Here is a 60948-nt window from a genome sequence, read left to right as displayed (position 1 = left end):
GTTGGAGTTGCTAGAGCGCTTGGAAAAGAATTTGCTGAAAGGTTAGAGGACGCAAAGGAATTTTCAAATTTCGAAACCTTTGATTCTAAGCCTTTAACGGTGTCAGAAAGGCTTTGAACAACCTGAATGAGCTGCGAATTAATATCCACAGGTCCGGAAACGGTCGGAGGAGATGTTATCCGTGCAGACTGCGAGGATCTTTTGGCTGAATGTGGAGAAGACGACTTGGCGGCCCTCTTCTTTCCGACTTGTTTGGTGTGGCCTGACGGCGCTGAAGTTGAAGCAGCGGTGTCGGCCGTGATAGGTGGACTGCCTAGGGTATTTTGGGCCATGAGAAGCAAGTCTTCTCTGGATAATCCTTGGCTGACCGGGATTCCGACAGCCTCGAGAGTGTTGATTATTTTGTCCGAGGGCCACTGAACCCATGAGGTGTCGCGGCACTGAATGCGCATACTACGACGCAGGGGAAGAGGAGATGGTGGAACGAAATCCTCCTCGGAATCTGAATAATCGCACACGGTATATCTGTTAGAAAACATAGCAAATTGGTTTGCGACTGACGCTCCGTTAACTGAAAGTTTCCGTCAGCATCTGCGAACTCAGACAAGCGTAAGTGCTGATCTTTTATACTCCAAGTGTTAGATAATGATTGGTTAGATCTGAATTGATAAGTGACGTAACATTTGAGTCTTCCCAGCAGAACTTGCGCTAGAGCTTCATAACCATCCACATGTAAAGCTACAGGTTCCACTCTGCGTAACCGGTGAGGCGTACCAATGAGCATCACTTCAGTCTTATCACTATTTAGACATAGGAAATTAACAGACATCCACTTTTTGATTTCAGTGATACAGTTAGAAAGAAATGAAAGAGCCGCATTTACATCAGGTTTTGAATGAACGTATATCTGGGTGTCAACGGCATAAAAATGAAAGTCAAGACCAAGAGACCTCAAGAGTTGGCCAAGAGGAAAAATATAAAGACTAAAAAGCAGAGGGCCTAAAACTGAACCCTGAGGTACACCATATTTTACCACACCAACCTCAGATCTACAGCCACCTAACACAACGAATTGTTTGCGATCTGAGAGATAAGATTTAAACCAGCTCAAAGCAGAGTCAGATACACCAAAGAGTAAGGTACAATGATCAATAGTGTCAAATGCTGCACTGAGATCAAGCAAAATCAGTATTGATAAGCATCCAGAATCAGAAGCCATCAATAAGTCATTTGTGACTTTAACTAATGCTGTCTCAGTGCTATGCATTTTTCGGAAGCCAGATTGAAGAGGCTCAAAGAGGTTATTTACAGACAGATGGGTGAGCAATTGTGAGGCAACTATACGTTCTAAAATTTTAGCAATGAAAGGGAGATTAGAGATTGGACGAAAATTGTTTAGATTCTCAAAGTCACAGCTATTTGTTTTTGGAACTGGGGTTACAGCAGCAATTTTAAGTGCAGATGGCACAACACCAGAAGACAGAGAGTCATTTATAATACTTAAAATAGCCGGACACAAGGAAGAAAAGCATGACTGAAACAACCTAGCTGGTATGGGATCAACAACTGAGGTGGTAGCTTTCATTTTTAAAACCACATTACACAAAGATTGAGAATCTAAAGTGGAGAAATTCTGAGAGATAAACACCAAAGAATTCTATGTTATTTACTATAGAAGTAACAGATGTATGAGTAGTAATCTGATCTCGAATCACCTCAATCTTATTGCTAAAATACACAAGAAACCTGTTACACAGTTGAACAGAAGAAGAAACATTGAAGATATTCTTTCTGTCTAAAAGGTTGTTAATTGAATGAAACTATTTTTAGGGTTATCCTGATTACTTGCAATAATCTGAGAGAAGTGAGCAGACCTTGTTGATACAATTTCAGCCCTATATTCACCCAAGCTGTCTTTCCAGGCCTGATGATACACAGTTAAACCAGTGAAGCACCATCTGCGCTCCATTTTGCGTCACTGAGTTTTCATGGCGCGCAGTTCATCGTTATACCAAGGGGCAGAACGTTTAAAAGAAACAGTGCGTGACTTCAAAGGAGCAATAGTGTTTAGCCTGTTTACTTTGTCATCCAATGCATCAGATGGTAAAGTACAACTTGTAGCAGAGTCAATAAAGTCAGAGAAGTCAGTGGGCACGATAGATCTCCATTTGCGGTAGTTAATAATACGGGAAGTGGAAGTAAGAATATCAGTTAGCTCCAAATTAAATAATATGGCAAAATGGTCGGATAACCCAAAATCAGAGACCGACAACTGAGACACAATTTTACCATTTTGAATCACAAGATCTAACATGTGACCTTTGTTGTGTGTGGGACAGTCCACAACTTGGTGTAATTCAAAACACTCTAATAAAGATGTAAAGTCTCTTGTTGTTGAAGTGTCTTTTTTGTCCATGTGAATATTAAAATCACCAAGAATAAGAATTCTCTCAAATTTTAAAACCAACACAGACAGTAATTCAGCCATAGGCGTAATTTGCGGGTGGGACGGGTGGGACATGTCCCCACCACTTTTTGAAAGGGTCGATATTGTCCCCACCACTTTTTGAAACATCTTAAGGATATCTAATACAAAATAAACACCTATAGTTGATTATCAATTTGTGTTAATAATATGAATCATATTATTATTATTATTGTAATAATACAATCCCCCCATACACATTCCTGTCCCACCCACTTTTTAAAGCAAAGTTACGCCACTGAATTCAGCAAAATCAGATGTAAATTCTTTGTTAACCTTGGGAGGCCTGTACACAGTCACAATGACAGTAGATAATGAGGCAGAAACTCTTAAGGCAAGGCATTCAAATGAGGTAAACGGAGGGATATCCACAGAACATAGTCCATAAAGCTGTTTAAACAGCACAATGATACCACCTCCTCTACCCGTTGAACGCGGGAGATCGCATAATCCATATCCCTCAGGGGTCAGTTCATTAAAAAGCAGACCATCCGATTATTTATGCCAAGTTTCGGTTAAACAAATAAGATCCAAGTTGTGGTCCGTAATTAAGTCAGATACAGTCAGGGCTTTGTTATTTACAGAGCGCACATTTATCAGTGCAGATTTCAGCAATCGCAGCGGAGCGGCCGAGCCCGGTGCAATCTCTCTAGGCAATACAGCCAAATTTTTAAAATCAGCCCGCGTTGGTCTCCAAGGCGACTTCTGCGGTTTGCGCAAGGCAACTGGATAGAAAACATTATTTTGATACGAACCAAGGTACCTACACCGTGATGATCTATGTAGATAACGTTTTGGACGAAGAATTCCATAGGTGTTGCAGAGTGCGCGTGGTTCAGTCCCCAAAGCATAATTCCCATTTAGGTTCAGCAGCTGGCGAGAAGTGTACCTTAGCCATGCGAGAGGAATCCACGCGAACAGTAGCATCACAATTGTGCAAGTCCTGGGTCGCACAGTTGTTGATGATTAGTGATCCGCAAACACCCAGAGATAGCAGCAGTAATCCAGTGACTGTAATGCAATTCCACATCACGATGAAAACATAATGTTTTAAATCCATTAAAACTTTAAAAAACAAATACTTAACGGGAGAAAGGAGCGGCAGCCAAAACGCGCCAGCGTGCCCTTTCAACCGGAAATGGCATTATAGTTCCCTCAATAATATAATAATAATAATAATAATAATATAGCTAACCCTCAAAATGGATCTTTACAAAGTGTTCGTCATGCAGCATGTCTAATCGCGTAAGTATTGTATTTATTAGGATGTCTACATTTGATTCTGAATGAGTTTGGTAGTGCTCCATGGCTAAAGCTAACATTACACACTGTTGGAGAGATTTATAAAAAATGAAGTTGTGTTTATGAATTATAAAGACTGCAAGTGTTTAAAAATGAAAATAGCGACAGCTCCGTGAATACAGTAAGAAACGATGGTAACTTTAACCACATTTAACAGTACATTAGCAACATGCTAATGAAACATTTAGAAAGACAATTTACAAATATCACTAAAAATATTATATCATGAATCATGTCAGTTATTATTGCTCCATCTGCCATTTTTTGCTATTGTTCTTGCTTGCTTACCTAGTCTGATGATTCAGCTGTTCACAGATCCAGACATTAATACTGGCTGCCCTTGTGTAATGCCTTGATCATGGGCTGGCATATGCAAATATTGGGGTCATACATATTAATGATTCCGACTGTTATGTAACAGTCTGTGTTATGTTGCGATTTTCCGGAGACCTTTTAAACAAATGAGATTTAAATAAGAAGGAGGAAACAATGGAGTTTGAGACTCACTGTATGTCATTTTCATGTACTGAACTCTTGTTATTCAACTATGCAGAGGTAAATTAAATTTTCAATTCGATGGCACCTTTAAGCATGACATGTCCCTTTTATTAGACTATACACAATTTTTTTTAAACCAGTTCTATACAATTGCATGTTTATCAAAAAAAAAAAAAAAAAAAAAAAAGATAAACTTATTCAGTGTCAAAATAATAATAAAAATAGTCCTGAATCAATTCATAATGATTAGATCAAAGAGACATGGAGGCTTTCAATGTAAGATCCAACATCAAACTAATTTTACAGAACAATTCTAAAACATTTAAACATTTCAGTCCATATGCAATAAATGAAGATGATTCCTTTCACCTATTGTTCATGTTCACCTAAAATCCATCATGGTTCTTAGACTCAAAACCTATTGTTTCTCCTCTTTTACTATTAGACATTTACAATAAAATTATTTTCAAACAGTTTTCCACCTGTATTTTTTTTTTTTTTTAATGGTGATTAAATTTTTAGGGAATGTCCTATTATTCTATTCTATTCTATTCTATTCTATTCTATTCTATTCTATTCTATTCCACTTTGTTTTATTACATTTCAGTTAATGTTTCATTTTTGTACACTGCTTTTCTTCATTCTATTGTCTTACTCTTTCTGTGCTTCCCATATTTTGCCAAATTCCTTGCAGTCGACTGTGAAGAAAAAAAAAAAGAAAAAGCGTAGTTCTGTTGTTCCAGTGTTCCTGACTTCATCATGTTCTCTTCAAGTCTTTCTTCCACACCCCTCCCACTCTCGCCCACCCCTGCCTTCCTCTTTATGTTCTCAACAGCTTGTAACATTGTCTTTGACTGCCTTGTCATTTGGCACTGATTAAATTCTGGGACAAAACAACAATCTCAATTCCAAGTACCCTTCCAGACATCGAATGGAGACTTGTGGTGATAATTTAAGGTCTGTCTCCTGTTTGCCCAGTTTGATTTTTATTTATTTATTTTTAATTTCTTATCTCTCTGTTTTGCTATAACCTGCTGTTTCTAATACCCAAATAGCATTTATGATTCAATCGTTGAAAATATTCTCACTGTACTGACTAAACTTAAAAGTAATACACAAATATAAACACAATAAATGAAATTCATTTTTCACTTCACCACTTTGTATAGTAGCTATTCACATTGCAATAAGACACTAGACTTAACAAAAGAATGTGTTATGGATTGCAAGGAAAAATGATTATTTCCGTTAACAACCAGTGTGCAGTTACTCACCGTTTCCAAGACTAGATATGCTCTATAAATGACCTAAATTAAAGGATTCAATCATCTGTTTTTGTAAAAATATAAACAATAAATTAAAGTAAATGAAGTAACAGTATTTAATATATATATTTTTATTTTATCATTATCTTAACCCACGGAACCCTACAGATAAAAAAAGCAGTTTAAAGAATGGATGGATGGAAGGAAGGAAGGAAGAATTACCTGCTAGTATTCAGAGATTCGTCTCATCAGCAGAATAATGGTGTGTTTGGGGGTTTCAAGGATCATGAGTGCTGGTTTAAAAGTAGCTTACTTTTTTGTTACCAAGCATAAACTGTAATGCAATGCACACTTATACTCTGTTTGTACACTTGCAGGTTGTTTATTAATCGCTAGATGGCACTGTGTCTTTTTCACGGAATTTCCACAGTGAAAGCAGTTCAAAGGAAAATGGATTTGCTTTTCAAACGCGCCTCCTCCTAAATAGGAGAAAAACGCATTACTTTAGAAAAGTCAGTCTGTTCTATGCTTAAATGCCATTACATCGAGATTTCGTATTCGTGTTATGTTTGAAAGGACAGCTGATGTTTCAAATAGTCACTGTTGTCACTTGACCCTCATTTATTTACAGCGTGTGTGGTTTTCTCATGCAAGATTCATTTAAGAGTTAAATGTGAAGGTCCTTTGGGTAGAATAACAAATGCTTGTAGTAAATGATTAGGCTATAGCCTACTTATCTCGGCAAAATTGCTTATTTTATTATTGTTGTTATGTTAGAAGGGACAGAAGATGTTTTTAATATGTAACACTCATTTATTTACATTGTGAGTTGTGGTAGAATAACAAATGCTTAGTAAATGGGTGCCTTAATTAATTTATTAGCCTATTATTATTATAAAGCTGCTGTGTTTTAATATGCGTCTAGGGACATGGGGAAAAATAATGCTATACCTTATATGTTCATTTAAAGTAAGAAACAACTCTGTTGATCAAAAGCTCAGACTGATTTAGGCCTATTAGTGTATTTCGTAATTAAAACAAGAAAAACAGACAATAATAGCAACTCTGAATAGTCACTGTCAGATTCTATGAGTGGTGTACGTTCAAATCTTTATTAATGGTGATGTATTCAGTTGATGGAACTCACAACAGCATGCGGACGGGTTTTCTCTTCTCGTCCGTAATAACATTATTAGGGTAACTGAAATGCATGCAGTTTTACGCACAAGCGTGACAGTAGCTAGTAGCTACATTTAAAGAGGATAATCAGTTTTCACACTTGATCCATTACTGTGGGCAGCAATGCTTTGTATAGGGTTCATGACGCTTTGATACATTCAAAGCGTACTTCATACTCGGATAGATAGATAGATAGATGATAGATAGATAGATAGATAGATAGATAGATAGATAGATAGATAGATAGATAGATAGATAGATAGATAGATAGATAGATAGATAGATAGATAGATAGATAGATAGATGAAAATGTGTCGCTGCCTTTGAACTAAATCGCATTCATTTCGAATGTAAACAGAATTATGTTAATTGGTCAATTAATCTGAATGGAAATGTTAATTCGCAGTTTGATGTGCGCTAACAATGCAAACTCCGGGTGGTAATTATGCCGCGCATTTGCGCTTTTGTTAGGCATTTGCATGGGGCTGGACTGAGGCTCCCTACAAATGGATTTTTTTCATGCTTTTTCAATCCACAAAATCTAGGTTTTCACTGTCGAAAAGTCTACGATAAGTGTCAAAGCATCACAAATCTCTCATGGAGCTGTTCAGTTATCAGCAGCCGTAAATCAAGATATTAAACGCACAAGAATCATAGCTGGGGTCGACAATGTTTTGATTATAAGATGGTATTTTTATTTATTTATGTATTTGCAACTGTATGTTTTACTGACCCTAGCCCATATATGATAACTATAAAATGTGCATAAATACTGTAAAGCCAAAATAACATCAGTGTAACTCATGACACTAAATCTAATGCTATTATTTTGCTATACACTAACAACATAAAAACCGATATAAAGCACTCAAATTTACATAGCCTAACTAAAACAAAATAATAATAATAAAAATTCAACAATGTGCATGGATGTTCTCGGGGGTATTTTGGAATGCTCATTTCTCCATAAAAAGGGGCAATTGATATTTAATTGTTATATTGCCTTGTTAAATATAGGCCTATTTTCACAAATGTCCAAAAATTCTATTAATCATACTTATATTATTATAAAAAAATATAACTTCAGGCCTATTGTTAAATATAAGTACGTTTTCTATGTATAATCATACTTTTTCTTCTAAAAACACAGTAAAATGAAACGCATGGTATATAGCACTTTTCATTATTTTCCATTGAGAGGAGTTTTTGCAGTGAATGGATTTGGATCCAATAAAGCAGATATTTTTCTCTGAAGCACCTGAAAACCTTTCTCGTAACGCAAATAGACAAACCCTGGACTACCTTAAGAGTTCGTCCCTCCCTCGGCATGTATGCCATTGGCTGATGTTAGCAGCGGAGGACCTTGCTGAAATGCAAAACTTGTTGCTGGTTCTTGCGGTCGTTGCGCGCAGTGCTGAGCGTCTCAGACATCAGTATGTGATCTATCGGTGAATCGTTTCCAGCTGGAGTGGAGCAAATCTCAAAACCGGTGCTATTAAAAGAGGACCCCCTGAATGTGCAAGTGTTGACTGTAATTGAAATTGCAGTCAAGCTGTTCGATTGCGCGGAAAATGAGCAGGACCGATGGGACTGTGTTGCCCAGCAGCTCAGTGGTGGCGGGCTTTGGATAGCGCATGTGCTGCCTATCGCTCGGAGCTCCAAAAGACGGGCGCACAAAGACGGGTGTTCGGGGTTTACCCCCTAATACACGGGACTTTCTCCTGTCCTTTACTTTGGTGTCATCGCTTGTTCAGCTCAGCCCAAGGGAACTATTTCTTTACAACTTATGCAATTTTAAAGAAGCTTACCCATTTCTAAAAGAAGTGGATACCAAATAATACGCTGTTCTGGATTCATATGGACATGGATATTTTTGTGGTACTCTGGATAGTGTTGTGATATGCGTTCAAAATGGATTTTTAAATAGAATGTTTACCTCACTCTGGACATTTGACAGCATATTGGAATAATAGTCTGTGGAGGATGATTTGACGGAACATGTTTTATATATTTTTCTATATGTGTTGTAGCTGTCGTGAGATCGTCAGGTGAGGGTGTATTTGTGGTAAGAGAGTTGTTTTTTTATAGCAGTCTTGTTTTGCTCTTATGTAGAGCAAATTTCGGCAAAAAAAAACTTTTTTTCTGTTCGGTGCAAATATTACACGTCGTAATTTGTTGTTTTATTTACATTTTATGTAATACTTTTGAAACAGTGAAGAAAAAACATGGAACACATTATGGACTAGACCGTGAATTTTAATATTTTTGTAGAACATTTCGTATTACAGTTTAAAATTAATTTACAATATCATAGAATTTCTCAGTAATTAATTATACATTACTGTGATTTACCACTACAAGCGTATTTTTTTTTATTATTATTAATGGCAATATCACATTTGAAATTTACCCCTATATTTCACAACTTGTTGATGTTACTTGAGTTTGCCAAAGAAAGAAAATAAAGTAGACCGTAGACAGTGCAGTGGAGCCAGGAAAGCTGGTTGTCATGCGGGACTGATTGTGGGAAGTATGTTTGGGCTGGAACAGTTTGGTCCACAGATTAATAACAGAAATTTTGGCCACACTGAGAAAAACTTTAACCAGCCAAGAGTGAGCATGAACTCTCATTACAAGAGCCCAGGTTTTCATGCTGGAGGCCCACAAGGGACAGTCGAGCCTGGTATGGGCCCACTTAACGAGCCTCCTGTGATTGAGATGAACATTAACATGAATGGAGGCGAACAGTATGGTGGATTTCAGCGAGGACATTCTGAATTGCATGTGGGGAATCTCCAACAGCAACAACAGGCCTCGATGCATGGATTTTTTAACCCTCAAAGACCTCATAATCATCCCCATGGACATCAAACACATTCACACCATCAACACTTTGGTGGAAATTTTGGACCTGAACCTGGGTCCTCTTGCTTACACAGCGGAAGGATAATGGGTTACAACAGCGGTATGGGGCTCCAGCAGGGATTCACAGAGGGTTTTGACCCACTCTCTGAGGGGCAGTCAGCAGATGGCTTCTCTCAGCAGCAGTCCCAGCAGCAGCAAAGGCCAGGCTCCATGCCTGATTTTCAGCACCATGGACCCCCCAGCGGAAACCACCCTGTCCCTGCCCCATGTCTTCCCTTGGACCAATCACCTAATCGTGCTGCCTCCTTCCATGGCCTGTCTTCCTCATCCTCTTCGTCAGAAAGTCACAATCTAGAGCCCAGACGAATGCCCCCACCAGGTGGTGTTGATGGACTGGACTACAGCTATTCCAATGAGCCCTCATCTGGACATTTTGAAGTGTCTGTGTACTCCCCCTCTGAATCTGATTCTCAGCTTTCTCATTTTGGGCCTGGGCGTCAGGTGCCAGGGCCCAATTTTCCTGGAAACCCAGGGTTGTCTCGTGCTCCTGGAATGCAGGGCATCTCTAAAGAACACCCCCATGCCCCCCCTCAACAGCAGCAGCCCTCAGCCCAGCACAATGTGTTCTTTGAACGTTTTGGGGGTGGACGCAAAATACCAGTGGGGATAGAGCCTGGATCCAGGCATCCTCTCTTGCAGCAGCAGCCAGGCTTGATTGGCAGACAGAACACTTGCCCACCATCTCTCCCACAGCCCCCACAATCAGAGACGGGTTCCGCAAATGCCGGCATGCAGGAGGGAGGCGTCATGATGCCTGGCCAGCATAATCAGTTTGAATACCCTATTCACAGACCAGAGAACAGACGGATGCATAGTTATGGCGACCCCATGTTCAACATGCAACAGCAGCCACCCCCTCCTCAGCAGCCTTCCAATCAGAGGCTGCAACACTTTGATTCTCCTTATTTAAATATGGCTAAGAGGCCCAGGTTTGATTTTCCAAATGCCACTCATGGCGGGGAGAGTTGCGGCAGTTGGAACAGTGGTATGCATAACCCGCCTGGAATGGAGAATAATCTCTCTCCAGCAGCCTACCCTGGCCTGCCTGGAGAGTTCACCCCCCCTGTGACGGATGGCTTTTCAACAGGCCCATCACTGCAGCTTACAGGGCCTGAGCAGCAGTCAATGCAGCAGCAACAAAATGCAGCATCGATGATCAAGCAAATGGCCTCACGGAGTCAGCAACAGCGGATGAGACAACCGAATCTGCAGCAGCTGGGTCACCACAGTGATGTTCCTCAAGGGCCCCTGGGGCATGGGGGCCCGGTGGGAGGCATGCCTCAGTCGAGTTTCGAGAGAGAAAACGGTGGGAGGATGGTGAACTTTGATGGACGGAACCCACACATAGCTTTGGAGAGTGGGTGGTTTCCTGGGCCACATCCACCTGGGGAAATGCTGGGCCATCGCATGGGTCCAGGTGGAGAGGTGGGGGCTCATGAAATGCAGCAAAATGGTCCTGGCATGATGTTCAGAGCTGGTGTGAATGGAATGGGCATGCAGGAGCCTATGAGGATACCGGGGGAGGGCCACGTGCAGCCCTTACTTTCACCCAACATCCACTCACAATTCAACAGTGGCATGGGAAACCTCTCACAGATGCAGTCGCCCAGTACAGGTGTTGGTTTGCCCAACACACCATCAGAAAGGCGCCCTAATGACTTTCCAGGACCACCCATGGGTGGTCCGTCCTCTTTTCCCTATGGGGGCTCTAATCGACAGGGAGCCTCTCTCTGTAACTCTCAAGGAGTGAGCACCTCACCAGGGAGTTTTACATCCCAGTCAGACTTTCCCACTAACCAGCGTTCCTCAGTCAGCAAACTTGGGGGACTCTCCTTAGGGAATTTTAGCAAAACGAGTGGCAAGGACAATGTTTTTGGACAGAGCTGCCTGGCAGCCCTCTCTACTGCCTGTCAGAACATGATTGCCAGCCTGGGGGCCCCTAACCTCAATGTGACATTCAACAAGAAGACTCAGGGAGAAGGGAAACGAAAGCTGAGTCAGACAGAACAGGACCTGAATAACAGTGCGGTTAATGGCACTGGGAATGCTGGGACTGAATATTTCCCAAGCATTGCTGCCCCCCAAAATGGGCAAGTTCCTCCTGCTGGAAATAGCAACACTAAACCACCGGGTCAAAATCATACGGTGCAGGGGGAAGCCAGCACCCTCTCCCCAAATTACAATATGGACACTACCCCTTGCAGTGAGGGGAAGGCAGCAACAGGGAGTGGGAGAGGGAGAGGGAGGAGAAAAAGAGACAGTGGCCATGTGAGCCCTGGGATATTTTTCCCCTCTGAAAACAGTAACCCTGTTGTAAGTCCCAGCCAGCAGGTGGCCTCAGCAGCTGGTGTCGGGGAGAGATGTACAGGCACACCTCAAGAGAAGCCCCACACCTCTCCCTCATGGGGGAAAGGGGGTGACCTGCTGCTGGGAGATCAGGCTGACCTTATGTCATCTCTTGACAGTGGCATCCAAAGTGTATCAAAGTCTGAAGTCTGTTCACCTCGCATGGATTTTACAGATGACGTGGGCACACATTATAGCAATGAGGATGAGGTATCATCAAGCTCAGATGCTCCGTCCACTGTGAAGGCTGGCCGCAGCCCTTTGTTAGGCTCGCCCAAGTTGCAGAGAGACAACGGACTAATAGGTGGGCAGAAAGGGCAAGGCATGGGCCTCTCCAACCACACTACCTCAACATCGGATGGCTTTGGTGGAGTGGGCCATCCGGGTACACCAGGTATGGAGCAAGCCCGTACACCCTCTAGCACCTCTGGCCAAGATGAAATTCACCCACTAGAAATATTGCAGGCTCAGATCCAGCTTCAACGGCAGCAGTTCAGCATTTCAGAAGACCAGCCTTTAGCTGTAAAAAATAACAAAAAAAGCAGTGACTGCAGTGGTCAAAATGGAGATGGAGAGCTTTCTAGCTGTAGCCCGGATGCCGGGAAGGGCTCTGTGGGCACCATTGATCTGGACACACTCATGGCTGAGCAGCATGCCACCTGGTATGTGCCCAGTGACAAGTCTCTGCTTGAGGATTCAGAGGAGGAGAAGTCTGTTTGGGAAAAAAATAAAGTCCAGGGAACCATCAAAGAAGGTAAATATTTATAATTTTACTACAGTACAGATTTTTTATTTTATTTTATTTATGCCAGTAAAATACTCTATAAAATGTGTGAGGTGGCAATATTTTTAAATGTATAGCCTTTTTTTTTTAATTTATTTTCACTTTCTCCCTCTGTCTTGCGCACACACACACAAACATACTCATGTAGGCATACATGCAAAATGCTCTCCTTTACATGATAGTATTTTTAAGCAAGAGCAATGATATCATTTTCTCTGCATTACGTTATCATTAAAAGGAAAATTACATACAGATCTTTGCGATGCAATTATTTATTTGTTTTTTAGATTGTTCCGATATGATTTAAGGTCATAACTATGTTAGTCAGGGCTTTAAAAAATGAAAAAAAAAAAAAATGTTATTAAATTTAAATGTACCAAACTAAATTTAACAGAACAAAGGTAGTTGAAAAAAATTATCATGTAAAATGGCTTTGTGAGGAAAAAAAATATTAACACTTCATAAAAAGTACAAATAATTAAAACAAAAATGCAATACAATATAAAATACAAATACAATACAAAAATGAGGTCATGATTTCTATGTATTAAATGCATTTAATTTAATAGAGTACCTAGCCTACCTTTGTTTTTGTTTTGTTTTTTAAAGAAACATCAAAATCAAGTGGCTTTCTAAACATTTGCAAAAGCTAAGCATTTATTTAAGGATTTTGGCAGTTATATTGTGCTACATTAACTAACAAAGGATAAATAAATAAATAAATAAATAAATATATATATATATATATATATATATATATATATATATATATATATATATATATATATATATATATATATATATATATATATATATGCGTGTGTGTGTGTGTGTGTGTGTGTGTTATTGTTATTATGATGATTATGATTATTATTATAATTATTATTATTATTTTTAAATTAATTAAATTAAACCTGCTCAAATGTCTGTAATTGAGTTCTTAGTATGGCTTTTTTAGGCCACTGTTTTGATACACACTTTGATGGATAGAATAGTTTAAGAATTTTTCAAGGCTTTAATGTTTTTATGCTTTATAAAACATACACAAAGTGCCAATATTTTAACAATAAGTTACATAATTGTTTTCAAAAATTTTCGTTGACGGTACATATGAAGTTCCATGTGTGTTAAACCTAAAGACCAATAGAACAACTAATGAAGGTTATAGCTGTGTAATAATACTAATACTAATAAAAATCATTATTATTACTGATGATGATTACTGTTAATAATAATAACAACAATAACAATAATTTAATAAGCCATCTTCTAATGCATTCTGTGTCAGCTGGTTAATGGCAAATTCAATTTTTTGATTATTTCTTTTAAAACATTTCTTTAAAGACCTATTATGTCTCTCTTCTTATAATACTTTCTTACACATTTACATAAAGCAGCATAATTATGTAAACCATGAGCTCATACATTTGATGTGTGCGTCCTTCTTCTGGCACTTGTCCTTTAGTTTAATCAGTATATGAAACGGTAATTGTCTTTACTGAAAAGGCAGCGGGACGGACACGCATAATTGAATCGCCACAGCCGGAGTGCGCTTTCACACGTGTTAATAGTTCGCCCCCGGTGTGCATTATGTGCCCCTTTGTTTGGGCTAACTGCAGGTGGGAGGGTGCAGGGGGGAGCTTTCAGAGAAGGCAACCTTAAGTCAAGGTCCATTGTTTAACATTCAGTGTTGTCAAGTGCACCATCCCCATCTCTTGGCACTTATTTTGTCTTATAGACTAGCAAACGCATCCACCACCACACAGCCAAATGGATTTGTTGCGCATCTGTCTATGCAATCAGTGTAAACCAAATGCAAAACATTGTCTTTTTCTCTCAGTATTTCCCTCCTTTCTTTTCCCCCACCAACTGTGCATTGCTCTCCTCATTTTGCAGTCTCCTTCTCTCCTTTTTTTCCCTCTCCTCCTCGCATTCAACCCCCCGAGCTGTAAACGCACGTTGTGCTGGTGCGATCGATAGCTAGTTAGCACAAATCACCAGCCTTGACAGATTTTCATTTGAGTGGCGTAGACAGCAGAGATGAGAGAAGGGTTACAAAGTGTTTGCGGCTTGTGAAATTGCATCGGATGCATTGCACGCCAGCACACAAGGGGACTGTTAAATTCTATAAGAGGTTCATTCACACCGTAATTTTTATAGGCCTTTATAACACTTAACTTTTAAAGCATATGAATGCTTCTAGTAATTTTAATTAGGTGACTAAGGTGCTTATAGGACATTGTTAATATGGATTTATAGGATGCAGTAATTTATTTTATGAGTCTCAAGATCATTAAGGCGCCTTGAAATTAATTGCACTCTGCTGTACAAAGTGAAAATGTGTAGTTGTGAACTTAAGCAGCTATTTCTAGCAGATATGACCAATACAAATTTTGCTTGGTGTAACCAAATGTAGTCAGGTATATTGAGTCATATTAAAAAATATTTCTGACTTATTAAACGCAGTTTATTTCAGTGTTAAATCTTGAAGCACTTGCTACCCAAGTTAACATTATTATGTATATAGATGAGTAAAACATTTCCTATGATTAAACGTATTAGCTCACAGTGTATTGTTCAGGAATATATCCTTGATAATATTTAGATTTTTTATTATATATATATTTCTTAGGTTTTCATAAAATAACCACAGATAACAGATCACATTATGCCTAGGAATATACACAGATTCAGCTGTCAGTTCTAGCAGCGCAATGCGGCAATGTTTTGTGCATCAATTTGTACTTCTACACATTTAAAAATAAGATTGTAAGTACCATTTGACTTGAAGACCTTGACAGGTTACATCAATTTTGATAATGTGCAAAAAATAATTTTAACATAAAATGTTTGATTTTTATTTTAAAATAAATCCTGCATGAGTCTATTTCATGTAATAATGTTTTATGTTAAAATTATCTAAGCAAAATATCCTACTGAATCTTTCTTAAATCCTCAGTCCTTACAGGTGTCAAACACACACACTGAAATTTCATAGCCTTTCATAGCCAAGTATGCATAACACATACCAGCAGACTTTTTGGATTTGATTTTGGATTGGATGTGTGAATTTGAAATGGAACATCTTTGACTGGGTTGCAGGGTTTTCATATTTGTTCTTTGTTCTGTGTACTGTCAAACACCAGTAGTGTTGACTCGTCTGATCACAAAAGCACAAAATTCAACTTAGTCACTATTATGTATACAAACTCCAGAAGTACTTACAAAACTTACAGAAATACTTACATAGTTATTTTTGGATGGTTTTGTTTCCCAGTGGGTGTTCCTGTGCTTCTGTGATTGTCGCCCTCTCTCTGGCTTCTCTCTCAAGTCTCCTTGTTAGTGCAGAGTTTTGAAAGGCGATCTTTGCTAGTTTGATGTAACTTTCACTTCCTGAGAACACAGGGTATGTTTTGTACTGCATAATTATAATTATATATATATATATATATATATATATATATATATATATATATATATATATATATATATATATATATATATATATATATATATATATATTTTTTTTTTTTTTTCAGAGAATAACATTTAAATTTTGGGTTCAAATTTCAGTAAAATAATTAGTTACATGTGAGTTAAATCTGACAAACCTCCATTTGGGGATATATAAACACACATTAAGATTGGATTAGTCTTTATTTATAGTAGTATAAGAAAACAACTAAGAGGTCTGTGGTATTTCTTGTATTAATAATTGCCTATACTGTGTATATATAGGTAATTATTATAGAAAAAAATGATTGTATACTGGGGAATATAACTCTTACTTAAGTTTTTTTGTGACAGGTTTTCTAATGTCTTGAGCAGCAGGTGTGAATACATTGTACGTCACTTTTGTGTGTGAGCTTTTGGTTGTCATCAGTCATTACTGCAGTAGCTGCACTGCTGAGGATTTCCTTTTGGCCCCCTGAAGTGTTTACTGCAAATGGTACTAATGACCCCCACTGGACTCTTTGTGGACATGATAAATGACAGAGCAACTTACGCAGGGTTTTATTATGCCTGTCTAAGATACAGACAATATTTCTGCATTCTCCTGCATGATAGGTAGACAGTTTAAATGGCTGAGTTCAAAGTTAATGTCAGCTGGGTTTGTGCACCTTACGTGTCCAATAATACCTTAATATAATGGTGGGGAGTACTGATGAGTGACCAAACACTCAAAGTACACTTATTTCTGTAAACAACCTTTCTAACTCAGGACAGCGTATAAGCGTAACACTTTACTGATGCTTCATTTGTGACAAGTTGCAAAACATGAATGATTTTCATTACTTTCCCTGCCTTGCTTTTTTTTGTTTCTTTCTTTCATTCCATTCCTAACACCCAAAACAAAGCTGTGATTCACATTTGGTGTAAAATGGAAAAACAGCTCAGGGCAACTCATGCTCTCATTCTGTCACTAGCTTGCTTCTTATTGACTTCCTCCAGAACGTATACCTTCACCAATTTACCAATCATTTTATCAGTGGTCGGAATTTGTAAACGCATTTGTGCTAATATTACAACCCATACGGCAAAAAATATATACATTTCAAGTATATTTTTAAACAAAACACAGCAAAATCCAAGAAATACATTTCCGTAAATATTTTTTTCCCACGGATACATTTTTGACCATTTCTTTGTATATTTTATAAATATATTTAAAATCATTTCAAATATGTTTGCCCATATTTCAAAGCAAGAAAATACATTTTCATATTTCACATTTAAACTCTAAAATACATGAACATAAGACATTTGAATAAAAATCAGCAATTAACATACTTTACGAAAAAAAAAAAAAAAAAGTTTAGGAATAGTTTGAGAAACATGACAAAAAGTTCCAGGTGTTGGAGAGCTCAAATAAGCCAAGCAATACTTTTATAGCCCTGCGGTGGGATTAAGCTTCAGATGATTTACTTGTTCTCGTCTCTGAAAATTAAGATGGGAAAGGAAAGGGTAACACACACACACACACACACACACACACACACACACACACACACACACACACACACACACACACACACACACACACACACACACACACACACACACACACACACGCACAAATAGATAAAAATACCTTTAAGGTTTTTTAAAAGCTTCCTTGATAATGTAGCCAAAAATTCACCCCTTTTTCTCCCAAAGGCAAAGATGTTTGAGGATGTGTTTGACAAATGTGATTTCTGATGTGCACATACATATCTACAGCAGAGCACATATTGACTTAACATGTGACAGTTAGACTTAAAGCCTGCCTTAACAAGTTATATGCTTCAGTTTGCTTCTAGAAGAATCTTCATTGTACAAGCTCACATTTTGTTTTCTTCTATTTTGAAATTGTGTTTTCCAAATACTTGTTTCTCCTACTTCAGCCCTCTTACTGTATGTGTGTGTGTGTAAAAATGTTACCAGGCAGGGTGATGGTTATGTCATTTGTGATGCAGGTTGTTGTCCGGGAATCATAATTAATTTGGGGGGAAAATAACAAATGGGTTGTGATTTTACAGCTGCTAATTGTTAGGAAGAAGAGAGAGAAAGAATAAATGGTCATTAGATGGTTCATATGGTGCTTCTCAATCAACTTCCTAGGTCGTGAATTAGTATAGTACACAAATTTGGGACAGTGATAAGGCACTGTTCTGAACCTGTCTATACATTTGTTATTTAAAACATGTATCTTGTGTCATGATGTGTATTGAGTTGGCTTGAGTGATTTATGTTTCACGCTTCAGAATTTCCGGTAAAGAAACATAGTGAACATCGATGCTCCCTGGTTTTTAGGGTGCATTGTGGGACTTTTTAGGGAGGGAACGTTTCAGTGTGATTTTTGCTATTGTGACAGCCCTTAAAATGGCCGAATCCATGATCAGTGCCCTGACTACTGAACTAGGGAGCTGATTGAGACGCACCCAAAATAAGAAATCTGTTTAATCAGGATGCATTGGCTAGTTATAAAAATGCAATGCTCTTTTCTGCTTATAGACATTTAAAGCCTATTGATAATTGATATATTTTGTGCTGTTAAATAATTGAAAATAAAAGGAAAGGAAAATAGAGAGCTGGTCAATTTGAACAACTATTAATTAAGTTTATAAAAATTAATAAGTAAATTTTGCTTTAAATAATTGTAAAATAAATTGTAATTTTAATAATAATTATTAATTTAATTACGCTTGTAATATTAATAAAAAAAATTAAATGTTATTTAAATATTTAGTGTCATTTTAATATATTTGTGTATTATTAATATAAATGTGGTCCCACGTTATTTTAAGTTTATATTACTTTATATTAAGTATCTAATTATTGTTTTTACATTGTACTTATTATTATTTTTTTTAAATATCTGCAATTACAGCTGTAATTATCTTCTGTAATTACATCTGTAATTACACAGATGTAATTACAGCTTAACCCACTCTTAAACTGAATCATACCACCAAACCCATCCCTAACCTACCTGTATCCCACCTCTATAGCAACAGCAAGTATTTTGCAATATATAATGAACATAAGTACATTGTACCTAACAAATGTTCTTTTTCTTTGATGAAGTATTGTTAAAGTAGTGCTTAAAGACACCTAATATAAAGTGTGACCACAAATGTTTTCAAATATAAACATAAGATCAGACAGTTCTGTCATTTCCTCTACTGAGGATTGAGATAGAAGCCGGACTTGAAGATTTGTGTCTTGCAGCAGTAAATCACATATTAGTTTCCCAAGTGTGTGTTTTGGAGGAGGGGGAGGGTGGTAGAGAGAGAAAGAGAGAGAGAGAGAGAGAGAGAGAGAGAGAGACCTGAACTCAAACCTCCCATCAGACTCCTGCAGGAAGGGGAATTTAAGCTTTCAAACCTTCAAATAAGTCTTTTGCAAATTCTCTTGTGGATAGCAATTAAAGAGCCAGCATGCAGATCAAAATTAGCATATTTTCTCTGGAATCCCAAGGTCCTTGAATCAGTGCATTACGCTGTGAACAGAAGTAGTATTTCCTGATCAGAAATGAATGGGGCCATGTGTGGGGAGTAATATTTAAAAGAAAATGAGTAAACCTACAATCTGGAGTAATTCTGAACAACAACAAAGGAATAGAAATAAGAAGAAAATATTTAGATGCACCTAAAGTTGGCAGACGCTGACTTTTCTTCCAATGCCATTGTCAGAAATTGAATGATATTTAAATATATATCTTTCACAACTGTGATATTTTAGATCAATATTAACAGACACAACATTAACTAGATTTGCATTTTGTGATGGAAATACCAGTAAAAATAGTTTTAGGCATTTTGTTTGAGACTAATGATATAAGGAAGATAAGACCAGTCACAATCTCTGTAAGTTTCTGAGACCAAAAAAAAAAAAAAAAAAAGGGATCAACAGAATTTTTGAGATTGGGGAATATTACTACAGCATTGGCTAATAGTTATTTTTTTCCATACAGGTTTTTCTTTTTTTAAATGTTGTGATATGTGTGGATTTAATGTTGAAAGTGCTGTATCAGGTTATGTGTGTGCTGTGTTTTGGGATAGACACTGGGCCTCTTAAATACATACATTTGTGTGTGACTGTGTTTTGGGGTTGCACAGTTCTCACATTGCTATGTGTGTGTGTGTGTGTGTGTGTTGGGGGTAGCAGCAGGCAGCTTGATGGCTGCTGAGCAGTGTGTGTGTGTTTGTGTTTGTGAATGCTTGGTTGCTTATCCAGGCCGTAGTGCAGCCTGCTGTGCCCAGCTACCACGGACTATTGGCAAACTCTGCAGGACGTAAGAGAAGAGAAAAGGACCGAATGCGTGCATAAGTGTGTGTGTGTGTGTGTTATTGCCTTAGGCGTGTGAAGTTAGGTGGGGTGGGGGGGAGGATATGTGTATATATTTCACACCATATAATAGATTACAACACCATATAAAGATGTGATGTTCATTTGTGTGTCATCATTTATGCAGTCCCACCTCTGTCTTTTCTCTGTTTTTATAACACTAATGTCTTTGCCTCCTCTCTGGATTCCTTTTCCCTTTATTTTTGTTCCTCTATCCTCAGGGTTTGGGGGATGGGGTCGGGTTATTGACCTTTCCCTACACCTTACCATTTTTTTTCTGCAGTACTGGTCCAGACAGGCTCGAGGGCGAGACCAGGCGCCCGTCTCTCAAAATGGCTGACACATAGCATGCGTGTGTGTGTGTGTGTGTCTGTAGGGATAATTGTAACACATTTTGGGTTTTGCAGATTTATTCAGAAAATGATTAGCCTAAAGATTTGAAATTTTACCTCAAATGTCTTTGGTGTGTCAGTATTAATTTTTAATGTCAGTTAAATGTATAACATAATCGGTAAACTGGAAGTACACGAAGGCCATGTCAATTCCTAACACTTACTCTGTAGCGTAAAGGAAGCATGTGATAATTTTTACAGTAAATGTAAAAGAGCTTGTCCATATTCGTAAAGATCACATCACAGAGGATCACATCCTTAAAAACTAAAATTTCTAAAGATGTTTTTACTTATATACATTTTTATGTACATCTGAATAAAGATGTTAATTGGGTACAAAACTGATACAATTATAGTGTTTTGAAATGTCATTTTCTCTATTTCTCTGTCTATCAATCATTTCTTCTCTCATATTGGCATTTCAAATACAACCCCTTATAAACCTTTGTATGGATTTTGTTTTGTGCAGTAAATGAGATGGGGGCAGGGGGTTGACATGTGTGTCAATGCTTTGGAAGGGTCATTATGCAGGTAAATTAGGTCAAACAGAGTCAAAGGTCAGCTTTCCCAGAGCTTTGTGACTCCTTGACTGAAGGGTCACTTTGTTTTTGTGCAGTGAAACGGGGGGAATAGGTCCTAAAGCCAATGCTAATGCATACTCACCCCCATGTCATCCAAGATGTTTATGTCTTTCTTTCTTCAGTCAAAGACATTTTTTGAGGAAAATATTCCAGGATTTTTCTCCATATAATGGATTTCAACATTTACCAACGGCTTCAAGATCCAAATTGCAGTTTCAGTGCAGCTTTAAATGGCTCTACATGATCCAAGACGAGGAATAAGGGTCATTTTCTGAAAAAAAAAAAAAAAAGATATACTTTTTAACCACAAATGCTCATCTTGCACCGCTCTGCGATGCGGCATGCATTATGTAATCACGTTGGAAAGGTTGCATGTGACGTAGGCAGTAGTTCCGCGGTAGTAGTACTCCATCTCATTTTCTCCTTCAACTTCAAAATCGTCCAACATCGTTGTTTTACCTTTTTATTTGTAAAGGCCGTTTGACTTAGTCTTTGCATGCTCGCTTTGTAAACATTTGTGACCTTTCCAACATGATTACGTAACGTGTGGCGCATCGCACAGGCAGTGCAAGATGAGCATTTGTTAAAAAGTATATCATTTTTATTTATTTTTTAAGAAAAAAAGGCTAATTTCACTAGATAAGACTCTTATTCCTTGGTTGGGAACATGTAGAGCCCTTTGAAGCTGCACTGAAACTGACATTTTGGACCTTCAAGCCGTTGGTAAGTCTACTATATGGAGAAAAATCCCAAAATGTTTTCCTCAAAAAATTTCTGTTCAACTGAAGAAAGAAAGACATAAACATCTTGGATGACATGAATGTGAGTAAATTATCAGGAAACTGAGGCTAATCCTTTAAATTTGAAAAATCACTTAATTGGTCTATCACAACACAAGACACTTTTTAAAGTGCTGTGTAATATAATTATTACATAGATTTCACTAACAAAATGTAATGGTTACATCAACATACTGAATTTCTTCCCCCTGTGTTTTTCTTTCAGAAGTAGATCTTTCTCAAAGTAAGACCACAGGAGGAGCAGGTTCCTCGGGGACCACTGGAGGAATGGGTTCTCATCTCCAGTGCCTGTCAGTCCACTGCACAGATGAACTTGGGGAGTCTAAGGGGCGCGGGGGACCCGTTCCTTCCTGGCGTTCCCTTCACTCGGACATCTCAAACCGGTTCGGAACCTTCGTAGCTGCGTTGACTTGAAGAAACAGAGCAGGAGAAAAGAAGACCTTTCAACTAGCAGGATGAGGATAAGGAAACAAGACTTCCTTTTTTTTTTATATATGGAGGCAGTATAAATCAGTGTTTCTTTGTCAGGAGAATTTGTGCCCTTTTTGTAGAAAAAAAGAAAAGAAAAAAAATGAGGACTGTCACACTGAACTTACTGTAGGATGGTATATAAAAAGACAAGATGATGGTGTACCAGTACTGATCCAGACCTCAATATTTCTTTATATGTCTATGCATTCTGATGGCTATTCTGTTCATCCATTTTTGTGTATTCTATGCTTCTCTCATGCCCACTTTTTTGCCCTCTCTGGGGGTTTCATTTTTTTCATCTTTGAAATAATTATTGTTCCTTCTTCTTATTAAAAATCCCTGATTCTGTATAAGATCTAGGGTCTTTTCCTGACCCTCTAGCCCACACGGCAGACCTCCCCTTCCCTCAGGGCAGGTAATTCTATTGTCATCAAGGGACACATGAGTGCTTTGAAATTTGGTCCTTGCAGGCATGCTGCTTGCTGCCTTCTTTGGAACCAAAAGGGGGAATCCTATTAGAACATGATTCATAGAAATTCAATGATGTGCCATGTCTTTTCAAGCTGTCTTAAAATGCTTTAATGTGGAGCGCTGGCCCTCCCCCCACCTTTCTCCACCGCTTTTGGTCACTCTAATCTGGATTCCCTCATTACTTGTATATTAGGTTTACAGCATTTTCCATGTATCCTTTTAAATCAAAATTCCCATAGCCCATCGGATTGTTTCTTGAACACCAAGGATGCTTCAACACTGGTATGCCACACAGCTAGAGGAAACCTTTTGATGTTAAATGGATATCAAATAGAAACCAGAATATTGGTATTGCACATGTAATTTTTTTAGGCAATCTTATACTCTTTAGAAAAATGTTACAGTTGACCTTAAATACCTGAAAAAGGTTAGATGGAAGGTCATAATGGCAATGTGGAGATTTACAGAGGTCCTTTTTCTTTGTTTCTTTTCATTTTTTAAAGTAATATGTAAAGTGCAGTTGTCTGTTTTCCTGCATATTGTATATATATGTATATGTTTTATTGAGTAACTAAATAACAATAAATATGATGTTAATGGTGACGGTTGCGCTTTGAAGAATTCTGTTTGTTTTACTATTGCTGTGAGTAGCAGCAAGTTTTCTTTTTTTTTAAGATTGCACTTACAATGAATGACCAGTGGTTCCCAAAACCATGGTAAACATTTAAACTATAGTAATATGTGCTTATTTTACATTTTTTAAACTTAAATTTATTAATAACTGTAAAATTAATTTGGGCATTTGGTTTTACTTGTTTAACACTTATTTACACGTTTTTATGATTATCATTTGCCATCATCTGTCAAACAGAAGAATTTTATAATAACATTAACAATAGTAGGAAACATTATTAAATTAAATAATTATTGACATAATTTGTCAAGGTAAATAGTTAGACTGTAAAAAAAGAATGGTTATACTTTAACTTAAAAATATATATAAGTTACCTGGTTGCCTTAAAATTTTTCAGTTCATTGTAATAAAAAATTTGAGTTAATACAATGAAGGTGATTGTTTTAATCAACAGAAACTCAAAATGTTTTCTGAAGCACATTAATTATTGAAGTTGATTTGACAAAATGTTGTGATAACAAATCATGAAAATATATTTTTTTTAAAGTATATGAATGTCATTAAACTTTACTATATTTTTATATATATTCAGAAATGAACTACTCTATCAATAACTAATTTGTTTATCTTCCATATAAGAAGTTTATGATAAAGTGTTTCCCATATGCTTTAGCTGTAAGCTGTTGTTATTTTTATCAACAGGCACATCTCCTATTAAGTCTAACTAAGTGTAAACCATTTAATTAAAAAAAACCCATTGAGCTTTGCAGCATGGCAAATACTGTCGAAAAAGCCAATTGGCCCCATGCTGCTTGAGCTGGATGCTGAATTCCTATAAATACATAGCATGTTTGTTCAGGGCAGATATGCATCTTTGAGAAAATACCACAATGTTGACCTTAGTCCCCCCCCCCAAAACCACCCTGCTTATGAACGCACCCCTCCACCCACACTTTACAAAGATCCAGAGGTGAATGTCTCAGAAAGGGGAGAAAAAGAGAATGTGCGTCAATAACGTAGGTGCTGAATTTGCTTTACTCATGCATGCTGCCTTTCTCTTGGTCGATTTTACTGAATTTTACATTTAAAATGGGTGGGCAGAAGAAAGAGAGAACCAAGAAGAGAAATCAGAGTTGAAATAAATGCTACAAAAAGGCCTTTAAGGCACTCAGAGCTTTCAAAACAACAAAGACAACCACAGAGTACTCCAATATACTTAAACCCTGAATGGAAGTTATGCCCACTTCACAAGAGAAACTGAAGAATAGTTGTAGTTGTAATCTCTTGATTGCACTTTATCTAACCTTTGAGAGACTAGGTTTATCAAAGCCTTGAGACACTGTGCCGCAGAAAAATGACTGAAATTATACGACAACATGACATTACTTGATTATCAGCAGGCCTAATAGTGGGGGTGAACACATCTGCATTCATTCAGAGAAAGCTGTACACATTCTGATGCCTATAACAATGTTTTCACAAAATATCAGAAAAAGGTTGGAGGAGCTAAAGGAATAGTTGACCCCAAAATTATTATATATATATCCTACTACTACAGATTTATGACATGGTAAACAGTACAATGGTAAACAGTAAACTCTACAGTTTCATAAACAATGTCTCAAACTGTGCTTAGATCAGAAATCAAAGCATGCAGTTAAGACTAATAAACTCAACCCACTAAAATTGAAAATTGCTGCTTGAAATTTTTTCAAAGTGTTGCATTGTGTTTTTTTGTAAACTAAGTTAAATGCACTTTTTCTGCCACATTGGATTTATTTTACTGAAGAAGTAATCAAATGAGCTGATTGCATTTTTACCTATTTGTTCATAATGTATGGCTGATGATTTATTTGTGTACTTTAAGTACTGTCTTGAGATAAATGTGTCTAATAGAATGCTGTATTTAGTGAATGGGATTTCACCAAGTACAATATGTTCCTGGAACAACATTCCGATCAACCAATCAGATTTGAGAAACAAGTTTACAGTTTATATCAAGTTTAGAATCAGGGTTAGGTGCTTCTACATCACTGTTATTCATCTATCATTCCCCTCTGATATTGGGGATAACTTATCTGTAGGGTTAGGTTTAGGGGTAGGGATATGGTTAGGACTAAATGTACAAGCAGGAATGTTGTCTTACTTGGCAAAATTGTGGTTTGTTGTTTTGTACTGTAGTGATTAGTAGAGATACAAAGATACTACAGAACTTTTATCCTCTGTTTGGACACTTGTCTGGCGTTTCTTTGTCCATGATCCAGTTTTTGAGACTTGTCTATTCTGTTCAAGAACAAATTTTAAAATAAATCAAATCCAGAGTTACCTGTTGAAATCATATTGGAAGATGGATTAAAGATTATTGAGTATTGCTAATGATCTACAGCTGGTGTGCAAGTGAGAAAGTGGAAAATGTACCGCCAACAGCACAGCAGTCCTTCATTTATTCTTCCCCAAAAGACACACACGCACATACACACATTCCTTTACATGCTCTTAACTCTCACCTCTGCTCCAAAGCATTCTTTTACCCATTTTTTTTTTTTTTTTTTACATGTGTGCCAAATACTCTCTTGAAGCCTCATTTGACAGGATGTCTCTCAGCGTGTATCTTTTCCTCTCAAACCGTAGTTACATTTACAACTAGTTTCACTGTCTAAATGGTTCAGTGTTAAAGACTGATATTTAAGTGATAATAATAAATTCTTTTTAAGTTTCTTTAATGTTTTATGTCTGAGACTTCTCCAGACTTCCACACATGCAGCTCCATCAAATCCTGTGTTCACACTCTTCTTTTCCTTATGACTCATTCACATACAAAGCACTTCTACACACATGGGAAGCAAGTCTAAGTGTATGTTAACAAGACAACGATATTGTAAAAATGTACAGACAACAACGTTGTCAAAACGATCCTCGTTCACAAGGATCCATACGTAAATGATTAAAAATTTCTGCTGCCAATCCAGTAACTGTCAATGTCACTTTGTAAAGAAAAGCGCCGATAGACTGAACATGTAACACGCATGATGTCACAGTTTTCACAAATCCATGCTTTTGTAGTTTACACGGAGACGATAACAGTATAACTTGCACAAAACCCATTTTCAAACGTTTGCATTTTCAGGCCCTCCCAAAATGCCATTATATATAAATAAATGGCCAAAATGCATAAAAATTTTCTGTTTTTAGTTGAAAACAGTGTCATGTAAACGGCCCAAAAAAGCCACTAAGCCATTTATCTCCTACTTTCCACAACAAGAACTCTTTTTTCCTTCTGCTGGCTTGGGGTTTTTAACCAGCAGTTAACCACAGGGGAATATATGTGTTTGGCAGCCTAGTAGAGGTCAGGCTCATGAACATTCAGTGGTCTTGCAGTTATTATTTTTTTTTTTTCTCAAACGTGCATTGGTCAAAACTTGTCACATTGCCAAAATTTTTAACATATTCAGAGAAACAGAAGTCTGTGTGGACCAGACGGTGAAATATTTCATTGCTTTCACAAAATGCATTCAACGACCATATCTTCCTAAATCCATGAACTCTTTTGTCATTCATACTCCACCACCTCTGTAACACTATGCATTCAAAAACATAGGCAGCTGACTTCTTGCCTCACTGCCTTATCAGGCAATGACTCTGTAGGCAAAACTGATTTCAGACTGACTAACAGTTTAGACTAAAGACAGCGTAACGGTTTATTGATCTACAGCAAAATAGAGCGAGTCTTGGTGATAATTAATGCTGGGTACAACACTAAAAGATTTGTGAAAACTTATAAGATGTTCAAAGTGTGAGAGACCACAAACAAGAGGACAAACCCCGCCCCCCTGGATTTAACCATTTTGCTCCTATAGTGTGTGGTGTGCCATGATGTACGGAAGAGGATTAGGGCCAAGCAATAATAAAAAAACAAAACCATCTCGAGATTAAAGTTATTAAATTTCGAGAAAAAAGTCGTTAAATTTCAAGAAGAAAGTTGAGATAAAATGTTGAGAATAAACTTGTTAAATTATGAGAACAAATTCGTTAAATGATGAGAAAAAAGTTGTTAAATTTCGAGAAAAAAAGTCGAGATAAAATTGAGAATAAAGTCATTAAATTACGAGAAAAAAGTCGTTAAATTATGAGAACAAATTCGTAATTTAATGAATTTGTTCTCGTAATTTATGGACTTTATTCTCAACATTTTATCTCAACTTTTTTTCTCAAAATTTAACAACTTTTTTCTCACAATTTAACGAATTTGTTCTCATCTAACGACTTTTTTCTCATAATTTATGGACTTTGTTCTCAACATTTTATCTCGACTTTTTTCTCAAAATTTAACGAGTTTTTTTTCTCATAATTTAACGAGTTTATTCTCAACATTTTATCTCGACTGTTTTCTCAGAATCAGAATCAGAAAGAGCTTTATTGCCAGGTATGTTGTTTACACATACTAGGAATTTGTTTTAGTGACATTTTGTTTTAGTGACATTTTCTTGAAATTTAACGAGTTTTTTCTCATAATTTAATGAGCTTATTCTCAACATTTTATGTGGACTTTTTTCTCGAAATTTAATGATTTTTTTTCTCGAAATTTAACAAATTTAATATCTAGATGGTTTTATTTTTTTATTATTGCTTGGCCCTAATCCGCTTCCGTAATGATGTGACAAACACACACCAACAGATTTTCAACCGGAGTCCCGACTGTGAACACGGGAAACCTCGCAAAATCTCTCGAGACTTCAGAATAAAATTGACATACGATAGGCAGGATGAAATTGCGTTGATAGTGTTTGAAATGATTTTGGTATGTTTTACCGGACACATTGTATAAACACTCATGCAGTTGCCATAAATCGATCCTCCATCTCTGCTGTGCAAATTCATTTAACTTTGTGCTGCGCCATGACTACGTTTGTTATGCTTCTGTCTTCTGTCAGCTCGCTTTCTGATTGGATTGCGCGCGTTTGTCCTCTAGGTTCCCCCCACACATCAGGATTTCTGATTGTAGATATTCAACATTTTGAATATTTACGATTCGTGATCGGGGCGCCTCTGACGTTCTTCTGAGCAGATTCAGTCACTCTTAACACTCCTCACACCACAGGAAAATCTGATAGGATAATCTGTAGAACCATCAAGATAATCGGGACATTACCTAGGATTTTCGGAAGGAGAGAAGTCGGCCCAAAATCAGCCTGATTATCTTCTGGTGTGTACAAGGCATAAGCAAATATTTAATTATACTACAATAGTAATCTCTCACTAGAAAATGACATCAAAAGTGGAAAACGTTGGTCAAAAATGTACATTTACACAAACTATCCACTAACCACAACTTTAAGACGCCATCTTTATTTTTTTCAGCTCAACTGCCACAGAATGGAAAGCACAGGATTGTGGGATATCAAAGGCAGTGAAGAATACATCTATGCTGCCTACAAAAATCGATGAGATAACGATATCTCAGGAGACAGGAAATGAAGCAAACATTGAATTTGGATGTGCCTTGATGCCTTCCTACCTTGGAATGCATCCTCCGAAGACAGCATTTTTAAGCTTTCAGATGTAGCCCGCATTTGTAGCACATTTGTAAATGCTAACACACTGCTTTCAAAAACAGAAACACATGCTAATAATTATTTTGAAAAAAAAAAATAGATACTCTTATATCATTTTTATAATAAAGTGAAATTATAATCATTCCAAATAGCTAAATCAAATTTCAACTGAAAGCCTACCTAAGGTGTCCTGTTTTTAGTCCCATTATTAGTAAAAGGGGATGGCTATTAAATGATTTTGGTTATAAACATTAATCAAGGAAGAGGGGTTGGGTCATTACTGTCCATAAATTGATTTTCTTTTTCATTTTATTTCTGTTTTATTTGAATATTTTTACCTTATTTGCCTCTCTTTGTATTATTTTTCTATGTTGCATTAGTGGAGCAAATGCCAAGACACCTTCTTTGAATGCTTGCATACTTGGCTATTAAAACAGTAGGTCTGATTCTGATATGACATAAAAACATAGGGCAGTGGGGTGGCTCAGTGGATAGAACTGTTGGGCTCCCATTTCAAGCCCTGATTAAGCCAGGTGTTGAATGTGTGAGGGAACACAGTAAGAGCTGCATGCATTTGTAGGAGGTTCTGATACTGCTTTCACTCCATACATTTTGCAGATTCCACAAGGTAAACTTATGGCCGCAACTGTATTTGTATAGGCTAGATATGTCAATATATGAAACACACACACGCACGCACGCACGCACACACACACACACACACACACACACACACGGTACAAACTGTTTATTCTGTCCACTTAACCCTACCCCTACCCCTACCCCTAAACCTACCCATTACAGAAAAGTTTCTGCATTTTTACATTTAAATAAGCTGTTTTCCTCATGGGGACCAAAAAATGTCCCCACAATGACAAGGATTTCGCATATTGCCATTTTTGTGGGGGACATTTTGTCCCCATAATGTAAGGTTTACCAGGACAACACACAAACACCCACACATTGTGCTGGTGACACAGGTCAGTGAGAGTGTGGTTGTGTGTGTAGCTGTTCTAGTCCTCTTCTCTAAATCTCTCTACCCTGTGGGGGGCTAATTCAGGAAGGAGCCCCAGGTTGTAAGACAGTGCTCTACGGTGGGATGGGGGTGGTTTGTGCTCTTTCTACCCCATGGCATGTTGCCATCCCTGTCTGACTGAGCAAAGATGACTGCCCGCCCCCTGGGTGTCTGTGTGTGTTTGTCTGGGATTTCTGAGACGGATTTATGCAAAGCTTTCTGAACCATTTTAATTCATTGGTCACCATCTGTACCATCCAACACACTTTCTGATAAATATAATTATTTTCATAATTTTGATCCAACAGAAGTATAATTCCTTTGACCAGCATACGTGCGACCATTCTAAATGAGTTTAGTGTAATTGGCAAAAAAGAGGGCAATAAATTAACAGGGCATCAGCATACTATGCGGTTGAAAACTTTATTTATTTATTTTAATAACAGGCATTCTGTGCTAGCTACTATATCCCTTCAAGCAGGACCCTATAGGTTTTAAGTCCACTGTTTTTATGCCCTTCCCTCGCTAACTTCCCTCCATCTCGTTCACTCAGATGTACGTCACTTACACTGCATGAGTGCCCAGATGAAACCCTTGCAATGGGTCTAAATGGAAAACGCTAAGCCCTTGATTACTTGTGGGTAATTAAGTGCGAGCACTGCAAGTTGTGTAAATGTTGTGATATCACAGTCATGTTGCATTTTGGTCTATGGATCTGCCTAAAGTGTACATATGAGTAGACTCACTCCCTCGGCCAAAATCGAGGGGTTGAAGAGTCTGTCCAAATAAACTTGGCCTCAAAAGTGGACGCTCCATGGAGATCGTCCTGCTGTCTGTTCTGCTGAAACTCTTCGACTGGCAAGAGCAAACTCCAGATAATCTGTTCTTATTGTACTGGACCAGTCTGCTGCCTTTGACACTGTAAACCACCAGATCCTCCTGTACACCAAATCTGACTTTTGCATCACAGGTACTCTGGTGGCTTCAGTCTTACCTCACAGGCAGATCTTTCAATGTTTCATGGTGAGGAGGGGTGTCTTAGTCACACCAGCTAATCACTGGGATGCCTCAAGGTTCAGTGCTTGCTCCTTTTATGTTCTCTCTTTACACAACTTCATCAGGAACAATCATAAAGGCACATGGCCTACCACTGCTATGCAGATGATTCACAGCTATATCTGTCATTCTGACTTGATCATCACACTGCCTTGGATCATATATCTGCCTACTTTCCAGACATCTCTGCTTGGATGAATGAGCTCAACTTTGTGAAGATGGAGCTCATTTTCATCTCTGCAAACCTGTCATTTGACCACAACATCACTGTGCAACTGGGGTCAACACTAACAACAACCAGGACTACAAGCAGCCTGGGGATAGTATTCAACAACAAAGAGGCTAAGTAGTGGGAATACATCCATGACGCGTTTCGATGCAAAAGGTTTTAATTACAATGTAGAAATGAACAGCAACATGTTGAATGAAGACGGTAAGATAAACAAAACAAAATGGTCAACAGAAAGTGAGCATCCCAGCTACTGACCCCCTTCCTCCATGCTATCCACATGCAAACTAACACGTAATATGCACCTATGCAAAGTGACGTAACAAACTGGAAGTGACAATTTCAAAATAAAAGACTTCAAACCATATCTGGCACCTACAATGGCTGTTTAACTCTCTTCTAATTATTCCCCTGCGTATTGACTGAACTATATCTTACACACCTCCTTCACACACAAGGGAAAAGCAGATTGTCCAGACCTGGTGACTTCAATAACACGTGGTATCAACATCCATTTTGGGATCCAATCACAAATGGACAGCGCTGAATACAGAAGTAAAAGGGGTCTGAATGTGTCCTCCAAATGCATTTGTGATCTTAATCAGATGTCCAGCTTTGAAGCTGCTAAGGGATGCATATGGCAACATTGCATTTGTAGTGTAAACGCTAATGCATCCTGATGTGCCTCGAGACAACAATAAAGGACCACATACTCAGAACACATAACCAATGCACCACGACAAAGGATTTATGCTTTGCCACATAGATACAGCTTAAAAAAATCATCTGATTATTTTCTGTATGTCTGAAACATACATAAACACACATATGTAGAGTAAAGAAATCCTATTGATCAGACTTTATTTTAAATAACTTAAAAGTACATTGTAAGCTCTAAATTGCTTTGGGGCATTATTCATTATTCAATAAGTGACAAGCACTTCAACAATTTTAAATATTTCTCTTTTGTACATTGTTACATAGCTACACAGTTTAATATTGCATGTTCCAGTCTCTGGTAAACCACATTTACAACAATTACCAAATTCATGTTTGCGAGTAATAAAAAGTGTACGATTAAGCGCAGTGTGTCCAATGTGGAGTTGAGATATTATTGTCCTTCCAGTTTCCAAGTTTGTCCTTCAAATTCAGACAGGTTTTTACTATAGGTGACGATCAGTGGCATGGAGACAAAGTCAATGTAATAGGTCAATCAAAGTGTGATGTAGGCATTCCCTCCTCTCATGTGACTTTTCTCAATTTATTACCCATTCATTCTCAATTGTCCTCCACGGCATGTATTAGAATGTCCATTCATTTCTGGGTTCAAGTGCTCCAAAAGCAAACAACAAAGGGTGTTAATATACACTCAAAGGGTACTGTAATACTATTGAAAAACATCAGAGTCCCTCATCCGAAAAATCAGGGTCTCTCGTCTTTTTGACTCTGCCTTGGTCTGCTGATCCTCTTGCTCCACCTTGGCTTTCTAAGTCTTTAACTGTGCCTTGGCTCTCCAATTCTCTGGTTCTCCAAGAGAATTGTCTGTAAACTTTAACAAAAACAAGGTTTTGATCATGTCTAAATAAATTTATATGCAAATGCAAACTCTAAGTAATTATGCCTGAAAAGATTGTTCTCATTAACTAAGGAATACACAGCTAGAGATACATACAACTGTTTTAGTGTGTTAATTTACTTAAAGGGACAACATTTAAGTGAGAGAAGATTTACATTGAATAATCTAAGTATTAAAGGGATAGTTCACCCAAAAATGAAAATTTGATGTTTATCTGCTTACCCCCAGCGCATCCAAGATGTAGGTGACTTTGTTTCTTCATTAGAACACAAATGATGATTTTTAACTCCAACCGTTGCCGTCTGTGTCATGATTGATCACAGGAAGCAAATGCAAGTTAACTGGTTTATTATGAAGAAGACAGAATAGCACACAGTCACTGAATAGGCGGGCCTCTGGTGACGCAGGGATTGAGATGGTCGACTGGTGATGCGTGGCTGTGATGAGAAGTGCTGGTGAAGTAATCCAAGGTCCAGACATAGAACGAGAACACGAAGAACACCGAACTGGAACAGGTGAAAACACGACTAGAACTCCGGGCAGGAACAGGACGGAACAACACAGCACAGTACACCAAACAACGATCTGACGGGGAAGAAGAGAATGAGGTGAGCTATTAAGGGGTGAGAGAATGAGCAGCAGCTGGTGAGGTGATGACTTGCAGCTGGTTCCACTGATGAGCCACGTGGCCTGGACACACACACACACACACACACACATACACGCCCACTGCTGTCACAACACAGAACACGCGACAGAAAGGAAACAATGCATCTGCGAACCGTGACAGTACCCCTCCTCCCCGACTCCCTTACCTGTCGATTGTAATCATCGATAAGGGTGTGATCCAGAATGTCTCTGGCAGGTACCCAACTCCTCTCCTCCGGACCGTAACCTTCCCAGTCCACCAAGTACTGAAATCCGCGTCCCCTCCGCCTAGAGTCCAGAATACGGTTGACCGAATAGGATGGTTCCCCGTCTACGAGTCGCGGCGGTGGGGGAACCGGGGCTGGCGGATTAATGTTGGAATGAAACACGGGCTTAATTTTAGAGACATGGAAGGCGGGATGAATCCTCCTGTACGCCAGAGGAAGTTTAAGGCGGACTGCCACCGGACTCATGATTTTGGTGACAGTAAATGGACCAATAAATTTGGGAGCAAGCTTGTTAGAGACGGATCGGAGAGGAATATTCTTGGTAGAAAGCCACACTTTTTGACCCACAACGTATACGGGAGGCTTTGACCGGTGGCGATCGGCCTTGGCCTTGGTGCGCTCCCTCACTTGGAGAAGAGTCTCACGGGCTCTCGTCCAAGTGCGGTGACACCTCTGGACAAAGGCGTGGGCAGAGGGGACCGCGACCTCGGATTCCAGACTAGGAAAAATAGATGGCTGGTAACCTACACTACACTCAAACGGTGACAGGCCCGTGGACGACACTGGTAACGTATTGTGGGCGTACTCCACCATTGAAAGTTGCTGGCTCCAGGAGGAAGGATTCTTGGAGACTAAACATCGCAACGTTCGCTCCAAATCTTGATTGGCTCTCTCAGTTTGACCATTGCTCTGGGGATGAAACCCTGAGGATAAACTGACAGTCGCCCCCAGCAATCTACAAAACTCTTGCCAAAATTTTGACACAAATTGGGGACCCCTGTCAGAAACCACGTCCATCGGGAGGCCATGAAGCTGAAAGACGTGGTCCACGACAATAACCGCTGTCTCCTTGGCTGATGGTAATTTGGGCAAGGGAATAAAATGAGCCGCCTTCGAGAACCGGTCCACTACGGTCAAAACAACCGTGTACCCCTGGGAGGGTGGGAGGGCGGTGATAAAATCTAGCGAGATGTGGGACCAGGGTCTCGAAGGGACTGGCAGCGGTTGGAGCAACCCATCCGGGGAACGATTGGAAGTCTTACCAACGGCACAAACTGAGCAAGCCAACACAAAATCGCGGACGTCCCGAGCCATACGAGGCCACCAGAATCGTTGCTGGACTAGAAATTTAGTGCGTTTAACCCCTGGATGACACGCTACATTGGAACAATGACCCCACTGGATGACCATGGACCGTAATCCCTCCGGCACAAATAAGCGGTTCGGTGGACACCCGGGCGGAGGCGTTACCCCTTCTAAGGCCGTCTTGACCCTCGATTCGACCTCCCATGTGAGTGTGGAGACCACTACTGTGTCCGGTAAAATGCACTCGGGAGTAGACGGGCGTTCGGAACGATCAAAAATGCGTGATAAAGAATCAGGTTTGATGTTTTTAGAACCCGGGCGATACGAGAGAGTAAAGTCAAAACGTCCGAAAAAAAGTGCCCACCGAGCCTGCCTGGAGTTCAATCTTTTGGCAGTCCTAATATATTCCAAATTCTTATGATCAGTCCATACAATAAAAGGCACCCCTGAACCCTCTAACCAGTGGCGCCATTCTTCCAAAGCCAACTTGACTGCCAGCAACTCCCGGTTACCAATGTCGTAGTTACGTTCGGCAGGAGATAAACAATGTGAAAAAAACGTGCACGGGTGCATCTTATCGTCTGCGGGAGAACGCTGGGATAACACTGCACCTACCCCCACCTCCGACGCGTCGACCTCCACCACAAACTGCCGTGATGGATCAGGGGCAACGAGAATGGGGGCTGAAACTAAGCAACCCTTCAGTTTGGCAAACACAGCCTCAGCTGTGTCTGACCACCTGAACGTAGTTCTGGGGGAGGTCAAGGCAATCAGAGGTGAGGCTAGTTGGCTGAAATTGCGAATAAAACGCCGGTAGAAATTGGCGAACCCCAGAAACCTCTGTAGGGCCTTACGGGAATCTGGACTTGGCCAATCCACCACAGCCTTAACCTTCTCAGGATCCATGCGTACTCCCTCAGTCGACACAATGTACCCTAGGAAAGGAACAGACTGTGCATGAAAAACGCATTTCTCCGCCTTGACAAAAAGCCCATTCACTAGCAACCTGTGAAGCACTCGTCGAACATGCTGCACGTGCTCCTGGAGAGATGAGGAAAAGATCAATATGTCGTCCAGGTAGACATATATGAATTGATCGACCATATCTCGCAGCACGTCGTTGACGAGTGCCTGGAAGACCGCGGGGGAGTTGGAAAGCCCGAACGGCATAACCAAATATTCAAAGTGCCCCCTAGGGGTGTTAAAAGCGGTCTTCCATTCATCCCCCTCCCTGATGCGGACCAAATGATAAGCATTCCTTAAATCCAATTTTGTGAAAATAGATGCTCCCTGCAACCTCTCGAAGGCTGAAGACATTAACGGCAAAGGATAGGTATTCTTTACCGTTATGTTGTTCAGCCCCCGGTAATCAATACAAGGTCGCAGCGATCCATCCTTCTTACCCACAAAAAAGAATCCCGCCCCCGCTGGAGAAGAGGAAGGGCGGATGAACCCCGTTGCCAGTGAATCAGAAATATATTTCTCCATAGCCTCCCTTTCTGGAACAGAAAGTGAATATAACTTGCCTTTAGGCGGAGATTTACCTGGCAATAAATCTATGGCACAGTCATAGGGACGATGCGGAGGGAGAGAAGCAGCCCTAGACTTACTGAACACCTCCTTCAGGTCATGGTACTCAGCGGGCACAGTAGACAGATCCACTGCTTCCTCCTGCAAAACAGAACCAGAGACAGACGAACATGCAGAGACAAGACAAGACAAGACTCATGACACTCCTTGCTCCAGGCCACAATGGAATTCTGGGTCCAGTCTACTCGGGGGTTGTGTTTGGTGAGCCAGGGTTGACCTAAAACGATGGGTGTGAGGGGGGAATCAAAAATCAGGAAAGATGTGAGTTCGGTGTGGTTTCCGGAGGTGATGAGTGTGATGTTCTCGGTGCTGTATGAGATGGTGGGTAGACTCTGTCCGTTGAGGGCGTGCACCGCAATTCTGTTGGTAAGAGGGTTGAATGGAATATGGAGTTTAATGGCAAAAGGTCTGTCCAGAAAGTTACCCTCGGCCCCGGAATCCAACAGTGCCTTGCAGTCGTGCGTGTGATTCGACCATCTCAATCTCACCAGGAGGAGCGTAGATGTAGATGAGGTCTTCTCGGCGGAGGTACCACCCGACAGTAGCCCCATACTTACTGTCGGGCTTGCCCCTTTTAACGGGCAGTTGTACACGAAATGGCCAGCTCCGCCACAATATAAACAAAGTCCCTGGGACCTCCGCCTTTCCCTCTCCTCCCGGGAAAGCCGAGCTCGACCCACCTGCATGGGCTCGTGATCTTGAATCGGGCTGACCGTGTCCCCGCCACTGGATCGCAGACCTTCCATTCCGCCAAGCGATCTGTGGATAGGAATCCTCCGCTCGACCCTCGTCAGTCGAGCATCAACTCTTAGCGCTAGATCAATGAGTCCATTGAGTGTAGTCGGAAGATCCAGCACGTAGATCTCCTTCTGGACACGGTCAGCCAGCCCATGCAGGAACATGTCCCACTGCGCCTCCTCGTTCCAGTGACACTCAGCCGCTAACGTGCGAAATTCGATGGAAAAATCAGACACCGACTTCTCTCCTTGACGTAGTTCCGCCAGTAACCTGGCGGCTTCTCTCCCAGCGACCGACCGGTCGAAAACACGCTTCATCTCTGCGGAGAGTGCCTGGAACGAGGCGCAGCATGGATCCTGGTTCTCCCACACCGCCGTCCCCCAAAGAGAAGCCTTCCCGGTGAGTAGGGTGAGCACGAACGACACCTTGCTTTGCTCCGAGTTGAAAGTTCGAGGCTGTAATGCAAAATGCATAGCACATCGAGTTAGAAAAGCTCTGCAAAAGTTCGGTTCACCTGAGTAGGATTCTGGCACCGGAAGACGAGGTTCGGGACTGGCGGCGTTCTCAGATGTCGGGGGGAGGACGGCCGGTGTGGGCGGCGCAGCGGGACTCCGAAGAAGCTGGAACTGCTGGGTGAGCTCGGACACCTGCGTCACCAAAGCTTGAACCGCCGGCCCGGTCTCGTTCAAATTCTGCTCTTGGGAATCCATTCTGCGAATACTGCGGTTGATAAACTCCTCCAACGCTGTCTGCGGGTTACTCGCTGCTTCCATCCCTTGGTCAGATCGTTCTGTCATGATTGATCACAGGAAGCAAATGCAAGTTAACTGGTTTATTATGAAGAAGACAGAATAGCACACAGTCACTGAATAGGCGGGCCTCTGGTGACGCAGGGGACGCATTGAGATGGTCGGCTGGTGATGCGTGGCTGTGATGAGAAGTGCTGGTGAAGTAATCCAAGGTCCAGACATAGAACGAGAACACGAAGAACACCGAACTGGAACAGGTGAAAACACGACTAGAACTCCGGGCAGGAACAGGACGGAACAACACAGCACAGTACACCAAACAACGATCTGACGGGGAAGAAGAGAATGAGGTGAGCTATTAAGGGGTGAGAGAATGAGCAGCAGCTGGTGAGGTGATGACTTGCAGCTGGTTCCACTGATGAGCCACGTGGCCTGGACACACACACACACACACACACACACACATACACTGCTGTCACAACACAGAACACGCGACAGAAAGGAAACAATGCATCTGCGAACCGTGACAGTCTGTCAGTCAAATAATGCACGTGAATGGGAACTCTATCAATAAGAATAAAAAAAAAAAAACTCGACAGACAAATCCAAATGAAACCCTGCAGGTCGTGACGACACATTGATGTCCTAAGACATGAAACGATCGGTTTGTACAAGAAACCGAACAGTATTTGTATTATTTTTTACCTCTAAAACACCACTATGTCCAACTGCGTTCAGCACTCGGTTAGTGAGGTCTGATCGTGCTCTGACAACAGAAGTGATGTCTCGCACTCATTGAAGTATAAGCACAAGACATCACTTCAGTTGTCAGAGCGCATTCAGACCTCACTAACCGAATGCTGAACGCAGTTGGACATAGTTTTGTTTTAGAGGTAAAAAATGATCACCAAACCATTTATTGTTGATTTTCTATTTTTATTTTCCTTCCTTCCTGTTTTACTTTCTCTGATACTTTTGAAAAAAAGAAAAGAAAAGGAAAAAAAAAAAAAAACTCAGATAAATGCACTCCGTTTTTCTCTCTTTCTCCCTGTGTGTTATTTGCCTCTGGTGGGTGATACTTTTGGGAAAATATTCTTTTTCTCTCTAAATCCTTCTATTCTTATTTCTCCCTCTCCTGAATGACATGCATGTCACTGCACAGTCACGACATCACAGGCTGCTGCTGCTGCTGCTGAAGAAGACAAGCAACCCCCTCCCTCCGCACTTTCCCTCCATCCATCTCTATGAGTCCCACTCAAACACAAATGCATAAACAAACCTAATTAGTGAATGACAGCAAGCTGGCCATTGGAAGAGCCTCATTAAGGCTTACAAACTGTTTCACGTCAACTACTCTGGCAATGATTTATCATGTCTGGCCACTAAGTCAACAGTGTGTTTTTGTCTGTGTGTGTGTGTGCCATTTCCGAATTCCTCTTTCTCTGAATGCAAGGCAGTCTGTGGCAGTATCTCAGTTCCTTGGAAACATCTTTTCTCAGTTCCCTAGTGGTCATACAAATTTGAACAAGTCACATTACAACTCATTAGTCTACCAGTGCGTTGGCAGTGCACTTGAAACAAAGCTGACTCACAAATTCCATAACTTGGCAGTCTCTACTGTTGATCACTGCTCAAGTGGTCCTAAACATGTATTAACACCTGATGAGAGTTTGTATTGTTCTTCATTTCTCACTTTACAACCTTGATGCAGTGAGCAACTTTTCTGCTGCACAAGTCACCATTATGTCACCACAGACACATTTAGGTCTAAAGTTTTGAAGGCTCAAGGTAAAATGGAAGCATAAAAAAAATAATAATAAAAAAAATAATGGTTGTTTGTTTATGTACTTGAAGCGTATCAATGATACCTCTGTCAAATCAATGGCTGTAATCATATTAAACATAACACACAACACAATCTAGAAATTGTTATGGATATAGATTACAATTTCAATCTTAGTTTAACTTTGTTCTATGCTGAAACATAATTATCTGTCCCAAAACCGTGTTTCCTGTCAAGGAATTTTATTACAAGTTTTGTATACAATGGAATCAGGTACGTAAACTGATCAATAGATGAATCAAGGAGGACACTTAAAGGGTTAGTTCACCCAAAAATGAAAATTATCCTATAATTTAATCACCCTCAAGCCATCATTAGTGTATATGACTATCTTCTTTCAGTCAATCACAGTCAGAGTTACATTAAAAAAAATATTCTGGCTCTCACAAGCTTTATAATGATTTTGAAGCCCAAAAAAGCACATCCATCCATCATAAGAGCAATCCATAGGGTTCCAAGGAGATAATAAAGGCCTTCTGAAGCGAAGTGATGCATTGTAAAAAAAAAATATCCATATTCTTTTGAGTAGATTCATACTGTCTTCATAAGTTAAGCACTGTTTTAAAGTTTCTTTTAGTCAGACAGGAGAGTTTGTTTACCTGCTTTACTAGTTTCGGCTACTTCCTGTAGCCTTCGTCAGAAGCATCACTTGATGTTGCTGTGACGTGTCTTGTAGGCTGCTTGGTTGTTTTGCCAGACAGTACGGAGAGCTTGCGCCCCCTACTGTCTGCTGACTTCTCCAGGACCACATCCCAGGTGTGGGATAAGGTGTAGGCTCCCTCGTCCCGGTTCATAGTCCTTGGTGCGCGTTTCCTAATTTCAAGCTCTAGAATCACTGGGCTTCCGTACACGAATGACATATGACATATTGACGAATGCGGAAGTGCAAAAGATAGAGCAAAACAAAACACTGGTAACACATTAGAAATCTAAAATGAGAATTTTTAAAGAGAAATGTCAGAGGAGCTTGAGTTTGTTGCCCAGCTCTATTTGTTTGAACCGCGAGAGGTGTCTACTGTCACTTAAGCCTACTCTACTCCTACATCCAATGTCATACGCCAGAACTCGCCTGTCTTGTGAATGTGTGAACGGACGATACCGACAGCTATGATTAGTTTATAAAGTTATAAATATGGTTATTTTTCTTACAAAAATGCATAGCTTCGCTTCAGAAGGCCTTTATTAATTACTTTTATGATGGATGGATGTGTTTTTTTGGCTTCAAAATCTTGGTTACTATTTACTCCCATTACAAAGCTTGGAAGAGGCAGAATATTTTTAAATATAACTCCAATTGTGTTTGACTGAAATAAGAAATTCAGATACACCTAGGATAGCCATTGAGTAAATTATGGGATAATTTTCATTTTTGGGTGAACTAAAGGGTAACTGTTTGTCTTGCAGGAGATTGTCAAAGGGAGAGTTATATATAGGAGAACACAACATGAAATCAACTATGGAGAATCAGTGAAGGAGATCAATGATGAAGAGTCAACAAGTGAGATAAAAGATGGAGAATCAATGATAGAAATCAATGAGGGAAAAAGGTTGGAACCTCCAATGGCTGTCCAGGGAAACAGAGGCAGCAGGATAGCAGTGGAATGGTGTCAGTCTGGTGGCTGGTTGATGGAAGGAGTTCTTTGCATTTTCACCCCAGGGCAGGAATTGGCTCCAGCTGTGCTGATGTTTGTGACAGAATGTCAGCAGGAAGTGTCCTCCTGGTGGGGCTTCCAAGAAGCTTGTGCACGGTTGATGAAGACTTATCTCCCCAAGCTATAGCACTTCGGTGGACCAAATGACTGGAGAGTGTTGGAGGAACCAGAGATGTCCGAGGATGATGTCTGCTGTGGAGCCCACCAGAAAGGGATTCTTGGTGAGTCCATCCATTGTGGTTGATCGGCGGGAAGTGCAGTGTTGAATGACCATGCAGATATGATTTCATGCGATGAGAAACCTGGATGGAGATTTGTATGAATCATTCAAGCCCCTTGGCCTTGTAATGGTTTCCTGTTGCCTTGTTCACTCATGCTAGAGATGCAGCAGCAGGGTTTTTCCATGGATACAGCTAAGATAATAATAATCTCTCTACTCTCTGGACGGGCACTGCAGTGAGCTAACACCATCTGGGAGCAGGCCAACTCAGTCACGTAATCCTTGAACAAATTCCTCTCTCACGTCCGTGAGGTATTTGGTCATCTTGCTAGAGATTCTTCTATAAATTTAACAGCTCAATCACCACTAAGGCAAGCGGTCTATTACTAATTATGCACTCCAGTTTTGAACTCCAGTTTTGGATGGGACGAGTCAGCCCTTTTGACAACTTACATATCTCAGCCTCTTCGGCTGCATATCTCAGCCTAAGACGACACCATGGGGCTGGCATTGTGGGTGATGGCGGTAACTGGTGTGCATGGTGTCTGAAAAGAAGTGAATGACGAGCTAAAAGCATGTGCTTCAAAGCTGGCTGGAGCAGTGAGTACCTGACAAAGCTGGTCCACCGTTTCCTCAATGGAATCATAAATTGAAAGATGATGAAGTCCTCGCTGAATTCATAATGGCAGTGTTGTCGTCCGTCAGGGAATCACAGACTTGTAGATATGAAAACACTTGCAGGGATTTATTACTGGTTTGTGATAAAATGTGATACAATCTGTATATAAACAGTTTTAAGCTAAAAGGGACCTATTATGCAAAATTCACTTTTTTAAGGTTTGAACACAGATGTGTGTCCACAGTGTGTGTAAACAACCAGCCTATAATGGTACAAATCCACCCACTACTTTTTTATAATCCCTATAAATCATAAACAGTTTCCCCAAATGAACCGTTCCAGATTTCCCCCTACTCTTATGTAACAATAGGGGGAAGCCCCGCCCATGACTGATGATGATCTGCCCTATTAGCTTAGCTCCTCCCCTGAGTGAGTGTACACAGTCCGCCATGTTTACCTCCTCACCAGAGCATTTAAAGGGTTAATTATGTCATTTATTACTTACCCTCATGTCGTCCTACACCTGTAAGACCTCCGTTCATCTTCGGAACACAAATTAAGATATTTTTGATGAAATCTGATGGCTCAGTGAGGCCTCTATTGCCAGCAATATCACAGAACATCTCAAGATCCAGAAAGGTACTCAAAACATATTTAAAAAAGTTCATTGTGAGTACAGCGGTTCATCCTTAATATTATAAAGCGACGAGAATACATTTTGTGTGCCAAAAAAAAAAAAGAAAAAAAAAAAGACTTTTCACTGATTTCAAAACATTGCTTCAAAGCTTTACTAATCTTTTGTTTCGAATCAGTGGATGGTGCACAAAAAGTATTCTCGTCGCTTTTGTCTTACATTGCAAACACCCATAATATTCTGTTTTTGGTTATATCATATACACACAATTATTCAAAACGTAAAGCTCTTCTTTCATGAGCTCCTATGTACATTTCTGTACAAGACTGAAAGTAATTGGCAGAGATATGTTGAAAAATTCATGGTAAACACGAAAGCAAGATTGAAACCAAACTATTTATTTTTTATTGTAAGCATTTGTGGTTGCGAATACAGTATTACACAGTATGAAATAAAAGAAATACATCAACCATGTGTAGTTGGACAGAAACAATGGTTGTGTTTGAAAAAGGAAATCAAGATACTTCCTGTTAGATTTTTGTGTTACATAGAGAATTGTGTGTTGTGTTTTGCAGTATTTTATGAAATTGAAAACTAATTCGAAGGCCGAGAATTAGTGTATGATTTTGCAGATTTGGTATGTGGTTCTGATATCAGGTTTCAGAAACTGTGTGACAAGTAAGGATTTTGTGTGTAAGCAGTTGAAAAAAACTGTAATAGACAGATCTAATATACACATTCTGACTGCGTTTGTGAACCTTGTGTGTTTTTGACATAACCATGTGTGTATTTGACATTTCAAGTGCAATAAGACACGTAAGAGAAATCAGTTTCATACTAGCAGGATGCTCCGCCTGACAGGCAGCTTTCTGTGTGCATGCTTTGGATGTGTCCGCTTAGAAAATATCAGAAGTTTAAACTGTTATGGCTTTAAAACACATGCAAATAATTAAATTTAATGACGATGAAGACCTGCAATGTCACATGATCGTATAGATGATAATCAAAACCAAAGAGATGTTTTGTTCGTTTTTGGCACAGTATCCAAGGCATGAGTTGTACAGGCTCTTTTGGATGAAGAAGACTGGGTGGGAAGCAGCAGCTCATTTGCATTTAAAGACACATGCATGAAGACAGCATGTTTTTCCTTCCACTCAAAAATGGACATTTACTACATGGTAAAATAAATTATCTGTGGGGTATTTTAAGCTGAAACGTCACAGACTCATTCTGGGGACACCAGAGACTTATATTACATCTTGTAAAAAGGGGCATAATAGGTCCACTTTAACTAGTAGCAGAATTTGTATTCTAGGAAATATGAAGAGAGGGAGAAATACATGTAGGACAACACAACCAGAGAACAACAAGAGAAATCAGTGATGTAGAATCATTGAAGAAGATCAACGAGGGAAAACAGCAGGTAAGTGTAGTGGAGTCTGTAATGTCTTTATTTGAAGATTGCGGAGACTAGATGCTGACTGAAGGTTTGGGACGAACATTAGCACAGTCTTTGTATGCGACTCAGTGAAACCAAATATCTTAGAAATGTTTCAGTAGTTGGTTGTTTCAGATCATCGGCTGGTAAAGCGTTAACGCTTCTACGCTCCTCTGTGCTCTCTGCTCCCAAGGTGGAAAAGAGGACTAACTGTAACAGTCTAGCCAGGGTCTTGTCATCCCGCTGCATCCCAAGACAGCGCCAGCATTTGCTTTGGCCAGCACCCCACATTTTTGTGCTTGTTTTTCCATTTTACCTTTACTGTTGTCTAATGATTTTGGGACTTGGAAATTGTGGAGGAGTTTATTACAGAGGATACATTGACAATTACAAGCAGAATGGGACCAGTTAAATGGTTTTGCCCCTTTTTTTTTATTTTTAAACAAAATATTAAACTTCAGTGCTATAAATAGTTTACTTTTCACTTGCCCTTCACTCACATCTTATAATGTACTGCGGTACTGTGGAAACGTTACTGAAATTGTGATTATATACTGAAGTTTCACATTTACCCTAAAATAAAGACTATTGTAACATTTTTAAGCTGTCTGTGTGATTCTCACGTCCATTCACTCTTTCATTAATTCATTCCAACTCCCTATTCACATGTTCTTGAATGGGAGGAGTAAAGAAGTGATCCATGCAGAATGGGTGAGGGAGAGAGAAATAGAAGGAGGGGAATGAGGCGGACCCCTTCTGTCTTTCTGCCTTCACAGAAAAGAAAAAAACAATTGGTGTGCAAATGGCTTGTTTGGCAAAACTCAAAGTGTATTCAATCTTTTTACTCAGTGTGTTTCTCTCTCTCTCTCTCTCTCTCTCTCTCTCTCTCTCTCTGTGTGTGTGTGTGTGAGAGAGAGAGAGAGAGAGAGAGAGACAGAGAGTTTATATTTGAGGAGACTTAGACAATCTGAGCACAGATTTCTTCTCCATTGCTGTCAAGTATAAACAATTGAGATAAGAGATCTCATTGTGCGTTTGTTTTTTTTCTATGACATTTGCCAAGGCAAGTGGTGCTAAAAATCTATGGAGATGATATATGCAATTATGAACAGTTTTAATAACACTTTCATTAGTGAAATATTAGAAATAAATTCATTTGTCATTGGGACTGTTCGTAACTAGCTTGTGTAATTTAAGTCTCCCTCAAAATCTTTATAATCTATTTAGCATGCTCAGGCTGAGTGCAGTGGTATTTACAGTCTCTTTTTTGGACAAGAAAAGCCCATGAGTCTTCTTTCAGAAAAGACCATGGTTCATGAACTGCAATCATTTTATTTTAGGTGTGTCAGGTTTGTTAAAAAGGAAGCAGAAAGTTAAAGGAATAATTTACCTTAAAATGAATACTCTGTCATCATTTACTCACCCTTACATAATTCAAAACTGAAGTGGCCTAATCTTTCATAAAACATAAAAGAATTGTTACACTTTGTTCCACAATTGATGCTGTATTCCATAAAATTCAGAACAGTGATCGAAGGCTGTCAAGCTCCAAAAAGGACTCTATAACCACTAGAAAGGCACCATAAATACTGCATGACTTCTGTACTACAGAGTTTCAAGTCTTCTGAGGCCATATGACAGTATTGTATTATATTAAACTGACCCTGTATGGAAAAAGGTTGTGTAAAAAATTCAACATTCTATTTGTGATGTGCAATAGGAAAGACCAGAAAAAATGTAATCTGAAGTATACCAGTCATCCATTAATGTTAATAAGTACAAAAGGCCTGTTATTTCATTAAAATATTATTCTTTAGTGTGCTATATTTTTATGCTAGTAGGTGGTGTTAAAAATTGCTCTACAAAATGTGTAATGCAGTGAGTTCCCAAGGACCAGGATTAAGAACCACTGTGGTAGAAGCTATGTAGATTGTGGACATAGTCAAAATGTTTTATTTCCAGTGTTTCTGTAGCCCAAACAGTAAAGCATGGTGTTAGCAAAACCTAAGTCATGGGTTCATTTCCAGAACTTGTACACTCACTGGCCACTTTTTTTTAGGTACACCTGTTCAACTGCTTGTTAACGCAAATATCTAATCAGCCAATCATATGACAGCAACTCAATGCATGTAGACATCAAGGTCCAGACAATCTGCTGAAGTTCAAACTGAGCATCAGAATGGGACAGAAAGGTGATTTAAGTGACTTTGAACATTGTTGGTGCCAGACAGGCTGGCCTGAATATTTCAGAAACTGCTGATCTACAGGGCTGTGGGCGAAAATGCCTAGTTGATTCCAGAGGTCAGAAGAGAATGACCATACTGGATAAAGCTGCTAGAAAGGCAACAGTAACTCAAATCACCACTTGTTACAACTGAAGAAGAGTGTCTCTGAACGCACAACACATCAAACCTTGAAGCAGATGAGCTACAGCAGTAGAAGACACACCGGTGTCACTCCTATCAGCTAAGACCAGGAAACTGAGGCTACAATTTGCACAGGCTCATCAAAATTGGACAACAGAAGATTGGAAAAAGGTTGCCTGGTCTGATGAGTCTCAGTTTCGGCTGTAACATTCAGATTGTAGGGTCAGATTTTGGCATAAACAACATTAAAACATTGATCCGTCCTGCCTTGTATCAATGGTTTAGGCTGGTGATGGTGGTATAATTGTGTTAGGGATATTTTCTTGGCACACTTTGGGCTCCTTAGTACCAACTGAGCATCTTTTAAATGCCAAAGCTTACCTCAGTATTGTTGCTGACCATGTCCATTCCCAGTTTACCCATCTTCTGATGGCATCTTTCAGCAGAATAACACACCATGTCACAAAGCTCAAATCATCTCAAACTGGTTCTTGAGCACGAAAATGAGTTCACTATACTCAAATGGCCTCCACAGTCACCAGATCTCAATCCAATAGAGCAGCTTTAGGATGTGGTGGAACAGGAGATTGGCATCATGGATGTGCAGCCGACAAATCTGCAGCAACTGCGTGATGCTGTCATGTCAATATGCTTGACGGTTGGTTTAATGTCTGTAAATTAGGAAATTAAAATGTAAATATTAATATTAAAATTTGGAGTTGTACTATAAAATCATTTTTTATTTTTATTGAATAATTGAAAAATTAAGCTTAAAGTACTTCTTGAGCACCTGTTTTTTTTTTCTTTTTTTTTTTCATTTCTTTAAATTTGTTCTGTCTGCCATGTTAGTATAAATCAGCTGAAACAGCAGGTGGAAACTACTTCGTTGACCCGTTAAAAACGTTAAAAACTCCTCATCCAGCAAAGAGGATAACTAACTTTTTATTAACACATTTAATGGCAATATTCAGATAAATGTTAATAATCACCCCAGTCTTTAAGCATGCTTTCCACTGTATCTTTGTTGCTGCACCTGTGTTGCTTGGCAACCACTTTGTTGAATTGTTTCTGAAGAACTACATTGCTTAGCAGAAGAATACACTTGTTATCAATCTAATTATATTTTTTCTTCTCCGTGTCGTGCCTAACAGCACCCCTTAGCTGTTTTTATTTCATTGTAAACCATGGCTTCACAGGACTTATTGCTTTAGTAAATGGTGACTGAACCCTTTCTTTTAATATCTGGATTCTCTTTGTTTAAAGGTTTTATTTCGTATCTATTGTAATTTAGTGGGTGGAATTGGCTTTAACTGGTTTCAGCATGTCAAAATCTTCCATATGAACTTCAAAAAGCCCATAAAGTTCAGTGTCTATTCATCTGAAGGGGTCTGTCTTGCCACAGGCTCAAGTTGTTCAGACATTGTTTGTAAGCCAGCTGTGGCCCATGTGAACTGACATGTTTGCTGTATATTGGACGACTGAGATTATTTGTGTGTCTGGGTTTATTAATAGCAAATGCCAAAGTTGTGGGACATGTCTTGTTTGAAGATTGATTACTGCTTAAAGGAGCATAATGAACTAATTTATGAAAGCATGGATAAAAAGTAAATATTTATGATACATGTAGTTATAATTCTCAATTTGCTGTTATAGATTTACTATAACCAATGTTGTTAATACTAACGTGCCTAAGACTTTTGCAATCTTAGGATTATGATTAGTCATTTTTTTTGTCTTAATTTTCCCTAAAGATGCAGACAAAAGTAAATAAATAAATAAATAAATAAAAGAGCATGTCATTCACAAGTCATTCTCACAGACTAATAGTGCTTATAAAATTTCATGTTATATTCATATTCAAGTTGTTTTTGGTATTCAGACTTCATACAGAATAATGTCTCAAATATTAGTATGTTCTTCCATTGTACAGCTTCAGAAGACATGGAATATAGAGAATAACTTCTGTGGACTTTTTTTATAACACCATCATGGTGCTTTTACAATATTTAAAAAAAAAAAAAAAGCTTCAGTCCATAATCATTGGAATTACATGGAAAAGAACAACCAGCAGCCAGTGTCTGCAGATGAGTAAATAATTTTAAAAAATATAATATTTTGGTGAACTATTCCTTGAATACTGTGAGGCATGCATGTACACATTCCAGACCCGCTGCTGTTCTGTAGCGATAAATTGCACACAAACTCACAGCACATCTCTTTGTTCTGCCTGACAGATCATTCAGTTCATTTTCAATGCTGTACCAGACCTAAATGAAAAACTGCCAGCAGCTAATTAAAAATCAAGCTTTTGCCAACTTCTCAAAGTGCTTCAAATGATTTTCCCTTGCATACTAAATAACAGTGACCAGAGTACTTTGCAAAGGTTTCCATGTATCAATACTACTAGCAACAACAAAAGTAATGGAAATTACTATATTTCTTGAAAAACATTCAAAGTTTTATTTTGACTAGTAAGATCCAATGAATAGATACCCAAGACCCTTTGAATACCCCCACTGTCAGTCATATAACAAAAGCTAACAAAGGAAAGAATTACACTGCAATTCTTCTACGTTATTGTTTTAACATAAATAGTCGGCTTAAAGTGCTTAAGGGGGGTGTTTGGTCTGTCCTTATTGTTACCTGCAGAGAAAAAGATAGGACCCAGTAGTTGATTAATGGGCCAGGTGTAAACAAAGCCCTTGAAACAAAAGCGTGAGTGTAAAGAATTAAGATAAGAGGAAACTGCAGTCAAGTTTACCTTCATCCCTCTTCTGCTAATGACCTCAACTGTCGCTTGCCATCTTCTAGAGCACAGGCAGAGAGGCATACGTGTGTAGAAACAAGTGTGAGAGGTAGAAAAGAGGCCCCTGATATTAATTCATCTAAAAAAAAAAAAAAAAAAGAGGTAATCATAATTTTGTCAGAGTATGATGACTGTAATAAGTGCACGATCACAAATGAGGTCACACAAAGAGTCCTTTAATAAATTCAACAAGGAACATAGGAGAAGTAATGGAAAAAAAAAAGCTCAGGAAACATAAATGTCTAACATAAACAAGACCAAACACAGAACAGAAAAGAACTCAGGATTTAAATACACAGGGAGAGTAATCAACAGAACAGAAACAGGTGTGTGAAACTAATTAACATCCAAGGAAACTAACTAGGGAACACAGGTAGGCAAAACAGGGACAGAACACAGCTAAAACAGAAAGCAAAACTGAACATATGTACATTACACTTTTACTTAAAATGAATAGAGATAAATAATAACAAAAATAAAAGATGGCCCACTTGAAATATGTTCAAGGCCATTTGGGTTGTAATTTGGGTCTGGTCATTGAATTGCAAGCCCTAAGCTGACATGCTAAGCAGACAAGTCATTTTTAACTCATTTTGCAACCTAAGTGACTGAGTCTCAAACTTGGGTTCACATAGACCAATGGATACTAAAAAACTTGCCTTAAACTAATCCCCTCCTGAAAAACCACTCCAAGATTTTCAAGATTTACACAACTTGTCAAGGCAGAGACACTTGCAATAAATGTAAACACAGAGTCACCAAATGTGTGTACCTGAGTGTAAAACATTTTTAGGTTTCTAATAACTGCATTCTTTGGAACAATAATTGGCATGCCCCTCCCCTCATGCAACAGTCACATTTTTAAGATTTAACTTACATATATATTAATGCAAAACCAGCAGTGAGATAATGTGAGAATATTCACTGCGTCTGAAATTAAATACTACTTCCCTACTATATGAAGAGTAATATGTGCGAATACATAGTATTCGGAAAAACAGTAGGCGAAAAGTCATTGGATGACCTACTACTTCTTCTGAGATTCTGAAGTGTGCATATGATGATCACTTTACTATCCCATGAGGCCACAGGACAGAATTTATGAATGGAAGTGAAGCGACAGTGACAGTAACAACATGGATCCGCCTGATCTAGTATGTCTGAATTTTGTTTATACTACCCATATCCATAGTATATAGAATGCACTTTTTAACGGTCACAAAGTAAATTCAAATTCAAATGAAGTACCTACTTGGGCAGTACACAGTTTTGGACGCAGCGATTGAGTTTATTATTTTCACCATCTGTTAACTATATTTTAAATACAATTCCTAATTGTAGGGAGTGTATTTTGCGTCTGCAGAAAATTGCAAATGGCGTTGGGAAGGATTGTATTCAACTATGAACACACAAACTATGAAAGAAATTGATGCTTTTTCACCACTAATTAACAAATTTAGAATTCAATTGACTCCAAATATGATCAGTAATATTTTAAATTATTATTAATTTTTGAACAACTGTTGTCTATTTGTATATATCATGTTAAAAGCCCCATTTTCAACATTAATTACTTTACATTAATCTACAAAAGCTTTTTTGTGTTACATAATGTTCCGATGTGCTAATTTGTGCTCAAGAAACCTTTTTTTTTATTAAAAGAGTAATGTTATGTCATGTTCTTCAAATCCTGTGAATAAATTTGGTCAAGATTTGATCATGTGGTAGGTAACACGTTTTCTAGCCCTACTATTTATCTTCCAGTTCCCAAGAAAACCATTTGCTTATGGCAAGGTTTATATCTGATGAATAACAGGTTTCAGGAGTAGCTCCCTGAGTCTCCTAGCAACACATGAGGAGCCCGTGGTACACTGTTACCTTTCCATCCCACGACCAGGATTCTTCCTTCTTTAAGTGAGAAAGCTTTCATGTTGGGAAATATGAATTTGAAAGGCCAATACCCTGCCGACCACCACTTCATTCCCAACAACAGACACACACACACACTGTCTCCTCATATCCCCCAAAGCAATGTCAAGCACACCCCTAACCCCCACCCCGTCGAAGGGCATTGGCCTCACGTGTTTTACCCCAGCAGCAACTGTTCTTTGAATGGTAGCCAACATAAAAAGAGGCAGATCAGAGTGACTGCTCTCTGCCGCTAGTGAACATGAGGAAAAACTGTGAAGCATGTAAAGATCAGGGAGATTTGAAGAGAGGGAGACAGAGATAGAGGGAGGGCGAGAAAAAGACAAAGAGAGAGGGAGCTACAGCCCCTATAAAACTGTCATAAGCAATGCTCTTGTGTCTGACTGGAACTACAGAACAGAATGGTAGATGAAGATGTACGGGGCCTTGATACCGTAGTTTCAGCCTCTTCTGACAATATGGTTCATGCCCCATGAGCAGGTCCAGACCTTCGATTCTCACAGATTCTGCACTGATTTTCTGAAAATCTTTAGGATTCTGTCATAGATCTATCGAAAAAGATGAACTCAAGGCATAGACTCCACAAGACCTCTGAACATGTCCTGTGGTATCTGGCAGCAAGACATTAGCAGCAGATCCTTTAAGTCCTGCAGGTTGTGAGGTCGGACCTCCATGGATTGAATTTGTTGGTCCAGCACATCACATAGATGCTCATTCGGATTGGGATCTGGGGAATTTGGAGGCCAAGACAACACCTTGAACTCTTTGTCATGTTCCTCAGACCATTCCTGAACAATTTTTGCAGTGTGGCAGGGTGCATTATCCTGCTGAAAGAGGCCACTGCTATCAGGGAACACCATTGCCATGAAGGGGTGTATGTGGCATTACACTGAGCATTACTGGCCTGCCTTCTTCCCATGGTGCATCCTGCTGCCATCTCTTCCCCAGGTAAACAACGCACACGCACCTGGCCATCCACCTGATCTAAAAGAAAAAATGATTCCTCATGCTAGGCAACCTTCTTCCATTGCTCCATGGTCCAGTTCTGACGTTCACATGCCCATTGTAGGCGCTTTTGGTGGTGGACAGGGGTCATCATGGACACTCTAACCGTTTTGCGTCTATACAGCCCCATATGCAGCAAACTTGGGCAGCATTAAGTTTTTCAGCAATTTGAGCTACAGTGGTTCTTCTGTGTGATCGGACCAGGCGGGCTAGCCTCCACTCCCCATGTGCACTGAGCCTTGTTCGGTTATGTCAAACAAACATGAAAAACTATTGCATACTGGAAACACTCCACAAGACTTGCCATTTTGGAGATGCTCTGACACAGTGATCTAGCCATCACTATTTGGCCTTTGTCAAAGTCACAGATCTTTTCCCTTGCTAATTTTTCTTACAACAACACTTTGCATATGTGTCATGTATACTCATGTGGTCATTCACATTGAATATATACATTCTGATAGACACTAAGGAGGCAGTTTTGGTCAGAATAAGCTGCAGTGTGGACCAGACTTTATGACAGTAGTAAATGATTGGTTACATTCTTCCCCCTAGTTTGCCTTGGTAAGTTGTAGCACTCAGCTGACATAGATAGGAAACTCTAGTGGGAACCACATGCATGGTTCTTCATCTTGCTCTTCACTTGTTATTAGCAGCTACTTCTCTGCCAGACTGGACAGATGAAGAGGTTACTTTCTACTGTAACTCTAGTACACACTTCCATAGCTCGATGTATCTGTTGCATCAGCATCTCTTGCTCTAGCAGTCAATTTTATGCCAAGGTTGTTGGTCAGTTGACCTATCTCGCTAGCCAGATCAGATTTCCAGATTTCTAGCATGTGTACTTTTTTCCTTTGACTCGATTTCTGTCCTGGCATGTAAACAAATTGTGATGATGACTCTTGCTCTTCCTCTCATATTTCTTGTAGTAGTTCCAAAAAGGTGGGAGGATGATCTCTTCGTTCTCTACGATGCAGAAGAACAGTTTACATGTCAGTCACAAAAGACCCCCGCAACAACTGCTCTGGCTTAGCTAAATTAGCTATTTATGGATTAACACTTCTTTTCTGTAAATCATTTCTCTGTGTAATAGAAAGTTAGGCATCTTTAATTCAAATGCTTCTTGTAAACACACATAGAGGGGCCCCTGAATGAAATCCTGAATGATCTGGATAATCTCCAAAACTGGGCTCGTAAGACTATCTTCTTCTAAATGTCCAATGTGTAACCATTAACCTAGTTGTGCAACCTGTTTTTGAGTAATCACATTTCTGTGCACTTGTGTTTTAAATGCTGTCTTATTTCAATTCATAAGTGACAGAAATATAGTTCTGTCATGACAGCCCTCTGATTATTTGGCATTGCAATGGGTGTGACAATGTTAATATATTCGGTCTTCGCAGAATAGATCTGCTACGCTGCTGCTGTTATTGCTGCTGCTGCAGAGCAAGTACGGGATTTGCTACTGCCAATACATACATGACACGCTCCCGATGCTCAGTTAAAAAAATGCATTCCTGAAGAAGGGAGGGTGCGACGGGCTTTCATACATTCAACATGTCGGAAGTGTACGCAAGGAAAACTGTCAGTACGCTAAATGTAAAAATAGAAAAGTGACCGTACTGCATGCATATCGCCACGTACCAGCCCATTTCAGGCACTGCCCATAGCAGATCTATACAGGAGGAGTTGGGGAAGGTGGAGGGTTTCTGAAAGAGCGCTGTACTGCTACAGAAAAGGCTAACCAAATATTTGAAGGTTGAGCACACAAGCTTATTCGCTACTGATACAGCAGGAACCAATCAGCTGTGACTATAGGATGATATGATTGCACACAGGTTGAGTTAAGGACATATTAGCCTGCACCATCTAGAGTTTCATGACAGAACTTTGTATTTATGTATGTTAATTCTACCTCTTTCCTTTTGGAAAACTGTCTCATCTTATCCCACTCACTCCTTTAATTATTATAATTGGACAAAACAGCACCTCTCACACACCCACAGAAGCTCTATGCACTTCACTGAGACAAACACACAGATGCACAACTCGGCCTTGCGTATACACAGTGTACTGTATGCTATTATTTATGAATGTAGAGAGCGGGGTTGCGTGTTTTGTCTGTTCTCTGTATATGTATGAGTGTGTGTTTCTCTGTTAGCTCCATGGCAGACTGTTAAATCATTCAGTCTACATCTGAATCAACAGCTCATGTTTCACTTTGCTTGCAAGTCTTTGCTGGCCCAACACACACAGTGTACACACATATACACACAGGATGATTTGAGTCTTTTGGGGAAGCTGAGTGTCTACAGTGTGGTCAGAGGAATTCAAACAGTGAGAACAGGTTTGTGCAGTGATATGTAAGAAGATTTGAGCTTTGTGTTGTTGTAATCCTATAGCAAATCATTCTGCATTTAAAGGCACAATATGTAAGATTTTTGGATTAAAACTGAAAACGAATTGTTATATAGCTTAACACATTTAATCTTGTTTAAATCTCGTTTTCTTGATGATATCAATATCATATTCTAATATTAATCTAGCTTACTGCAGTGCAATGAGTGTCTCATAGCAGTGAATGCACAGAGTAACATTATAACATCATTATACTACTGCTTATACTACTGTAACATTAATAATCTCATCCATGAACATGATTTATGCTCAAATCCCATCAGATTCTTTTCCTATGGTTGTGAGGTGCAGACATGCCCATGATTCAATCATAGCATCATCAAGCTACGCCTTTGTTTTTAAAAGGTGACCTCTAATGACAAAAAATTACATATTGTGCCTTTAATCACGTATATGCTTTTATGGTGAAACTACACCTTTTTGTGTCATGTCTATTTTTACCATTCAAATGTGTAATATGGCATGAGCAGCACAGCAAAATGGACTTGATCTGTGGCAAAATGATCACAGCACTGTTACTTCTGCCCTATGGCTCTATTTTGACAGTGTTTAAAACTGCATTAGCTCCGTCATGCACCATCATTACCCCAAACACCATAAAAAACATGAAAATCATCAAAATTGTTGTTTCCTTTGTATAATTTACTGCGTTTGTAGTGTAATGAGCCACAGCCACTTATTTCCACAGCCAGTAAGTTTGAACTGTTCTCAACCAATCATTGATGACTTGTGACAGACCAGACCAAATTACAGTTGATCTTTTTTTTTTTTTTTTTGGTCAGAGTGTGCCTATGAATGTACAATATATATTTATTCTTATTTTTCAAAATTACTCAATCATTTTGAATTATCCATCAAAATTTGGCAAAGTTGTGATTAATGCTGCTTCTGTCCTCACATATCAGTGTACTTTCTTCAGGTTGTTTCTTTTGTTAACTATGGGGATTTTTGAAATCTCTGTCTACCCCATTATTGAACTCTCTGCCTGTCCTGTATCAGTTATCCGTCTCATAACCCTCTACTCATGCTATCCAGTTCTTTGGCACTATCTTTGCTGGCTCCATTTAGTCCTTCAGCTCCTCCTACGCTGGCTCCTAGCATCTTGGATCCATCTTGGGCTTCCTGTTCACCAGCTCCACCCTGGTGTGTCGACCCTCTACTCCACCTCAAACCTGCGATGACCCCAACCCCTGCAAGGATTTCAGATGACGCAAACTCTGGATCAACATGCACCCATCCCAACTTTTGCTATATATCCTAATCATTTGAGCTTATTATTTCTGCCTTAAATTAATACATTGTTTAAACTGCCAGCTCTGCATCCTCCTCCTCTGTCCTTGCCCTCTCTCCTCTGTTGGACTGCTAACCCTAACCCTATTTTTTTTTTTTTTTTTTTTTTGATGTTTTAAGGCATGTGAATATTCTTAAGAGGGGAGGGGTTTGTAATTTGTATTAAGTTTGTGTATATATATATATATATATATATATATATATAATTTTTTTTTATTTTTTTAATGAGAACGTCTATGTAGGGAGTCCAGTCCTGCTCCCGGAGGGCTGCCTTCCTGAGTTTAGCTCCAACACATCGGGTCCAGGTGCATTAAACGGAGGTTACAACTAAACTCTGCAGGACATAGGCCCTCAAAGAACAGGATTGGGCACCCCTGGTCTTTTGTTTTTACACTATATATATATATATATATATATATATATATATATATATATATATATATATATATATATATATATATATATATATATATATATATATATAGTATATTTTCTTTCTGCTCTCTCTCCCCCACCTCTTCTCTATCTGTGGCCTGACCTTGTCTGCCCTGAGTGCATTCAAAGGCGGTGGGATGCCTGTAATTGGAAGGGATGGGATGGAGCCGGGGGTGAGGAGGAGTGGAATTATAGATAGATAGGGGAGAGGGAGTGCCTTAAGAGGTAGTTAGGGAGAAATGTACAAATTACATTTTTTAAAGAACCATGGAAAATGTTTAAATAGGTAAAATGCCAATTAAAGAACAAATCAACTTGCAAAAATTAAGAGATCTATGTACAAAATAACAGAACAGAACAGTTATGTAATTATATCAGCTGTAAGAATTAAACAACTTAGCATTAATGAATTAATATTACAATAAAATTAATATCTGTTTGTCCACTGAATATTCAGTGCAATCATATATAACTTCTAAAAAGACGTTATTTTCCTGGCCATGGTGGTTGGGGACTGTATGAATTACTCAAAGGTTTTTCAGGTTTTGCAAAAAATGTAGCCAGAGTCACATACTTGCAGTGCGGTTTAAGAGAGAGACTGAACTTAATGAAATAGAAAGACAGCAAAGGGGAGAGTAAACACAAGTAACAGTCAAGAGAAAGAGAGAGAGGAGATGTGTGTGTCTTTATTAGCACCTCTCCTTCTCTCATTTCATTTGTTAATTCAGCTGGCAGGAGGGTAACACATCATCAGCCTTTTAATTTACTGGATAGCCAGAGGCGTATACACACACAGCCTCTTACACACACACCTTATTAACACAGGATATGGGAAAAGGAACAATCATGTATCTATAATTAGATGCAACTTTGATGAGATTTGAAGATAATGCTCAAATCATTTAATATGGCATCAATAAGGTAACACTTCAGTAACACGCTATTATAACAAGACATTAACAAACATTATATAATGTTTAACACACAATTAAAAAATAATTATTTTAATATATCAACTATGACTATTCTAGCATGTATGTAGGGTGGTAAGTGTAACACTCAATAAATGGTAGTATCAATTATAGCTTAATACCCAATGAATTTAACCATATCAAGCAGAATTCCTGGAAAGTTTCATTTAAGCTATAGATATTGTTTTGAGTGAGTAAAAATGCCTCTGCTGACTTGCCAAATTTCAAAATTTTAGTCTATGCATTCCCTGAATAATAATAAAAAAAGTGTTTGGTTTATCCTTAGACTCTCCTCTGCATTAACTAATGATCTGTGAAATGTGTAATTTTAAGAGATGTTGCTAGTGGGAGGGGAAAGTAATGTTTTTGATTAAACATTACGATTCACATTATTTTATTTATTTATTTTAAATATGTGCACGGATAAAACATTTATAATAAAGACTGAAATATTCCAATAAAAAAATAAATGATGATCAATTTTGATTTCATGATGACTTTATTGATTGTTTCCAACTAAATAAAAGTCCATATATAGACCAAAAAAAAAAAAAAAAAATGGACCCAATTTACACACGACTGTGTGTAAACTTTTAACAAAACGTAATTCCACTCAAAAAAACAAAACAAAGAAGGCACATGGAATTTGATGTGAAATCCTCAACTTCAGTTTAACATGGGGCTCTTCAGCGGAACGCAGACTTGTGGTTGTTTAAAGCTGTGTTCTGCAGATGATTGCTGTATGGCATTGTTGTAATATTGACCAATCAAAGGCAGATGAGAGCTCTTTCCACTTCATGATGAAAGAGTACGAGTCTTCATATGTCACTCTAGAACTTCATTCATACTGATGGCAGATCAGACACTAATGTTTGTGTGTGTGTGTGGTTGGGTTCGATTTGTATCATTACTGACTGTAATAAAATACATTATTTTAAAAGTTTAAGAAAGTGTTTAAATAAACCATAAATTTTTTAAAGTTTCAATTCTAATATTTATTTCTTAAATTCTTCATTTTTTTAAATGTTAAAATGTTAGAATACTGGTGAACCTAATGCACATTGCATTCCCAAATGCAGAGTAAACTCACAGCACATACAGTCTACAGAAGCAGCGTTTGGACCGAGCCACTCTGAGACGCTTAAAACACTGTAAGCTCTTTCTATGAAACACAGACAGCCTTTGATTTAATAACCACATTTTGCTAGATTGCAATTAATTTCATTGACATTGATTAGTCCAGTGGTTCTTAAATCAGTCCTGGAGACTCACTGCAAATTTTGAAAAAAAAAGAAAGAAAAAAAAAAAAAGAAGGAAATTCTGTCATTAATTACTCACCCTCATGTCGTTCCACACCCGTAAGACTTTTGTTCATCTTTGGAACACAAATGAAGATATTTTTGATGAAATCTGAGAGCTTTATGTCCCTCCAGCTACGCAATTGAAATTTTGACGTATCAAAAAGTTAATAAATTGATTGGTTTAGTTCAAATTTGATGAAGAGACTTGAACAGATTGAATTTAGGCTTTTACTCACATGTAAACATTCATCAACATACACAGCAGTTATGGTAAACAGAAGCTCAAGCATTTCACTTGACATGCGAGAACCAATGAGGTTCATTCTCATGTTACGCCTCACGTTTGAGCTTCTGCAAGAGGTTTGTTCTCGCATGTCATTCAGGTTCGATTGTGCTTCTGTTTATGTTCGCTGATCAATTATTTGCGAGTAGAAGCCTAAATTAAATCTGTTCATCATAAAAAGCGATGAAGTCTCTTCAGAAAATTTGGACTAAACCACTCAATTCATATGGATTAGTTTTACGATCTCTTTATGAACTTTTTAAAGCGTCAAAGTTTCAATTGCGTAGCTGTCTATGGAGGGACAGAAAACTCGCAGATTTCATCAAAAAATCTTCATTTGCATTTCGAAGATAAACTACAGTCTTACCGAAAGTCTTTGAAATGACATGAGGGTGAGTAATTAATGGCAGAATTTTCATTTTTGGGTGAACTAAACCTTTAAATACATCTGTTCTCATTTGAGAAGCCATTTCACTCAGATACACGTCACAAAATTAGTCATATCAGAATATCTGTTGCAGGCCTACTTAAAATTAGACACAAGACAGATGATTTCTGTAACAATAATGCTAACTAAAAAACAGATTCAATATTCCTCAAAATTAGTAAAAACTGCAAAATACGAACAACAAATATTATGAAAAAGTATTTATTTGTTAAATATATTTAATCTTGTTTTAATAACCAAGGTCTTTGCTGCTTGCCGATGATCCAATTGTTTGTCCAGAAAAAAAAGTCCAGAAGGGCAGCGCAGGAGCATTCGTGTGACGCCCTCTACAGTTTGGGTGTGAATCTGCATTTTCTTCAGCCAGATGCATATTTCGTTTTTGGTGTAAAAGGACCACACATCTGCAATTTGTTTTGCTTTTCACATCGTGTTTGTCGTGAAAGGGCCTTTACATTATATATAAAAATAAAAAAGTGGGTGACGAGTGAGCAAGTGAGACGAGAAAAAGTTACTCAAATACTTAAATACTTTTGCATAGTTTCTTTTTTAGGCAGTAACGCAATATTGTAAAACATTACTTTTAAAAGTAACTTTCCCCAATACTGTCAATGACATTACAATTTTTTTTATTGATTCTGCAAGAGAATGCAGAACCAGCAGTGCAGTGTAATGTCAATGTTATTTTTTTTATTTTATCATTGACGCATAAATGTTGATTTAGTATTGTTTCGATGGTTTCTTGCTATCTGGGACACATGCATACACACGCACACACATAGACACCCAGCAAAATCACACACAAAGCTCTTGCTTTTCATGACTTTTCCCCTCTGCCCTTATGTATTCCACCATTTCTCTCCT

At 38.9% G+C, this 60948-nt stretch overlaps 1 protein-coding gene across 1 annotated transcript; it reads left to right on the top strand.

Moving 5' to 3' along the window:
- Positions 1-8183: 8183 nt before the first annotated feature.
- Positions 8184-23794, top strand: mn1b (meningioma 1b). The gene is made up of 2 exons (XM_067406935.1): positions 8184-12754; positions 22593-23794. The coding sequence occupies exons 1-2, from the start codon at positions 9262-9264 to the stop codon at positions 22799-22801; spliced, it is 3702 nt and encodes a 1233-aa protein (XP_067263036.1). The 5' UTR covers positions 8184-9261; the 3' UTR covers positions 22802-23794.
- Positions 23795-60948: the final 37154 nt, after the last annotated feature.

This window comes from Chanodichthys erythropterus, chromosome 13 (assembly GCF_024489055.1).
Source record: "Chanodichthys erythropterus isolate Z2021 chromosome 13, ASM2448905v1, whole genome shotgun sequence".
NCBI classification, from domain to species: domain Eukaryota; kingdom Metazoa; phylum Chordata; class Actinopteri; order Cypriniformes; family Xenocyprididae; genus Chanodichthys; species Chanodichthys erythropterus.
The sequence above is the reverse complement of the archived record's forward strand: the minus strand, read 5'-3'. Positions and strand labels throughout refer to the sequence as shown.

What these genes read in the sequence shown, in the direction of transcription:
- mn1b (XM_067406935.1), top strand. Translation starts at nt 9,262, where the DNA reads ATGTTTGGGCTGGAACAGTTTGGTCCACAGATTAATAACAGAAATTTT. An exon ending in CCAGGGAACCATCAAAGAAG is followed by an intron (nt 12,755 to 22,592) that starts GTAAATATTTAT and finishes TTTTTCTTTCAG; the next exon opens with AAGTAGATCTTTCTCAAAGT.